This window comes from Lepisma saccharinum, chromosome 25 (genome assembly GCF_977018435.1).
Source record: "Lepisma saccharinum chromosome 25, izLepSacc3.1, whole genome shotgun sequence".
NCBI classification, from domain to species: domain Eukaryota; kingdom Metazoa; phylum Arthropoda; class Insecta; order Zygentoma; family Lepismatidae; genus Lepisma; species Lepisma saccharinum.
The window spans coordinates 53,379,829-53,442,960 of record NC_139253.1 but is presented as its reverse complement, the minus strand read 5'-3'; the positions used below and the strand labels follow the sequence as shown (position 1 = coordinate 53,442,960).

The 63,132-nt window shown below is 37.6% G+C and overlaps 1 protein-coding gene across 1 annotated transcript; it reads left to right on the top strand.

Annotated features, from left to right (window-relative positions):
• The first annotated feature begins 3,268 nt into the window (after positions 1 to 3,268).
• Positions 3,269 to 33,128, top strand: LOC145978787 (uncharacterized). The gene is made up of 8 exons (XM_083111605.1): positions 3,269 to 3,367; positions 4,206 to 4,253; positions 15,869 to 15,916; positions 16,616 to 16,663; positions 21,314 to 21,349; positions 24,628 to 24,672; positions 30,421 to 30,465; positions 33,051 to 33,128. The coding sequence occupies exons 1-8, from the start codon at positions 3,269 to 3,271 to the stop codon at positions 33,126 to 33,128; spliced, it is 447 nt and encodes a 148-aa protein (XP_082967731.1).
• Positions 33,129 to 63,132: the final 30,004 nt, after the last annotated feature.

Genomic DNA, 63,132 nt, shown 5'->3' with positions numbered 1-63,132 from the left:
ATTTAAGTGTTTTCAAGAACATTGTAAAGCAAGACAAAGTTTTAAAACAACACTGCACTGATTATTCAATAGACCATATTTCAGTATGTATAATTTGAAGATACAGGAGGACATATCTTTAAAGATGATCATAAAATTTACATGGGAACAACAAATTGAATCAGTAGGAGAAGTAATAATGTGCATGTGTTACCACAATAGGAGATCTTGAAATGCTACATATATAAATCATTCGTAAAATATAACATTGAGTGAATATAATGTTCTTGAATATACTGGAGGTGATATGATCAGCACCATGCTCTGACTACCTTTACTCTACAGCATCAGGTATCATTGATTAGAGAAGGGGTCTTCAACCCATGACCCATGGGCCAGAGGTGGCCCACAGAGCCCTTTACTGTGGCCCATGTCCGTTTGAAAAAATCAGTACTTAACATAAAAACTGGATTAAGCAAATGGTAGATGACAGCATCTTACAGTTCTCAATACCGTAGTGTAGCTTCGTAGCCGCGAGTTGATTGAAATTGTTTAAGTGGCCCATGCTGTCTGACGAGTTGAAGACCCCTGGATAAGAGGCTGGGTAAGTTTGAGAGCCACTTTGTGGAGGGACATTGCCAGGCATCAATATATATATATCAAACAAATACAACATTTCGGCCCCATTTCCAAGGTCATCTTTGGGCTTTCCAAGGAGTTTTAAAGATTAAAAAATTCACTCCACTGGTTAAAAGGTAGGAAAGGCTTAAGATTATAACAGGAAGGTTAGAGGCTAGCAGCAGACTGATTGATGCTCTGTTATATTTATTTATTTATTTATTTATTTATTTATTTATTTATTGCGTCTTGTTTATCATGGCGAAGTTAAGGCTTTGTAGCCTTTTTTACCACTTAACCATGTTTACAACAACATTTAAACCATTACATAGAAAGGTAAATTTTAAAATATAAAAAGAGAAATATAAAATTACAAAGAAAAAATTACAGAAAAAAATGATACGAAAAAAAAATACATATGGGAATAAAATCCTAACCTATACACACGAACATACAACAAAACACACACATACACACACACACACAATCAGATATTCATGACAGTAGTCAGGGATTTGAAATATTAAGGTGAATAAGGATTTTCAGTGTTGTTCTGCACTTAACTGTATGCAATTTATCACTAAAATATAATGTGCTAACTATTTGTGCCCAATAAAAAATGTTTTAATTGCGTCTTAAAGACATATACTGAAGATGAGTTTCGGATTTCGAGGGGCAGTGAGTTCCAAAGACAAGAAGTAGAAACGGTGAAAGATTTTGAATAAAAATTTGAGTTATGAAGGGGGATGAGTAGTTGAGTTCTCCCTCGCGATCTGGTGTCAAGGCTGTGTGATTCGGAAAAAATTGAGAATCTGCTCGAGAGATAAGCCGGTTCCTTTGAACTGATTGCCCTATAGAGAAGGGTGAGGTTGTGTACCTTTCGCCGATCAATTAATTTGAGCCAATTTAGCTTTGTAAAGAAAACGGATAAATGGTCCCTATATTTCAGATCGAAAATAAAGCGGACGCAGGTGTTTTGTACTCGTTGAAGACGTTGAGCGAGATCATCTGGTAATTCGGAATAGACAGAATCGCAGTAATCGAAGTGTGGAAAAACAAGTGCTTGCACCAGTTTGATTTTAATGCTAACGGGTAGAAAATGTTTAAGCCGAACAAGAGCGTGTAATGCAGCGAAGGCTCTTTTACTAGTTAAATTTACGTGATCTGACCATGAGAGATGCTGATTAAACATTACGCCCAGATTTTTGGCTGTTTTACTTAATTTAATAGCTTTCCCTAAGACCATTATGGGCGGGAGGGAAGAAATTTCAAATGCTGAAAGCATTTTTTGTGAACCTATAATAATAGTTTGGGTTTTAGAAGGATTAATTAGTAGCCCATGATTAGCTGACCAAGTACTGATTTTGTTCAGATCATAATTTATATCGCGAATTGAATTTTCAATATTCTTTGGAGGAAATGACAAATACAGCTGAACATCATCTGCATAGATGTGATATTTGCAGTGTTCGAGTGCGTCAGGAATATGGTTAATGTACAGAGAGAAGAGGAGTGGACCGAGGACGGTTCCCTGGGGGACACTGGCGCTGATTGATCGCCACGACGATTTCTCACCAGAGTTGAAGACACATTGTTGGCGTTCATTAATATACGAACGGAACCAAGCTACGGTTGGGTCAGAGAAGTTGTACAGGAAGGATAGCTTGGATAGCAGGATGTCGTGGTCAATAGTCTGAAAAGCTTTACTAAAGTCCAGAAGTACAAGAATAGTTACTTCTTTAATGTCCATGGCGTGTCTTATGTCGTCCGTCACGTTGATGAGCGCTGTGCAGGTGCTATGGTTGCGCCGGAATCCCGATTGGAGGGGATTCATTAGATTGTTTCGTGATAAGAAATTACGCGTTTGGTTACTGACAACGTGTTCGAGAGCTTTGGACAGAGCCGGAAGAATACTTATCGGCCGGTGGTCGCCGAGGCTGAGAACTTTGTTTGTTTTCGGCAGAGGGCGAACCTTAGCCAGTTTCCAAATCGACGGGAATATGCCGAAGGACAGGGAGAAATTAAAAATGCCTGTTATAGGAACGAGAACGTACGGGAGAATTTTTTTAATCATTAGAACAGAGATTTCGTCTATTCCCACAGCAGTGGATTTTATTTTATTGAGAGCTGACTGAACGTGTTCTGGCCGAATGGGCGAGAAGAAAAATTTTGGTGCGGTTCTGTGAACGGTGGTCGAAATCGTTCGTATTGTTTCTTCCCTTACATTATTGTACGGTGAATAAATAACCGGATTAATTCCATGAAAAAGCAAAGTAAAGTGACAGAGTGATGAAACTTACGGGATATGTAGGCCAGGCTGGGGTACGCCACATGTCTGTGAGACGAGTTCCAGACAACATTGTTAGGTGGCAGCACTGGCAGGGAAGGGAGGTTGTGTATGTGCAATTTGCTTCCAAGGCGAGTCAAGCCATTCAGTGAGGTGAGTCATCATGTTCACGGTGTCAGGTCCCACAAAGGAGGTTCAGCGATTCGTGATGCAGTTTTTGACGGTAGAGGACAACACAATAGGGACATTTACGAGCGTATGACTGCTGTGTATGGTGGTGAGTGCATGTCCCGAACACAAGTGTATGAGTGGATGGGTCTGTTTCGAGCAGGACACATAATAGTGTCTGATGCGGTGCGTAGTGGGCAGCCTAAATGTGCCATTATGGATGAGTCTGTTTCTGCTGTTGATGACCTCATACGGGAGTGTCAGAGGATTAGTCTGAACCAGATTGCTCTGTACTCTGACATCTTGCGAAATGAGGTGAGACCTGCAAGCGGTGTGGCTTCTTGTCACGACGTGTCATCCTACTGCAAGACAATGCACGTCCCCACGTTGCTGGTCACACCATGGACATGATCGGACAAATGGGTTGGGAATGCTTAGATCATCCCCCATACATCCCTGAACTATCTCCATGTGACTTTCATGTGTTTAGCCCACTACGTGGAATCCCCTTAGCCTCGGATGCACAACTGCAGGAGGCGGTTTTCCATTGATGCTCACAGCAGCCACAGGACTTCTGGGACAGAGGCATCAAAAATCTGGTGAAGCGGTGGGGACTATGCCTACCAGTATTAAAAGGTAAATCCGTACAACATTCATTCCAGTTATTTATTGACTGTACCAAATAAAAGGCCATGGATAAGAATTTGAAATGACATCTTACACACCTGAAGTCAACAAATAAAAATTTAGTTAATGCGAGGGCCAGTCAGCAGTGGTGTGCGCAAGGGTAGGGGGAGGTTGATGGGGGTCATATTACCCTCCCTTTGGCCCAGCATTCCTAAAGAAACATCAAAGGCAAGAAAAGATGGCAAAATGAGGGCTGACTACTAAAAAAGATGTATACGTAACCCCCTCTCTGTCAAGTTAAATTCACTTGGCTCAAATATTCTGTCAATATTGGAATACTTGCTGAAAGTCATCCTTTGACATGGTTTTCAGAACTGCCTCAGAATTACTCGGTGCACTTTGCACTAGTGTTAGGACCACTTGAACAGTAGATGAGTGCTTATCAGGCAATAATAACATGTTTTAATTGATGAAAAAAATACATGGATCCAAGGAAAATGTTTATGTTGTGTTTTCTTTTTTTCAGCAAACTGATTCCCTGGAAAGTCCTGAACAATACAAATGTCCAAGTCAAGTGAGTTAAGAATTCTTTATTTTTAGTTGTGGAAGATTGTTGCATGCCCTTAAAGTCTACATTTGATTTAATTGAAGTGTATAAGAAGCACCACATTAATATCTTGGATCTAGAGGGTGCAGATGGGGTGAAGTATAGGGTGATTCAAAAATAATATACATATTTTAAAGAGGTATATTTTAGAAACCGTAAATAGTAAATGTGTGAAACTTTGTACATAGATTCACAAACACTACAAGTTTTATCTACAGATGTTCAATCTGCCCTCCACCAGCGGCACGAACAATATCACAGCGGTAATCAAATTCGTCCCAAGCATGTTGTTCGTGACTGAAGCAACCGCAGCACTGATTCGATTTTTCAGCTCGTCCAAGGCATTTGGTAGTGGTGGTACATAAATGGTGTCCTTAATGTACCCCCAGAGGAAGAAGTCAAATGGAGACAAGTCTGGTGACCTTGGAGGCCAGCTGAAAAGTGCCAAGTACGGACTGGACCGTACACAGATGAACGGGATATTGCACAAAAGACATTGATTTTTGGTGAATTTCTTTCATGTTCAATGTATGCATGTGGATTTTGTAGGCCCCAAATTCTTACATTTTGTTTATTAACCTTGCCACTAAGGTGGAAAGTAGCCTTGTCACTAAACACAAGTCTTCCCGTGAAACTGTTATCCTCTTCAACAGCTTCCAGTATCTTGCCAGCAAATTCCACTCTTTTTCCCTTGTCCTCATGCTTCAGCGCCTGTAAAAACTGTAAATTGTATGGCTTCATCACCAAACGATGCCGCAAAACTCTCCACACAGTTGTCTGAGGCAGTTGCAGCTCCTGACTTGCACGATGTGTTGATTTGGAAGGGCTACGTTGAAAAGATGCTTGGATTCTTGCGACATTTTGTTCCAACACACGCGGCCTCCCAGTGCTCTTTCCTTTACATATGCAGCCAGTGTTTATGAACTATCTATACCACCTGCAAATGTTCCACTCACTTGGAAGATTCACTTGCTAACGCAAGCGGAAACGTCTTTGCACTGTAATCGCAGAGTTACACTTACCGAACTCGACAACACAGAATGCCTTTTGCTGCTGTGTTGGCATTTCGACTCGAATTGAAATAGCGGGATTGTGAGAGCACAAGTGCTGCACTTGCAATCTAGCGGCAATTGAACAAAACTACGCGATGTTACCTTCCGTTCAGAAGTGCTGGACTGTAATCCGATCAACGAGCTATATATATAAACACTAGAGAGGGGCTAAACTGGTTTCACACGGCCAAGCCGTGACCATTTGAAAACGCGGCAGCCACATCCTGAGTGGTCAAAACATTGAGTGTTTATGAAGGAAGTGCAAGATCCCAAAGGTGTGTTCAGCGTGTAACTGCACAACTACTAGTGATAAAACAAAATGAACGCCATATGTTTTGTAAATAATTATTGTATTACTGTTATTTATTATATTTTGAAGTATAGCAAGTAGAATTCGCACGAGAAAAGAGGGAAATTTCTGATTTGTTATAGCCATCCTTGTATCATAAGCAGTTTTGCATGTCTACCCAGCCCAAGGGCGGGGGGGGGGGTCGGCAACCCCGAGGTTCCATGTTTCAGAAGGCCCCACAGCAAATAAAAATATTTGTTTCTATATGGTTTATTACGAGTTTATGGGATACTGGTGATTCCAATTAAGCAACTAATCTGATTTTTCCTGACTTCATGGATTGTTTTGACCTTCTTTAAAATATCAAAATTACTGACACCATATTCTAATCAAAGTACTACATAAAAATCGGATCAAAACATTTCAAACAAAAATAATATGTACTATTCGTGAATTCATGGAGTTGAAATATTATTTTATATGGAACCATGTAAATTCACTTCAGCCTTAAAATTCAATGGAAAGAAAGCAAACGAGAATTATGATAGAGAATGTTGGATATAATATAAGTTGCCACTTTCATATGTAAATTATTAGTTTGATATTGAAATGAAAAGGAAGACTAATTTAGAGACTCAGCATTCTTGATTTTAATCTTCATCGTGTTCCTCTTATTGCTTCATGTAATAGTACGAAATATGTACATAATTAATTGTTTATTCATTATAATATTTTTCCTTTTGTGATAATATAGGACATCTGTACTTCAGACTAATTAACAAAAATCTGATTTTTTTTTCAGATCTCTAAAAAAAATTAATTAGAGGTCCATCATATATTGTATGCCCCAGGCCCCACACCCACCTATGGCCGGCTCTGATGTGACTATACATATGGAATACATGTAAACAATGTAATAATGTAAACTACTCGGCGTCGAAGGAAGGCTAAAAGAGCAGGTTTTTTTTGGAAGCAGAATTGAATTGTCTTTGGTTTTGACTTGTTGAATATGTGTGGGATACGAACATCTTGTTAAGTATCACATACTGAAAGCAGATGTTTGTCGCATGAATGCAACCTGTATTTACTGAACATTTTATTTTTCACAAAGAGTATATGCTCGCAAAAATTCTGACTTTGTTTCACCTCAATATTGGTTGGTCAGAGAAGGCCCTGTATATAGGTGAACAAGGAGTCGCCTAGAGCCTACTCTTACAGGGGCCTTGCAAAATCGATAATTTATAGGTACTTATTTTTGATAAATGAGTAGAATATATTTCTTTCCACCGTGACTGGAAATGAACTTCAAACAAGTACAGTCACAGATACTTCTGGATTGTAGCAATCCCATTGAAAGTATATGGGGCTGTTACAATCCAGAAGTGTCCGTGACTGTACATTCGGTTTGGTGTTTTGTGGTAGAGTATTATTATATAAAGAATGAAATAGAAAAATGTACACAATGTTATAGGGTTTTGGACCTCGCAAATCTCAGGGCCACCACGGAAGTTGGCATTGTTCAAGAAACAGATGTCGTTCAAGACAGCATTTCACATTCCTTTTCTTGCAGGTTACATACAAATTGTCAATTTTTCATCATAACCAATAACAGTTTATCATAATTATCTTATGTTTACTTTGAATTGAATTTTGAAGCTGTTGTGAAACGCTCTTTCATGTAAAATAATAATCTCACTTCGTGGTTTCATTCTATAATTAAACGAATAGTACAAATTAACAACTTGTTATTAAAATATTTTAACACGAATCTTATGTAGTTCTTTGTTTGGGATATGATTTCACTGATTTTGAATATATTTTAAGTCTGTGAAAAGAATCCGTAAAATCAAGAAAAATGAGATTAGTTTCTTAATTGGAAGCACCAGCATCCTATAAACTAATAAAATCTGGATGTAAACAATTATTTTATTTGGCGCGGGGCTCGAGTTGCCTCTCCGTAGGGCCGGCTATGATAATATACTGCAATTACATATTTATAGGAGCGTTGTGGAATAAGCACAAAGGAAGAAAGTATTTAATTCTCCAAGTTATTTTGTGCCACGAAGGGGCTATCTTTCTGTGCAAAAGAGGAAAGTTCCGTGAGGCAATATGCGTGCAAATTTTGTATTAACAGTTTATAAAGCTCTAACCTTTCGCTAGAAAAGGTAAACAACTCATCTGTACGATAGTAGAAATCTTTTATAATGTGTAAGTATTTCTTGTTAAGTTTCAAGTTAGCTGTAATGCATGGGTTACGGCTTGTTAACGTCTGCGCGACCGACAGCTGTTCAGCCTGCCTGACCACTTATGGGCTACCTGCTCCCCGCTCAAATTGTTTCAAAGATGGCTGCCTCGTTGCCTCTCTAGTGTTTATATAGCTTGTTGAATCCGATGAGTAGTTTTCAACAGCATACTGGTTTGTAATACGTACATTCTTTTTGAATAATGGTGTATATAATGATGGATACTCTACAAACACCACAATTTATATTGTATATCTATTTAATCTCGTGCATAGTGCCTCACTTAGTATTTATTGTTTACAGTACAGGTTGGTAAAAAGTCCATATACCCCTGTCATTAACATAGATTTTAGTCTCTCTCTCTCTCTCTCTCTCTGTGTCTGCCACTCTCACTCTCACGCTCACTTAGGCTATAAATTCATGCTCATAATAGCATGTGTAGACAAACTTCGGCTATGTTCACTGGAAAAATTGCTGGAACTTTATGATGCAAACAGTACTGAAATATTTGTTGGTATATGTTTCGTTCTCGTACAAAGAATTATGCCCGTGTCATTTTTACTTTTGGAAAAAATATTGAATTCCAAAAATCCTGCTTTGTATATATTGCATGAGTTATGTTCCAAGAAATATTTACAGTATCTAGAAAACTAAGTATTGTATAGTTCTGGATCAATATCACAGTCCAAAATCATGCTTAAAGGACATGTATGTTTTGTAGTTGGAAAAAGAAAAATAATTTTAAACTACAACAAAATATTTTTTTATTTAAATTAAGTTTGTGGCTTCCCAACTCACACCAAGACACACTGTGGATTCAGGGTTTAAATTGGCACCAAAATACTGGCTGTTATATATTTGACTCTCATGAAAAAGATTTAGGCACTTTACTTTCTGGGAGTGATAATTATTTATTTTGAATTGTGTTTCAAATTCCAGGCCGAAAACCACCACCATGCATTAAAAAACAGGAATTTCTTCCACTCACTTCCTATTACATCGTAATTCATGACAATCTATATTCTACTATTGTTTATTTTCATTACCATTAATCAAGAATTTGAAGTGCTTTTTAATACTCACTCTGGGTCTAGATCATACTTGAATACATGTTCAAATATTGATGTACACTTCACAACATCTTATTTGACCGCCCTGAAAGAATTCTAAGTCCCGAAATCGTAAACTTAGCAACATTGCACTTCAGCTCCAGGTGAGAGTAGCCAACTTTGAGTAGGTCCTTCCACTAGACGAAAAACGCTGCGGTGATAGGGTTTCAATTTAACACTTTCCATTAACTTAGAAACTATACACCGCTATTATAATACACAATCAAACAGAAATAATAAATTGGAAAAAGAACCTTGAAGGATATTTACGATTCTGCTTGCTCGACTTGAAATTTGGGGGGGGGGTTTGAAACACTGAACAGAGTTTTTCTCCACCTGGAGGAAATTGCCATCACGTTTGTGCAGAAAGAAGCAAATTTGTGAGGAGTTTATGCGACATTTTATTTACAATACCTTGCATAATATCGAACAGTTCTCAAAACATATATTTTACACGACTTGTCGAGAAAATGTGCTTGAAACACAGGAAGGTGGGAGTCTTCATAAACGTCAACATGTTTTTAAGGGTATTAAGTCGTGAAGTCAACGTAGAGCAGTTCGTTAGGCACTGCTATCCTTGTTTTTCATCAAGCGTGAAAGGTCGCGGGTTCAAATCCCACCCTCTCATCTTTCTTTTTTTCATTTTTTTTGTTTGCTGAACAGATACCGTTGATATTAGAATATTTAAAAAATGAATCCGATGCACACTTGAGGGACGTCCCTTCTGCGCATATTTCCCCTTAGAAGTTGGAGATTTCCAGGATTTAAGGTTAAAACCTTCTTTTTAGTTATTGTTCATATGTTGTGTTAACACACACATCATGATAAATTCACAAATCACATATATGTATTCAGGATGCAAAATGTAATGTTATTTAAGTTATGTATTGTTTGTTCTTCACTGACACCTAAAATATTGATTATTTGATTTCGATATACTAAAAAAGACGCACAGATATGTTAAGTAGTGATGTAGTGCAGTACTGTAATGAAGGAGAGCGTTTAATGAGTTCAAATTGCTAAGATTGGTAATTTTATGTCCGTTCCTAAGTAATGACTGTTGTCAATCCCCTCACCAACATCTTACCATGCGTCTAAAACTAATAGTAGATTGCTAATTAACATAAATAAATTGTTATTGCGACGAAGGCCGATGCGATAAGAAACTACTAATAAGTATTTATATAGTGAGTGACAAACAAAAAATTCAAAACCTCATAATGATCGTTAATTCCTCACTGCTTTGTATCTTAAATGTTTGTCTTCTTTGAACAGAAAGTACGAGTATCAGATATAACAAACTTTCCGCACTAACTTTGCAATATTCGATACCACCATCACAGACTTAGCTCTATGTAACTTGATTCTGCGCATTCCACGTGGCACGTGACTTCCTCCTATCATCGAAATAACTTTCTCCTACTATTTCTTTTCCTCTCGTGAAATACAGTGACCAATGTTAACTTTTTAGCACGGTGGATAAACTTTACACCCAACGAAATACTCCTGAAAATAATCCTGCCTAGGTGGAGAATCGAACTTACGACCTCCCTCGTAAGAATCAAGCACGCTACCTTTCCTCCAGGTAGGTCATGTTATGAGTAACTACCAGTTTGAAGAAACTAATTCACACATAATGTCATATCTATAATTTCCTCATGGCAATTTTCATGAGGAAACGAATTCAGATGAAATGAAAAAGGAAAAATGATGACCATGTCCATTGGCGTTTTGTCATATTTTGTAAATTGTGTAAAAATTCCGTGTTTTGAACAAGCAATCATTTAGTTACGAAGTATTTTGTTGTTTGTTTAAAGTAGGAACAGGAGAGCGAAAAGGAGTAATTTGAACCAGACCCCGTTTGACAAGAAACTTCAGATTTTTTCCAAAGACTGTATAAAAAGAGAGAGGAACGTATGAAATATAAAATGTGTGTGAAATTAAAACAATGGAAACTTTGAAAGATAATACTAATGAACTTCAAACTATGAAAAACATATTTTCGTGGTGGAAAACTCCAAGTCATTTTCGAAATATGAACTTGCTGTTTTTCTTTATTATGAAATGGAGATATGGGACAATACGATCCCTCAGCAAGAAAATTTTAAGTAAGCTACCTCCAACATTTTCAATGGTCATAATTACTAATTAGGGTCCGGAAGTTGATGAAAAATCAACTTTTTTTCTGACCCTTAAAAACAATGCTAAACCTGATATCACATCCGTTTCCCTTCAGTTAGAGCCGGAAAACACTTTCTATTTTACATTTTTTTTTTCATTTTTCGGCCTTTTTTGGCTTTTAGTTTATTTGTCAGTATTTTTAACAGTTTTTGTTGCATTTTAACTTATTTTTGAGGTTTATTTTTCTCCTCCCCTGTTGTTGCGTGCATTTTAAATGCATTTACTAGTAAAACTTACATATTTAGATTTCTTGACATGGTCCTTTTAGCAAATTCACCATCGAAAATACGGTCAATGGAAAGGCATAATATTATTCTTAACTGAAATGTTTGGCAATGGATTAAAATACTTTGTGTGAAGATCTACTTTGAGGTTCTATTTCTGGACACTATTATCGCTTTAATCTGTAGTTTTAAAGTAAAATTAGTCACAATATTAAATGCAATTACACTCTGGTATACGCAAAGCAGAACTGTATTTTCGGATGCTGGCCGACTACAATATCATAGAAGGCCCACTCTGAAAGGAGATGAATTGGTTGATTTGGTGTTTTAAGTCAACTTTATCCATAGTAAGGCTAATCGGGACTGGACCTACAGTTTAAAGTGGGATCCGAATCAAGTGCATAAAATAACGTGAACCGTGTGGTGTAGGGGGATCGTTTGCTTATGGAATGGAAGGTCATGGGTTCAAACCTACTTCTTTGCAAAATATTTTTCGGGAAGCAAACGGCTTTGGACGAGAATGCTTATCTACGTTTCTTGGACATTTCTGTTGATATTTATGCGATTTATGTCCAGCATTTCCGGATGCAGAAAGTTGACATGTAAGTTCTTAATATGTGTTAACTTTTAACAGCTGAATGAAAGGAAAAGTATTTCGTAAAATCCTGCCAATCACTGATAGATTAAAAACATTATTAGAAGCATTACTTGAGGCATGCACAGTGGCGACGATTATGGAGTGTGGAGGGGCAGATGACCCAGCACTATGCTAAACATTATCTACCAACGGAAAGAAACTGTCCTTGCCCTCCCCCTCCCCCCACCTTGCCACATCAGTTTTGAAACCCAATCGCCGCCACTGGGCATGCATCGCATAAATATTTACAGTAATATCATATAATATTATATTACGTTATTAGAACACTTCGTACTCGGTAAATAAAAAGGAAAAAATAATAAGGAAAGGGTGGGATTTGAACCTACGATGTTTCGATCTTGACGAAAACAGTAAAAAAACGAAAGTGCTGTCATTTAACCAACTACTCCAGGAGATTGCTAACAGAAATCTCAGTAAAACACGTTCATATCAGTTGAAGGAACATTGTGGCGGAGTTTCGAACCATTTTTCGCCAAAACCAAGAAAAAGACACACTTTGCAGAATCGTTTGGTGTTGTGCAAGGTGTCTTTACTAAACATTTTGCATCAAATTATCATAAATTTGTCTTCTTGCATTCAAATGTGACCGAAATTCTTTCCAGGTGGATGAGAACCTGTTCAGTGTTTCACAATGCACATACATTTTCCTATTTTCAAATTCAGAATGTAGAATCTTGAAATATTTTCAACATTCGTATTTCTACTTAACATTTTTTTGTCTACTCATATATTTTATTACTGCTTTAGGGTATCTTTAGTTTATGGAATGTGAAAGAATGAAATAAAAATCACGAGCGTTTTCATTCAGGAAAAAGAAATGTTGCAAAGTTGGCTACTCTTAGTTGGCTCTGAAGCGCTATGCTGCCAAATTTATGAATTCCGGTCTTTGAAATTTTTCAGGGCGGTCAAATAAGATGTTGCGAAGTGTACCAGATATTTGCTGCAAAATATGATAATTGAAGGGCTCGGGGGTAAAACATGGTAAGTGACATTCTGGTCATTTTGGAGTTACAATGTGCATCATGTAGTCCATTGTAAATGGAGTTGAATCATACTCGAAGTGTTTCGTTTTGTCAACAGATGACAGAGCTACACGTGTTGAAAGTTATGGTATCTACTGTAGATATCATTGTTTACATGCATCAGTGCTCATAATGGCAGTTTCGAATTAAATTTTACTCTCATACCTGGATGTGAATTGCGATGTAATAGAGAAGCACATACTTTTCTTCTACTAGATATAAATAACTGTAGTCACATAGAAATTCATTTGATTTTTAATTGGGTATGCGCATTTAAGGCTGCTTTAAGATACCATGCCTTACAAGCAATGTCAGAAATGTGTTTTACACTTAAGGAATATATAATTTGATCTGAATCATATCAATTATTTGGAACAGTTTAGTTTCTTTATAAAATATTTCTTTCATAAATCTGTAATGCGCATTTTAAAAGTTATAATATTTTTATGGTGGACCTAATAACGTACTTGTAATTTAATTAACTTTCGTATTTATATGTGTGACTTGGATGAAAGCAAATTATTTTATTTTTGATATTGCAAATATGTCTTCTCCTTGGTTCGAAATTATAATTATTTTAATCCATAAGAGCTAAATATCAGTGAAAACTATTAAAAACTTAAGCCCTGTGTACATTTGAAATCATTCTTTACAAACATGTCAAGTTAAAGAAAAATACAACAGAAAGTTACAAGGTGTGTCTTCATTGATTTGCTTTATTTTACTTTGTGTCTTGTGTCACTTTTGACTTATTTGCAAAGATGGAGATGAGTGATAATATGATGAAATTGATGAATAAGCACTCAAAAACATCCATGGCCTGGCTGGGATTCGAATCCAGGACCCCTGGCATCGTAGCATGATTTCTTAACCACTCCACCACGGGGACCGGTAATTGTTATCTTGAAGATAGAAATTTAAACTAGGGATGGCCTTTTCGAAAATATTTTTAGATTTTTCATTTTTCGGTTTTTGAAAAAAAATATTTTTTAGTTTGTTCAAAAAAAATCATCTTTCGTTTTTAAAAAAAAAATAGTTTTTCGTTTTTCAATTATTATTTTTTCGTACTTCTACTTTTCATTTTCGAAAAACTGATTTTTAGATTTTCAACTTTTCAAATAATAGAGGCCATCCCTATTTTATATATAAATTGCTTATTGAATCACAACAATCTAATATTGCCATTGTATGCAATTTGGATAGTCTAAGCACCACAGCTTTGTATCAAGAGAGGATTGTGAATCGCATTCTGCTTGACATGCTGAGGTAATAAATAGAGCCTCTGTGTCTTGAAGTAGATATGTGAACTGAAGAACCGCTCATATATAAACATATTTTTACGAATATTGATCTCCATGTAGATATAAGGAAGATATTTTTAAATACAAGCATTCAGAACTTATTTTTTAAAATACTAACGTAATAAAGCGTTGAAATCTACTTTTCTAATGGTGTTCATTTCAGTCATAGACATAGGAAAGCAAAAACTTGTTACAACAAGTAGCTCAGATTATTGTTTATTGAATAAAATTATTATAATTAAAGGCTTTCATTTTTGTGTTGCAAATTGTTATGGTTGCTATAAAAAGTCTAATGTCAAAATATTATTATTGAACTGACATCACAAGTTAGCTTGAATAAAGCAGTATCTGATCACTCATTTTGATAATATCGTTGCATGTAAAGCATGGTAACTACAAAAATTCCTTGAACAACCCTCAAACAAATCTCATGTAGCACCACCGAAGAAAATAATTTGGATGAAATATCAGGTTTGTATGATAGTAAACATACAAGTGAATCATATTTGCTGTAAATAATTTAGAAATTTATTTTAATTTTTAAATCAGATTTTTTTGAAACATCAACTTTCAATATCTCGAAACGTGCATTTTGTCACTTACCATGTTTTACACCAGAGTCCTTCAATTATGGAACTGTATATATAGAGCATTAAGTTTTAATAATGGACTACGGGTTTTTACAGATATGCATGGAATATTACATGCTAACATGAGACTAAAGTTAATTGACTTTTTGAGTACAATAAAAACCAATTTTTTACATTTTCCAACATTATACATTCAATCTTCATGTTCCCAATGTAGTAAACTGTTATGAAATTTTCCCTGCATTTTAAGCTTTTTAACTTGGTCCCCTTAAAAATGCAGATCTGAAGTTCTACTGTATTATTATTTGGAAAATCATGCTAGAAATAAATTCAAAGTGTGCTAAAGAAAGTTCCAAAGTTTTCCTCCCGTCATATGTAATTTTTTAAAAAAATGTGAACACTAGGTATTAGTGACAACTGAGTTGTCATACAACCCATATTATCACATATAAACTGCAATATTCAATAACTATACATTCGTTTCTCAGAAAATGGCTGGCAGTTATTATGTGAGAGACTATATTTTAAATTGCAATAAGCAGAGTCAAATTCATGTGTAAATTTTAGGGTTGAGTTGATACCACTTTGAATTGAAACTGATGCCAATACTGTAACCTATTCTCACAGTGTACCAGTGTATTGCTCCACAATATTCAAGAATTACAGGTGAATATTGAAATAGCTGTTATTGAATCACAGAATCTATCCTTCCACACACTACTGATGTAAATAAATGAAAACTTCGAATTTTACATAATTTGAGGGATAATTGCACTATGCAAAAGTGTCATTTGGTATTTTTGTGGACCTCATATTGGTGATTATCCTTCCCGATATCAATACATTGGCTTCCTTATCAACTCAGCCCCAGTAAATTTACCACATTACACTAACATTTTTCAATTTCTTTCAGGAAATCAAAACCACAGTTACGAGAAGAATAAAACTCCATTCTCCTAATGTAAGTATAAAATTGTCTCATTTACAGTTATTTTTTGCTGTAAAAAGGATTGCAAAAAAGGTAAAGGTAAAGTGTTCCCCTGTGCATAGCACCACGCCATGAAGGCGTATAGGGGGTGTGGGGGTAACGCCCCACACTTTCTTGATCCGGTCGTGAATGGGGGTGATGTGATCAGCATCACGCCCCTGACCGCCTTTACCCCCCAGGGTTTCCCCCAGGTACCCATGTTATTCGATGCTGGGTAGGCGCCGGGGCCGCTTCCACCGTTAGAAAAAAGGATTGCAGTAAAAGTGAAATGTTGCAACATTCTACAAATCCTTTTTTTTCTGAATTTAACATTATGGGCAAAATAACTGAGAAAACTATGAGTGTGCACTTTCAAAATATTTTATTTTATATTATATATTTATATTGATTTGTATTTAGTTATTTATATCATTCTTCTAACTTTGAAGGTTAACTGAGTTGTTGAGGATGAATGATGATTGATGAAATAGATGAGAACAGAATGAAACATCCATCTAAGCTGTGATTCGTATCTAGAACCTTTGAGGGAGAGTTGCTGAGGAGAATACTCAATGTGCTCAGCATTGGTGTAAGGACAAATTAAACAGTAGTTAAGTGACTAACAGCCAATAATGACATGTTTTAGTTGATGCAGAAAAGACATCCATTTAAAGATTTTTTCCTTTTCTTTAGAATACTATTTTCCTGGAAAGTCCTGAAGAATACAAACATCCAAATGAAGTGAGTGAAGAATTCTTTATTTTCAGTGATGGAAAATCATTGCATATATTTAGATAAACTAAAGTTTCATTTTATTCAAATGCATAGGTGATGGCAAGTATCTTGGATCCATCGAAATGGGGGTTTGTAGATGGGAAGGAGCACACAATGTATACCATATAAGATATATAACATATTTTATGCACTAATATAACCAAAAATTAAGTGTGAAACAAAATATAACTATGTAACTAAAAAAGAAAGAAAGAATTTGTTTTTAAAGAACAGTAGTTGTGTTACACTAAAACAAATTTAAACCCATAGTTTGTATATGTTCATTCCTAGTAAAAATTAAGCACATTTTCACAATATGTAATTTCTTCTATAATTTATTATTCTTACAATTGAGATGAAAGTTGGAGATGCAGAGCTTAAAATTCATTGTTACAAAAAGTATAATGGAAGCAACAAGAATAGAAACTGATTTTTTTTTTGTTATAGTAACATTTTATCCTGTAAATCTATGTGTCATGGAAGCTTTCAGTATTATTGTTTTAGTGGAAAATTTATCACTTGAAAATGTAACAAAATTATAATGCTACATTACAGTGGGATATCCATTAATCACCACCAAAGTTGTTCACCAAACTTTCCTTCACAAATGCTAGCTTATTTATTTAATGTATGCTTTCTATTGCGTTGATTCAATGTTGTTAATTTTGCAGTATACATTTACCGTTGATTTTTTCCCCTCCTAATTCGATGCTGATTTCATATTGTAATGCCATTGGTAGAATGTTCCCTCACTCAAGAACAAAACACTACTAGTTGTCGTATGATATTAGGTGTTGGAAGTAAAAACCAGGGGCATATTCTCACGTTATCTGCTTAACTGCCAGTAAACCAACTTTTTTCATATATATATATAGAAATTGGCAGAATATTTTGAAGTTGTCAGACTTCTGTTTGTATTTTAATACATGCTTGCATGGTTTTTTTTATTTCTATTATATGTAATTAATATGTAATAAATATATGCAATAAAAAGAATAAACCAGGTCAAATTTTCAGAATATGCCACTGGCAAGAACTGTTATCTTAAAAAGAAATTATGAAAAGTGTTTCTTCCACTCTTGTGAATGTCGATGTTTTGTTAAGAAATACAGATTGCAGATGTATTTATGTATGTCTGCAACAGTACTAGACCTATACTCCAATGCATGTTGGACATAATGCCAGCGAATGCTGCTTTGTCATATCTTCACTTCTTGGAAATGAGTTGATGATGTTAACATGTTCCATACATGTTAATGCATCATGTTCCAAAGTGACGTATCTCGATGTCAAGTTGTGTGAATTTTCAACAATAATAAAATGTTTGCATAAATCCTTGTGGTGTAATCAAAATTCACATACGTCAAACTTCAATCAGCTTTTCTGAAAAGTTAGTGCAGATGGATATGCGAGAACATAGTGTTCAGGTGGTAATATGGTGAACTTATCTGTGAAAAGTGATGTGGTAATTAGGGATGTCCAGATCCTGGCAGATCCGAAATCCAGATCCGGTTGGTTCCGGATCCTAATCCACGAATCCAGAATTTTCGGATCCGGATCCGTTTAGCCATCCCACATGAGCGCTTCTTTGGAAAGTAAGAATGTGTTTATAATATATTGTTACCTGCTACTGCTAATATATATATAAATAATATAGTGTGCGATTTGTAATTAATACACTTACAAGGAAGGTTATCTAAGCATCCCCCTCCGATTTCCATGAAACTTCGCAGGTGTATAGAGTGGCCCAAAGGAAGAAATACGTGTTTTTTTTTGTTTCGGCTAAAAAACTGTTTTAGGGGGCAACCCCCCCCAACACCCAAATGTCAAGATGAGGAGAAATTGAAGTGGGGATCTGACCCCGAAACCACGTAAATATGGCATAGCAAGAAACAGGGGGCATAGGTCCTGCAAAATTTCATGGAAATCGGAGGGGGACACAGGGGTCAGATCCCCACATCAATTTCTCCTCATCTTGACATTTGAGGCGGGTTTTGCCCCCTAAAACACTTTTTTAGGCAAAGCAAGAAAACACGTATTTCTTCCTTTGGGCCCCTCTATACACCTGCCAAGTTTTATGGAAATCGGAGGGGGACACAGGGGTCAGATCCCCACATCAATTTGTCCTCTTCTTGACATTTGAGGGGGGGGTGTTGCCCCTAGAACAGTTTTTTAGCCGAAACAAAAAAAAACATATTTCTTCTGCCAAGTTTCATGGAAATTGGAGGGGGACACTTAGATAACCTCCCTTGTTAGTCTTACACTTCGTAATTATATAACACTGCATATATTATAATGTTTTATTTTAATTTTTAAAACTGTAACTGTAGAACAATTGTATAATTTTTGTATAACATTTCTATCTTGTTAAATGTGTTAAAGGTTTCATCCTGGAATGGAATGTCTCACATTTACGTGTGTTTCCATTTCCAATACATTTGAATGAATACATATTCGTTTCAATGGCATTTACAAAATCACATCTGACATTTTATGTTAAACAAGTAAGATTATTTTTGTGCACAAGTGTGTTAGCCGATGCGTAGCAAAGTATTTTAGGAACAACACTTGAAAAAAATCTTGTAGGACTAATTAATGAAAAATTTCTTTGTAATCGAAGATCATAATATTGTAACTTTTAAGGTGTGGTAATATTATAATGGGATTGAGATACGAAACTCTTGGATCCAGATCCGGAACTTTTGTATCCGGACCCAGATCTGGTATTTCAGACCCGGATCTGGATCCGGATCCGTTTGGCCATCCCTAGTGGTAATCTGTGCAGTAGTGTTGCACTAAAAAGGTACAAATTTTGACGGCTCAACATATGAAATCACGTAAAGAAAATACTTCCTGATATTAGTTGCTTTCTTCATTATAACTAACATTATATCATTTAAAGTAATGCTTGGAGCTTTCATTTTGCACTTTACATGTGTGTTATGAGACAACAGACTTTTCTTGAATTCAGATATTGAATTCTGCAGACCGAAATGTTTTTGTTTTGCTATTTGCTCATAAACACACACACACATACATGCATTTTCCACCCACATTAATAATAATAACCCATGGCACAACAGCCTGCGAGGACCAGGGCCTACCTCCCGACTGCCACACTCACTCCCACCTGGTGGAAGATCATCCAACCAGTTACAGGGTGACGTGTGGTCAGCATGAGGAACACCCAGTTGCTGTTGTAGGTTTCCATGACCAGGTTACGCTACCCATTCGTAGCTCCCCAGTTTCCTCATGATGATGAGTGGCCGCTGGTCCCATAAGTGTCTAAGTAAAGTCTCCCCTGTGCTTTGCACCACACCATGAAGGCGTATGGAGGTGTGGAGTTGAGGCCCCACACTTTCTTGATCACGGCCGAAGGTGATGATGTGATCAGAGGTGAATCTTGAATAAAATTTCAATTGTCTTCATCTTTAACTATCATTATTGGGCACAAAAATGTGTAAATTTCATTTCCCGTGCGAGGCCTGTATTTCAGAAAAATCTCAACAATCTCGCCTCTCTCTCTCTCTCTCTCTCTCTCTCTGACAAATATAGCCTAAAAATAGTTCTCCTGCTATGATTTATACTAATCACGGCGCTTTTGAAAAGTGTGCCTGAAAAGGTCCCATCCATAGAAGCTTACAGGTGGTAGAGGCTATTGTATGCGAAAATTGATTGATTGATTTGTTGTTTTAAGTCCACTTTATGCACAGAAAGGCTAATCGGGACTGGATCTGAACCACTATGTACCTCCACCAGGTATCGAACCTGCAACCCCTTCATTACAAGGCAACAACGCTACCACTGCACCATCGGGGAGGTCCTATTGTATGCTAAACGTTTAACAACATTAATATATTCTGATAACTCTAACATAATTTTAGCACTCTAGTGGTTTGGTTTCTTCCATTTTATAACAAAAGATTGCAGTATTATAAAGCCCCTATAACAAGGAACTGGATTTCTAGTAGGAATGCCCTAGTTGGCGCTGAACTAACTAGGTAGCAATCATGGCTGCCTGGCTGACTGCTTGACTGGTTTGGAGGAATAGGACATGTTCTAATTGCTACTTGCTTTCCTCGACTGGATTCTGTAGAACAGCCAATCAGAGCAAAGTTTCGCCATGTGAAGATAATCTGTGAGTGTGCAAAGGAGCGCTTTTCACTTGTGGTTTCCAAGTGTTACTCCAGCAATGTATAACATATACAGCATGAAAGGCACGTTGAGTTACACCATCTATGCTGAGTGCATGGTGTTTACATTTGAAACAACTAAAATATTCTTCCATACGTGTACAGTAAACATTGTAAAGTATGTATTTAAGCAGCGCCATTGTTTTGTACCTAATAACGTTTTATACGAAACGCTATTCCTCTCGGTTGAATAGTTATCAGCTTTTAAAAATGTGAAGTGATACGTTGTTTACATCTCACATGGCTGCCATTACAACTTCCCCTCGTATGGGAACAAAAGTCTATCGGCAAGTACGCTGATAAGTATCGTGTGGTAGCCAGTCCAGCGCCAACTAGGGCATACCTAGTGGAAATGATGCGGGCTTTAGTCATTAGTCCAAATTAAAAATTATATTAATTTATTTTGTCTGTTTGATTTTTACAGACTGATGATGATACTGATGCTGGAGATCCAAGAAATGTATGTTACACATGCTTAATTTTCTTTCAATATTTTATTCATTATAGATAATCAGAATACATATTATTGGTTTAAGAATGCATTCTTGGTTTGTTTGTAGTTAAAAGAAAATAGTGAAAGAGAAATTGAATTTTTACATTGAAAATGATCAATTGTATATTTCTGTATGTTATTTAAAATCACAGCAGTGATAGAAAATGGATAGGACCACTTCATGTGATGTACTTTAAGATTCAGTGTAAATACAGTGGAACCTCAATTTTATGTTCCCGGATTTTACATTTTTCCACATACATTCAATCTTGATGGTCCTAATGAAGCAAAATGTTATAAAAGTTCCCTCGATTTTACATTTTCCTGCATTTTAATTTTTTTCAGCTTGGTGCCATGAAAAACGTAAAATCGAGCTTCCACTGTATCATTCTTTAGGGTCATTCCATGTCAAATCGAACAATTTCAAAAAAGTTTCCAGGTCGTGGTTCTTTGATTTGGATGAAATTTGGCATGAAGGTTCAACCATGTCTGCAAGGCTTGTATTCCAAATGTTAGATTCCTCCAAGAAATAGTTCTAGAGTTATAGCCTGTGGAAGAAGGTGGTGCGCAACAGAAAATGTGACCCAAATCTGGAAAATGAGTCTCGGAGCTAACTTCATGACTCAATAACTTTGGAACAATTTATCACAGCCTAGTGATATTTACACACCAAACAAACCTCTCACCAAGGAACACGTGTTTTGCATCAAAATACCCTCAGCCTGTTTACGTTAGCAAATAAAATACCCCAAAATATGCCTTAAAAAGCCTTATGCGTCAAAAAAATGCATATTTTGTGTGCCTGCTGTTATAGTGGAACCACAAGCAAAAAAACCTGCGCAGAAGCACATCTCGCCGGCGGGTGCAGGAAAGGGCAGGGGGGGAAGGAACATTCAGCCGGCTCACGCCAGCGTTGCCAGGCCTATTGATTTCTCGGGAGAATTCCTTAATAAACTATTGCTATGGAACCTCCAACGGCCAGCTCAAAAACACGTTTCCTGCTCATCTTTACTTGAACATGGAGGGGAGATGTGGAGTGGAACTCCACTCAGCCGTGAAAAGTGTTGTTTGAACTGTGAAATTATGTCAAACGCTACTCAATTGTGCTAGGAAATTATTTTATTACTTTTACTACATTACTATTTTTAGATGGCTGTATTTTATCCCACCCTAAACTCTATTTCTATTTTAGTTATTTTACGTCGCTTTTGTGCCTCTACGGGCAAGTACGACAATATGGATGAATGAAAAACTGATGAAATGGATGAAATGACACAGACACAGTGAAAAACGACCTTGCCTTACTAGGTAGAAACACTTACTTCGTAGCGTGGGCAAATTATGTTATACATGTATGTGTTTGTGGGTGTGTGTGTGTGTGTTTCTACCAGATGGGGAGGATGGGTGGCACCCTAGCATAAGCGTTGCTATCTTGAATTATTGAGGAAGACATGCTGTCTAATTCACCAAATATATTTCACATAAGTAATGCATTTTTTCATTATGGTGCAGGATGCGTGCCCACCCCTATCGATAGCTGTACACCGAACACCAGCAGAAAGCAAATTGATTTGTTATTGTTAGCATTCGACTTGAAAGATTGTGGAAAATCGCCGACAACGAAAGGCGGCACGTTAGCTTCATCTGTGAACACAACTTTCTACCATTTCCTGTCATAAAAATTCCTCGCGATAATAGAGGCATTGCAAACCCCTTGTGTCGGTGCTGAGAAAGGGCAAATTTGAGGGTGTTTTCCACGCACCCTCTAACCGGAAAATGCGGAAGAGATGAAAGATATTGGTCGGTTCCCTCGGGCGGTTTACTTTCTTTTGTTTGAAACATGTCCACTCTTGAAATGGAGATCTTCGGTATATTTTCGCCAAACACAGGGTGCTGGGTTTAGCACCATTGTTACAAAAGTATCTGTGACGTTTACACCGTAAACAATGCGTGCCACTCCCCTTGCCCCCCCCCCCCCAGTGCGCACAACTATGCCGCCCCTCCACCCAAGAACGTCGTTCATCCGCTACTATTAGATCATCTAATTTTGTAGTAGAACTTCTGGTTTCCAAGGAACAATCTCCCGAATTTTTCAAATCTGACCTGGCAACACTGCCCCGAACACCGATAATGGCAGGGAAGTTGCGCGAACGCTTTGGACGGAAGGTTTTTTTCCTTGTGGTCGAGCTATACAACTCTAATCCAACCAGGAAGGTGGCATTAATTTTTCTAGTAACCCTGTTGTGAGCTCAGTATGCACACATTATGTCGTCTCCATATATATCACCCAATCCATATTATATGTGGTTGAATATGCAAGAAAGTGAAAAATCACCGGAAAATGGTGGATTTTGGAAATTTTGTAGCACATAAGGGACAAGAAATATCCAATTCAAGTTGCATACAGTACATAACTAGACCTTCCTCTAATGTGTGCCAAAATTTCAACTTGTTATTGCAAGGCACTAGTGCACAGTAAAGGTAGACCCTTAAATGCCCAGCACGTTTTCAATGAGAAGTTTAAAATTGCGTAAGGTTTTAAATGAAGATTTATATCTCCATAACTACGAATGCTGGAGTTACAAATTATAGCTTGTTTCTTTCGGTACAGTCTCAGCTACAGGCCTATTGTTGAAAAATCCAATTTGCACTAACCAAATAGAAGAAGAAGAAGAAATTTAATAATCTTATTTATTCATTACAAAATTTCAATTTCGTCGGGCCCCCACGTAGGCAATGCCAGGACGTGAGGGTTCAAAACAGTTCCTTCGTATTGCTTGATATGTATTTCATTCTCGTAGCAAGAATTGTGCACTTACTTATGATACTTTCGTAGAAAAATGTTTTCGAATATAAAAGCCGTGCTTTTTAACGGGAAATTCAAAATTCCAAAATTTGTTATCTCGGAAACTATGAATCCTAGAGTTAAAACTTAAATTTTTATTTATCAAGTAGACGAAAGTTAAATAAAACTATATTTTTAAGAAATTTAAATTTCATCAGGCCCCCACGAGGCAACGCCGGAAAGTGATGGTTTAAAACGGAACCTGCATATTGCCGGATGTGTGTTTCATTCTCGTGGCAAGAATTGCGGACTTGCTTCTGATACTTTTGGAGAAAAAATATAATCAAAAAACATGACCCGGAGGCTCTGGTCGATCTGACGTGGAATGACCCTTTACTGTGTTGTAATAATGAAAAATTAAGCATACTTTTTGTGTTCACTGTTTACTCTTTATTTGCAGGTTCCCTATCCTTCCATATATGACTATTTATTCACTGCCGAAAAGGTATGTTGTAAACATTTTATTTTCTCCTATTTCATTAATATTAAAGTAAAGAATGATTGTTTCCAGTTAGAATATAGTAATAGGCAAGAAAAAGTGCTTACTTATGAACAACTCTTAGACCCTTTTCACAATGAGTCATTAAGTGTCACCCTTTGGTAAAGCCACTGTTAGATACACAAATGGCAGGCATCACATGAGACCACTCTGTGGCAACTAATCTGTATGAAAAGACTCTTATACGTTGTCCATACAGATGATTCAGTTATAGGCAGTAAGTTGCTGGCATGCATGGCATGCTGACCATGGGGTTAATAGAAGAAACCCAGTCTTATCTCTTCACTAAACTGAATAATGTAAGATATACATGTATAAAAATGAAAATTATGTACTTGCTTTCCAAAATATTGTGCAGCATTATTCCATGACCTCAGTTGACTACTTCAATTCATCCCACTTGGGGAGCCTCCTCTATGGCACAGTGGTAGCGTCGTCACCTTGTAATCAAATACCCGATACCCGGTGGAGGCTTTAAACTGTAGGTTCAGTCCCAATTAGCCTTACTGTACATAAAGTGGACTCAATCAATCATCCTGCTTGGTTGTAGTAGTAATGTATGCATGTATGCAACATATTTCTTATAGACTGTACCCCATGGACATAGTCTTACATCGCCTTGTAATGGCTCATATGGCTCACATGCTCACATTTGCATCTTTGTGCAGCCATCAGACATGCCATGCAGTAGCTATTTTTGTGAAGGGATCATAGCCATTTTATTTAGCATTTAGCATTTAAGCCATTTTATTGGGTTTAAACCAATTATTTTCTTGTAGAAATGTGACATTCTTACATCAATGATTAGAAACGTTCCTTTACTTAGCATTTAACTGTGAGAAAATGTCATAGCCTAATCCACAAACAAAACCTTGGATCATTGCATATGCTTGTACGTGGGTGAATCAAAAATTAAGTTACACCCGAGCCGTGTTCCTTTACTAAAAGAGATAAAATAATCACGCTTGGTGGCAACACTGTCTGAAATGTTTTCTTCACACACCAGAAGCAGCCGTGCTTCAGCTGGTTTAGTATGCGAGTAGTCACAGTGTGAGTATGGCACGTAGTATTGAGGTTGCGTCCAACATTGAGGTGCACTCCATCTTCCGATTGTTGTGGGCACGAAGGCCTAATCTGAGTGAAATCCATTGCCAAATTGTCGAGGTGTATGGTGAGAATGCGATGTCATGCCCCATGATTGCAAAATGGTGCCAGATGTTTGAAGAGGGAAGATCGAACATGAATGACGAACCACATGTTCGGCGGCCTACAACTGTGAACACTATCAACAACGCGGAGCATGTGAATGCAATCATCCTTGCCAACTGCCACGTGAAAATTAAGAGAGATTGCAAGTGAACTGAACATATCCTACGATAGTGTGTCTATGCTGATTCATGACCACTTGGGTGTATCGAAAACTGTGCTCTCGCTGGGTGCCATGATTGTTACCCGATGAGCACAAAAGTCAACTCAATTGATATTTGATGGAATTTTTACACACATAAAATCGAAAAACTGGTCACAGAATTCGAAAAGTCCTTGGAATACCTTGGTGATTATGCAGAAAAGAAGTTAAATGTTAATGCATTTTTGTCCAATAATTATTTTCTTTCTAATGTGTTTTGTTTGTTTTTTTAGGGGGGGGGGGGTTGTAACTTACTTTTTGATTTGCCCTAGTATCAGTAGGCAAATGGCAATTGAAACATGATAGGATAAATGATTAAAAGAATGGGTAAGAAAATGGAAGAGGGTATCTGTAGCCCTTACAAAATTTTGCCTGACAAAAACCATTGAAAAACAGTCATATACGGGTTCCATGGTTTGAAGCTATATCCTCCAAAAATATGAGTTGATTACCCATACCACTCACCTTGATTTTTGTTATTTAGCTTTGGTTTTTTGCCACTTTTGCCTAATTGCGATGATGACGATGAGTGATGATATGATGAAATTGATGAAGGTACACTCACAAAGAACACCCATGCCCTCGCCAGTAATCAAACCTGGAACCCCTGGTATCATAGCATACTGTGCTAACCACTGTGCCACTTATTCAGTAAAAAAAGAAGAAAGAACACAGAGATGACAAAATTACAAGGCAGTTGAAAATTTTGAAATATGCAAGTTTAAAAATTATGAGAGAAGAATGGAGTGTTTTTCAAGTGATAGAATTTTGTGGCCCTTAATGACTCCTGCCTAAGTTATCAATCGCCAGTTTCTAAATGTACAAGGTCAGTGAAAAGTCCAAATACCCCTGCAATCATCATGAATTGTAGTGTTCCACATTAAAAGTAGAAAATAGTACCAATAGTAATGCCAAGAAGCAGGGGTGTCCACAGGGGGGATTCATGACGTGCTTACATCATGGGAATTTTGGGGGGGAAACAAAATTTTATAGTTTATCTACCATATCTTCACACAAAATAGGGGGATCATTTTGTTTGATTGACTTATTTATTTTAGTTATGGTTATTAGATGTTTAGCATTTTCTTCATGATTTAACAACATCCACAAGAACACTATTTCCTGTAGCAAACACGAAAGTGAGCCGTGCCCTTTCCTTTTTTAGTCTCTTAATTTCAACTTCAATGAAAGGTTTCGAATGTCATGCCTTTCGATTGTTGGCATCTCAGCCAGTGGTAAACAATGTCTGGGGTTTTCTTTGTGGTAGTTACGAGTCGGCTCGGAACATCAGACATGCAGACTTCAGTTTTAGGGCTGGATGATTTCATACACGATTTGTTTCTTGTAAGTGTTCCTGTGCTATGACTGACTGTAAAATAGTGTCAGTTTTCCTTGCATAAAGCATAGGTGCCGACTTTGAGGGGGGGCAAGGCACACTCTGCCCCCCCCAATTCACCAAGAGGGACAGATATTATGTATATTTACATATATAAAATATTGCTTATACCAACCTTACCCCCAAAAAATGTATTTCAAGTTGCCGCCTCTGGTGTAAAGTTTACGGATTTCAAAAATTTAATTTAAAAAAAATCAAATTATCGACATTCAAACAAAAATCAATTACTGTGTTTTTATCCAAACTATATTTGTGTGTGTGGCAGGGTGGGGTGTGATGAACAATTCTTTTGGGGGGATTTTGATGAATGATGCATCCACTGCCTTGGGGGTGGGGGGGCACTCCTGCCAAGAAGAATGCCAGTTGCTTTTTCGCATTGTCCCAAGATGCTTATTTCACCATCATTGTGTGATTTAAAATTTTCCAACCATGTGCATTGGTTGAGTATTGGGAGTACTATACATCAATTTTGCCATGGCCAGCAGAGAGTCCATTTCTGATAATGTCAAACAAGTCTTTATAGGGAATCCTAAGGATAATGTCTGTAAGAGGCAGTATATTTCAAACGTATCACAAGAAATGAAAAAAATATGCGATCAAACTGGCAATAGTCTGTGTAAAGACTATGGAGGAGCAAATGTGAATGTTTAGGATCCATAGATAGCAAAATATATTATTTACTCCATTTTAATGGCATATGGACTTTTTGCCTATGCTGTACAATATTACATGCGCATTGCCGAGAACAGTTTCTCATTGATGTACACTGTACAGCCATGGACACTTCTAGGTTGTAATAGTCCATTGAATGTCAGTGTGGTAGTTACACCCCAGAAGTGTCCATAACTGTACATTAGTTATACAGTACAAGCCATAAAAAGATGATCATCATTTTGAAATATTTTTTCACTACTTACAGTTACAGTACAGCTCACACATGGTTACTAGTCTTTGGTGGTATTGGTAAGACGTATGGGAGTTTAGTTTTTGTACCTCACTATATATAAAAATGTTATTTTTTTTTTTAGATGTGCATATCAAATTACATAGATATGGATGAGGTGAGATTTGCCTAAGGAAAATCAGTTTTACAAGTGTCCTGAGTTAGCTAATATGTACATTAACAAGGAAATCAGATGCAGTAAATATGTCAAATTAGAGATTATAATACTGCGAGAGGTATTGTGTTTGATCATTTCAAAACTGTGGGATTGTACATTTTTTGCACAAATGCAAAATTTGATATCAAAATGTACAGTGGTCCTGTTTCTGTTAAGTATTATGTGAAATACTGCAGAAGGTGCCTAGCAGAGTTCAGGTAAAATGTCAGGAATGATAATTTGTAGGTGATTGAGTTTACATGATGGTGACTATACTGAGTAGTAGTTATGATATGTAAGGATTCTGACCATAATAAATTTGTGACAAATATGTTTGTCCCTTTTTTGTAACAGCGTAACAGAAATTGCTTTCTGAATACCTTTGCACAAAAGGCTGATCGGGCTATATCCGACTGATTTGGCCATGCTGCTGCCATCTGTGTAGTTGCACCAGAACCTTGAAATCAGCCTTGAAACCAGTGTTGTGTCTGAGCTTGCAGTTGCCGGAGAGTCGTGTTCATGCTAGTGACATGCTGCTGAAAATTAACCGTTATTGGGAAGGGTACATCATGGCTCTTTTCCACGCACATTTTTCGTACAACCAAATAGTGAAACAGTGTCGGAAAAATAGTTTAACCATCAGAGTGACCACAGCGTAAAATATCGTGGCCAGGCAAACACAAATAGCGCTAATGCAGAAATATTCGCCAACAAAAGGGGCCCGTTCGAGATTGCCAGTGAAAGTGTCACCTGAGGTGCTTCGTGGAATTCGGCGAATTGCAGTCCAGGAGAATCCACCACCCCAACGTGACATGGCCCAGAGGTTCAATGTGGTGCAGTCCACTGTCAGCGATGTCATTTGTCACCGTCTTGGCTGCGGTGCATACATAAAGGACGGGCTCACAACCTCCTCCCGTGTCATATTACAGAATGCAAGACCAACTGCCGCAAACTGTACAAAAGACACTTGGCAGGGTCAAAATGGAAGACAGTTGTCACATTCGATGAGGCCTACATTTATCTCGCGCATAATGGTAACAATAGGGCAATTACATACCCTGACACCTCTGGAAAGGAATGTACCGAGTTTTACTGCCAGTGCCGAGAAAGTTCCCTGCAGGGAATCATGATTGTTACCGGATACGGTTACGAGGTTAAGTTGGAGATACGTAAGGTGGAGAAAAAACATAAAGGTAAATGCTACCTACTTCCAGGAATCCATTATGGCCCCAATCTATCGGACAGACATCCCTCGTTTGTACGGAGCCAACAAAAACCAGGTGCAGATCCACATGGACAAAGCATCTAGCCACACCACTAGATCATCCCTCCGGTTTTATCAGGACATGGAGCAGGAAACAGGAATCCGTGTTATTCCCTTTCATGACATTCATATCAAAAGCCCTGATGCCACTCCAATGGATTTCTGTGCATTTGCACTGTTAAAACGATGTCTACAACATCACCAGCACCATGCCCTCACTGGCCTATGGAAAGACTGTAGGGAGGATTGGGATAAAATTCCTATGCATGTGCTCCAATGTAGTTTGTTGCCATGGAAATTGCGATGTCGGGCGATAGTCCTTAATGCTGGTGGTCCCACAGAACACAACCAGTGGTGGCAGCACGGCTTTTCGTAGGGTAAGTACACTTTACATATCAGTCAGATATAACCTGATCAACCTTTGTATTTATCAATAATAATTCATTCATTATTAAAATGTTGAATGTGTTGATGTAAAATGTTCTTTCGTCTACTCTTTGATAAGTGTTACTACAATTCATTTCAGGAAAAGAAGAGGAGGAACAGGAAAAGAAAGTTGAACCCTCTTGAAGTAAGTTGTTAAAAATTATAATCCACCCAGAACCTTTGCACTGTTTCCAAACATACTATGATATCATCTCATACCTTTAAACATATGTTCGGGGTAGCATGAATTAATTACCCATCCCACTACCAACTAACTAAAAGGAGGCCACTCTTGTGAAAGATAATTCCATGCCTCATTATAGCTACCCAGAAATGTGCTTTCTCTGTTCAATTATGACATGCGTTTAGGTGCCTACTTAGACATGCTATCTCTCTCTCTCTTTCTCTCTCTCATATATTTTTGGTCCCAAAGGGAGATACTTTGTACATAATAGCCCCGTCTAGTTGGCTGCACTTTTTGACTCGATTTGACTCTCTTTGCACTGAAGCATCTAGTTGGTTGCATGGTGCAACACCAAGTCGTCTAGTTCATTGATTTTGAATGAAGTAGTGTATTTGGTGTCTGTACCATCTGCACTACCTTTCGGACTGGTGTATGTTTGGTGTATAATCACAAGGTGCGTGCTAACTAATCAAATGACCATTTAAAGCAGCAGACAGGCATTTGTCGAATCTTCTGAACTTGAACACTGCTTTTCGTCTAGTTGGTTGAACGTCATTTCCTTGCACCACTCTGACACTGGATACACCTGCACTGCACCGAGTGTCACAAAGTGCAGCCAACTAGACGGGGCTAATAATACTCCAATACATAAAAAGAGGACACTGAAACCCCTCCCCCTACTGGAAAGTTTTCAAATATAATGCATACAAGTGCAATTTGGGTCAAACCAGGACTTTTAGTACTATTTTTCGCATTGAGAATTATGCATTAATTTTTTTCAGACAAGAAAAATGACCATATTTAATTTAAAATGCACTTTTTCACTATTTTGGGACCCATTTTTTAGCTGTTGCCTTCTAACTTCATTGAAAGTTTATAAGGTTTACGAAGTAAGGTAGAGGACATCCCGCACCATGGCTGTGTGGTCTAACACATCATGCTTGCGGCTCTGGCTACGGGATGCATGCAGGGTCAAGTCTCCTGGGGGAAAGTATAACTACTTTTCTGCTGAGATTTTGGCCTGTGTATGGGACACCCATCACCATGATGAAATTGGGGAGCTATGAATGAGTAACGTAACCCTGTCACGGAAACCTACAATAAGGACTGGGGGTTTATCGTGCTGACCACACGTCACCCTGTAATGCATGGAGGGGAGGGGGTATATAGTGGAGCAGGCATCCCCTTGGTCCGAGCTGAATGGATGGAGGGTAAGATGCATGAAGGCTTCTGGCCGAAAGTTCTTTTCACACTATAGATGGTGTGTGCGCATTGTTCTCTTCGCTGCTGAGTTTTACTACTTGTGTCGAATTACATTACATTTTTACTTTTGCTCGAGAATTGCATTGAACAATTTACATGCATGTTGTAGAAATTGTTCAAGGATTCTGCTTTGGATTTTATTACACTGTTGTATTGTTTCAAAACATTGTTATAGAAAAACATTCATAACATGAGAAAATGTACATAGAATGTAACATATTATCCATGTTATAGATTTCAGGGTTGCCCCCACACCCCCTGTACGCCTTCATGGCATGGTGCTAAGCACAGTGGAGCACTTTACCTTTTTTTATATCACAATAAGAAACTTGGAAATATATTTTCTGTGATTTTTTAAAACAGCAAAAAAGTCCAGTCTTTGTGAAAAACACAATATTTTCAAGCCAGTCCACTAAGTGTTAAAACTGGAATAGGCAGGTCTAGGGAATTCACTGGGAATTTCAAGGGAAAGTTGTCTACCGCAAGGTTGTTTTGATTCACTACACTACACTACACCGAATTTGATGGGACCGAAGACACTTCGGTTGAATGAAAATTCGGTTAAACCAGAATAAAGGTTTTTTGATATATGTACAGTATGTACATTTTATTACGTACAGTATTTTGATATACAGTACATATGTATTTCAGCATGTAGGCATAAACATCAAGTTTACAATAATACGTAGTCATTTAACTCAAGAACATGAATTACAGTAACATTAAGGCTCTGGTACAAAAAGCCGTACGACTAAAACAATAAAGTTTAATTCAGCTTGTGAACAAAATTCGATATTGGCTGGTGTCTCTTGTCCTTGAGCATACAGCACAGTACGCGAGCTAAAAATAGATGGGGATGGCGGGGGGTGAGTACAGCCAACACATCCTAACAATGAACTTACTCTTTGATAACTAACTGTTAGACGAAAACAAAGACAAAAGTGCTTCGACGACTTTTTTTAGCGATTCAGTTAACCCAGAAATTCAGTTAATTTGGATTCGGTTCAACGGGACTGTAGTGTATGTGAAACAAAATTTAAGGACAAGGAAGAAATGCATTAATATTTTAATTTAAATAAAACAAATAAACTTAATCATGGAATTGAATTGCCAGAGAGAGTGAATGAGAGAATGCTTTTTTTTACATTTTTTTTTATTCTGGAACCTTTTTACTGATATGTTCTGTCTCTCTCTATGGTGATTAGATAAAGAATATTACAATTCAGAAAGTGTGTTTGGAAGTCCACACTCACTAATGTGATGTAATTTTATTTACTTTACAGATAATTACAAGGAATAAAATTAGGGAGAAGTTAAAATCCGATGTTGATAACTTAATGAAGAGAAGATCCAAATCATAGAGATAATAGAGGTAATTCTATGGATTTTATTTAATTATTATATGTTCATGTTCTTTATATAATTTTTAATATGTTATATAAAGTAAAGTGCTCCTTTGTGCTTTGCACCATGCTATGAAGGTGTATTGGGAGTGTGGAGTTAGGGCCCCACACTTTCTTGATCACGGTCGAAACACCATGCACCTGGCCACCTTTACATCCTAGAGTTACCTCCAGGTACCCACTTTATACAACGCTGGGTGTGTGCCGGAGCCGCTTGAACAGGTGAAAAAATTCCTGGTTCTCCCCCGCCGGGGATCAAACCCAGGTCTCTCGCATGGTAGTCAGATGCCCTAACAACTGAGCTGCCTGACGTGTGTTTAATATGTTACATTCATTTGTTAAATTCTTAATATGTAAATAGCTGAAGTCAAGTTTAGGTATGTACATCTTCAGGAGATAAGGCAAGATGATGTGACATAAGGAAGAGTAACTAAATTAAGCACATGCCTAAACTTGACTTCATCTACTTAGTGAATTACCTTTTAATGTGTCTTGATAGAGCTAATAACTTTTTGTTTTTTTATCTATAAATTAAAGAGCACTCTGTATGCTCTTTGTAAAATTTCTTCTACGTATGAATGCCTCATGATGATTATTAATAGAGCCCTGATCTTTAGGTGCTGCACCTACAAGAAAATAATGTTGGGCGTTTCCATATATGGAGTCTTGCATCTTACATATCGCCATATAGACCCATTCCATGGTAGATTATTCTACGAAAAGGGAAATTCTTCCTGAAGAAGAATTATCTTGCTACCACACACTGTTCTTCTGTGGATCAGGTTTTGGCACCATATAATGGAAGAAAGTAGTTTTCTGCGTGCTCGATCTTTCAGTAAATGAAGCTGTAAATATGGTGTCCATTTCCTGGCAACATTTTTCTTTTCTTTTGTAACAGAATAAACATGGCCACTCTACTGGCAGTGTGCACCAAGGAAGAACAGAGATCACTGATCCGTTTCTCTGGTCGGAAGGTGTGTTAGGGGCTGAAACTCATCAGAGGCTTTCAGTACAATACGGGGACAATGTTCTACCGTGTAGAAGTGCGTATGAGTGGATTGAGATGTTTAAAAATGACCGGACAAGCGGGATGCAAGAAGCCGGAGCAGGACGCACATCAACCTCCAACACTGCCGGGAAGATTCAACAAGCTCGAGAGATGATTCTGACGAACAGACGGGTCACATGGTGGCAGTCAGAGGTGGCATGCTCTCTGCAAATTTGTTATCAGTGGTGTGCCGGAGGGGTGGGGGTTATAACCCCTCCCCCTTTGGCCCAGCATCCCTTAACAAAAAGAACGTCAAAGGCAGGATAAGGTGGCAAAATAAGGACCGACTACTAAAGAAAAGTATCCATAACCCCCTCCCCTTTCAAAAATTCTGAGCATGTCATTGTTAGTCATGGTTCTGTGTGCGAAATCATCCACGACAAGATTCAGATCACTGAACTCTGTTCTACCTTTGTGCAATCTGCCAACAGACAGAGCGGCCATGTAACCACAAGAGTACCACCTTTCAGCACACGAGCAGTGCTAGCAGCATGGCCAACCTAAAAAAAAGTTATGGTGAAAAGTGTGGATAATTTGTGACTCTCCCTGGTATTTTCACGTTTGGCGATGTGGCTTACGGAGTTTTGATTCCTCTTTCTACGTAGTGGAAATCCACTGCAGTTGGCAACACTACAGTTTATACGCAAGGCAAGTATATCGCACAGTGGGAGGGGCATGCATTTGAATGAAAGAACACATCGAGACTTGCAAGGCAGCCCAGGAGTGTGGGTATCTGACGGGTTTAGAATGCCCAACAGGAGCCATGTGGGGAGGTGGTAAGGCAATGTGCTGAAGGGAGTTTGTTTGTGGGTTGCATGACATTTTAGGAGAGATCTCTTGCAAACAGGTCTGTCCCAGGTCTAGTGCAGGCCTCTGCATGCAATTGTATGCTGCTTTTATTTCATTATTGTGCATTAAATGAAGACTTAATGAGTTTTGTAGCCAGATGTTCACAAGCCATTGCTTTCATTAGTAACGTAGTCTCTCCGTATTGCAGTACAATCTCACTTTCAGTCAGAAAAAAGAGTGTTTCAATTATGAATCTGTACCACATAGTTGCATAAAATAAAGGATAGAAATAACATTTTTGAGAGCTCCTAACATTGAAATGAGTTCTCAGTGAGCAAAAAGTTATCAAGAAAAGTTGTCTGGCATTGTATAGTGTCAGACGCACAGAACTTTAGACACAATACCTGACCCCCTGAACAACTAAACTACTATTAAATCACAGAAACTCTGCTTTCATTTTGGATATGGCAAACTGTTACACATGTACAAGGCAGTTGAAAAATTTATTCACAACAGATAACTAATTTCAGTTTGTGGGATTGAATTTCAGGTGTGGAGAATCTTCAAGAGAATCTTCAATTCAGCATGGTTTTGCATTAACAGGACAGTTGCTACTATCAACACTCTAGTCAAAGGAGTCCTTGAGTTTCTTCCTATAATCCATATCTGACACCTTGATTGCACCCTTGAAACATTTTTTTACCTTCACAGACAAAAGTTCAAGAGTGACACTGAATTGAAGTAGAGATTGGCATATTTTTAACATTTGTGCCTTTTTTACCTGATTTTGAGTACATATCAAAATTCAGATTATATTTGTTCCATTCATATATGAAACATTATTTGCTTGTATTCATGGAAATAAGTAAATATAAAACAGCCATGTGTATACAATATTTTGAAATAATAAAATATTAATAGCTCTTTTACCATTTTACTACAGTATGGTAATTAAACTGTTGTAACATGGACATTATAGTTTTTTTTACTGTTTTATGTGAGAATTATTATTTCTGTAAACTTAATTTCCCATATGAAGGTAACCAAAGAATTAAAACACTGCTTTTATAATATGGAGTGGTGTTTATAATTAAGATGGTTTTGAAGAAAAAAGGACATTACACAGGCATGTCATCTTGTGGGACAAAACAATTTGATTGCATTTTATTTTAAGTTTATTTGTTTCCATGAAAAGTGAAGTGCAATATAAACCCTAAGTTTTTTGAGCAAAAAAAAAAAAGGCCCACTTAGACATTGACACTGGAAAGGAAATGTGTTGTGTATTTATGTTATGTTTTCTTACCATTGTGTTTGATATTTCTTGTATCTTATTGTATTGCAATCTACATTACTTGGTTCTACTTAAGTACCTGCACTTGTAATATAACTTACATGATACCAATTACCATTTGTGTGTTCATATTTCTTTCTGTGATTGTATAAAATATTTGTGTTGGTATTTCACCAAAAAAGAAAAAATGCAGGTTTACCAAGAAATACATTATTACATAAAATATATTTAATTACTTTGCATTTGACAATATAATATGAGGCACCCAGAATAAAAACCCTCCAAGTCCATAGCAGTCCTAATTTTCAGGAAATGTAAAAACACTGTACCTGATAAACAAAGCAGTGTAGGTGATTTTTTAATTCTTGATTTTCCATTTTCCACTCTACCAAAGTAACAAATCGAAAATTCTTGACCTTTCTCTTGATCTTTTCCCTGCTTAGGTATAATTGCAAATTAAGAAAAATAAATATTTTTATTCAATGAAAAACCCCTACCACAAGTCTGGTTAAGATGAAAACTGAAGCTGTATTTTAACAAGACATTTATACTTGCTTTAATTAATAATGCATGTAAAAAGTAATTCTTAAGATTTCATCCTAGATGGAGAATGCCCATATTACGTTATTTAATATTTTTACAAAACTTCACGCATACAAGAATTAAATTCTTAAGCAACAAAGTGAAAAAATCTTAACCACAACTTAATACAATTTTAGATTTCCAAATATTCAATTTTATCAAATTCCAGTACAGGTATAAAACAATCAAAACTCACTATACTATTAAAAAAAAAAAAAACAACAATTATTGACTTTCTTGATCTACCTGTCGATTTCTAGACTTTTTCTTGACTTTCATGACTGGTAGACAGCCTGATTTATGAAAGTAATTATTTTTGCAGTATTTCACAAATCTGTTCATGGATTCTGATACCAAAAAGAGGATTAGGCAATTTTGTCTCCAAATATAACTGTCTACAATATGAATATTTGCAATGTGTTTCTGTTGTATTAAAATAAGAAAGGGCAAAAAAACTTAACTTGTCTACATGTTTATAAACCTCCACATTGAAACACAATGAAATAACTTCAAGGGGGGAATGTCATCCAATAACATACACTGATAGGACAAAATAGATGTGGAGATTCTGGAAATAGTAAAATATCATAGATATGGTGGGGGAAAATAATTCAATTTTTCCAATTTCCTTCACACTACTTCATTCTTTTTTTTTTTTAAAAAAAAAAAGTGGATTTGGAGGGTTTTGATTCTAGGCACCTCATACATTACTGTCATTTGTCTTACAGTAAAAAATCACTTTTTTACTCTGCGATAGTTTTATATTAATGTAAAATGCATGGCTCATGTTTAACCCTTTACAAAGTTTTGTAAATCTAGATGTTAGTAGTGTGTGTGCTTTAATTTATTGATTAAGTGTGCAATTTAAGATATGCCAAAGTTCTGTAAATATGTTCCTGAGATAAATATTTTCCTCATGTAATTTTATTTTTGTCAGTATTATGACATTTTAGGTTATAAGTTACCTTCATGTATGCATGTGTGTTTGACATATTTCAGTAAAAGAAATGTACAAGTGTAAGGAATTTTTTTTTAAAAAAATGCCCTCATACCAAGGCATTAGGCAATAGGTAAAATTTAGAGTAAAAACCCAGATGTCACATAGTGCTATGATATGCTTGTATATTCATGTACAATGGAGTCATAGTGGGGATAAGGATAATGCTCAAAACTACTTAAGCTTTTTATTCATGTAGTAAGTATAGATCTTGTGCATGTTAACAAAAGCACTTAAATTTTAACATGGAACCAACGTACATCTCTCATCTTACTAAATCAATTGTCAACTTAAATAAAATATATATATAGGTAATACATGTTCTGCAGTAAATGTACTTATATGTGCTCTACTTTAGAGTTTAATTTCACAAAATGTTTCCAAGAAGCATGTTCAATGATGCTTTAGGGTAGTGGGCGTGTATGTTAGCTCTAAGCCAATTCTGATACAGGTATCAGAAAGTATTGGTTCTTATGCGTTCATTTACTGGCAGGCACTTTTCCAGAGTCCAAATATCCTGAAAATTATGAATAGTGCATAGTTGACAATTTACATTCATTTTGATCATTATTTTGTGAAAAAATGTTCTTTTATTGTGATTGCATTATTTTTTATTTAAACTTGTGCATATTTTGAAGTAAAACTTGGGTAGAGTAATATGGTTCAATTGGAATACTTATATATTCACATCCATAAATATTTTGGAAAAATGAAATTGTTTTTATGTTCATGTGTTAGCATATCAGTGGGATTTGTCAAGAGTATTGGCATTAGGATTAGTTAAAAATGGTATCAGCCCAGTCCGAGTACAATATATTTCTTGTTGTTCTAAATTTAATTTTCATCATGCACAAAAAAAAAGTCTCATAAATCTAAGAGTATGGTTGCAAATATTTCTGTTTGTAATGGTGTTTAAGTTTAATAAAGTATATTTGTGTATTTTGATTCTATTTACATCTGTCATTGAACTATTCTGTTGCTCATGAACCCTCTTCCAGGCAGTGTTTCTTACAAATATACCCCAGATAGAATGCATTTACTTGAGGCTTGAGTATCCAGTGAGCTTTGCACCTGCATGCTACACTCATAGCTGGGTCATTCCATGTCAAATCATTCGGACCATGTCACCCACCATCTCCAATTTTGATGAAATTTACTCATAGAACTTTTGATACTGATTCCAAAAATGACATATTTTTTTTTCTAGATTGGTCAATGGGTTCAAAAGTTACGCACTTTTTAAAATCTCTGTATACGTCACATGTAGCTGGCTCACTTTGAATGACACACATTAGGTTATAAATTATTGTATCTTCCCACAGGTTTGCATAGAATCTTCAATTCGGGGGAAATTTAAGGGGGGGGGGCAATGCATGTATTTCTAAAAAAATACCTAAAACTATACATAAAAATACATGATTATTGATACACTCATCTGAAAACTTATTTAAATGAAAGCTTCCTCTATTCTGAACAAAACAAAACAAACTTGAAGGTTCTATGGCAAACCTGAGGGAAAATACGATAATTTATAGCCGCATATAGTGTATACGGAGATTTTAAAAAGTGCAATCTAAAAGAAAATGTCATTTTTGGAATCAGCATCAAAAGTTCTATGAGTATACCAAATTTCATCGAAATCTGAGATGGTGGGTGACATTTTTCCAAAATTCTGGTTGATTTAACAGTAAGCAATAGAGGAGCTGCTTGTGTTGAGAGGTAAAAAAAAAATACTGTGGAGATAGGCAGTTTCATATCATGGAATCAGCTCCTCTTTCTTCTGCCATAAATACAACAGCACACTGTACTGTTACTCATGACTCAGATGACCAGACGTTTTGCACCTGCATGAACGTGACTGAGAGAGCATCTTGTCTCACACACTCTCTCCCTTCTTACAATGTTACAGTCCTACTGCTTACTCTGCAGTCCACACATGCATACGAGGGCACTCTTCTACAAATATGGCAGCTTGCCCTCATCAAATATAAATCTTATTGGATATCATATGCCAGAATGAATCCTGTGTATGTGTTAATATTGCATTCAGATTGTATCAGTGGCATAACTTTTATTTAAAATAATAAAGAGCTCATATCTCCTTATTTCAAGTGATACATTTCACAAAACACATTTGCATGAATCTGATACAATTCAAGATGTAGTTCAGTGTATTGATTTCTTAAATCCACTGGGTCTCATGATGCAAACAAGAAGTTTGTAAACCTTACCACTTCCAATAAGAAATGTGCTCTTTAGGATTTTATGTAATTAGTAACTACAATATATTTTCCAGCACAAGGCTGGATAAAAGTATACATCAGTGGCGTACTGAAAATCTAACTAGGTTTACCACAATAATGGTTATTTATTGTACATATTTATTATGTATTAATTAGATATAATTCAAATAAAACACCAATGCAGGCATGCAAGTAACAAGTAAAACAAAAACAGGTCCGACAACTTCAAATTTTCCTTTAATTTTTACATACATACGAGGGGGTATCCAAAAGTTTTAATTATAATAAAGAAGTTATAGAGATATTTACATGAAACTTTTTGTGCATAATCAGTGTCATTGCCATGCATACTTGTGCAAATATCAAATCTTTGTCTAACGTAGTTTTCGTTTCACAGGCTGTAGAAAACATCAACCTGCATGATGAACAAAATTGAAGCCCGAAGTGTCATAAAGTTCCTCCATTTGAAGGGCAACAACGCACGCCAAATCCACGACGAAATGAAAGCTGTGTATGGGGATGAAATCCCATCATATGACACGGTTGTGAAGTGGAAGAGGAACTTTCAAAGTGGTCACATGTCCCTGACAGACGAGCCACGAGCGGGTAGACCCTCAATCAAGGATGATCTTGCCATGGTGAAGAAAGTAGAGGCCGTTATCCTCAATGACAGAAGATCGACCATGGAAAGAGTGATGGCAGAGACTGGACTAAGTTACGGAAGTGCATGGAGGATTATTCATGAGGAACTGCACATGAATAAGGTGTCTGCACGCTGGGTACCTCGCTTGTTGACACCTCTTCAAAAGCAAACTCGCCACGACTTTTCCCAGCAGAATTTGACTCTGTTGGAGCGGAATGAAGATGATTTTTTTGCTCGTCTCGTCACTATGGACGAGTGCTGGGTATACCTATATGATCCGGAGACCAAAGAAATTAGCAAGGAGTGGAAACATCCATCTTTCCTCCCTCCCAAGATGGCGAAGGTCCAGAAATCTGCCGGGAAGGTGATGCTGTCCGATTTTTGGGATAGCCGCGGGGTAATCTTAACCGATTACCTTCCGAAGGGCGAGACCCTCAACAGCGATTACTACTGCAACCTTCTGGAGAAACTGCATGATGCATTGAAACAAAAACGTCGTGGCATGATCAGCAAAGGTGTCCGTCTCCTGGCCGACAATGCACCCGTCCATACGGCCCAAGCAACCGTTGTTGCCGCCCACCGGTTAGGCTATGAACTTTTGCAGCATCCACCTTATTCGCCTGATCTTGCACCAAGCGACTTCTTCCTCTTTCCCCAGATGAAGAAACCACTTCGTGGTCGGCGATTTGACGACAGAGAGGATGTCATTTTCGAAGTGGAACAGTGGTTTTCGAGCAAAGCGGAGGACTTCTACAAAGAGGGCTTGAAACAGGTGAAGAAACGCTGGCAAAAATGTGTGACTTTGCAGGGAGACTACGTGGAGAAGAACTAACTTTGACCACTGCAAGTGACTATTGTATGCTTTTTATTTCACGGTGATAATTAAAACTTTTGGATACCCCCTCGTATGTATGAAAAAAGTAGGTTTACTGCAAGTGAAAAGGTAATATGGGAGAATATGCCACTGGTTTACATATATCACATGGTATACGAAATGGTGCATACACAATATTTTCTTTTTCCAAACTTCTTTATTGTTGTTGCATAGTACTGAAAAAAAATAATATGTATTTCATGCTTCGTGTAGTAAACCTTATACGTCAAAGGTGCAAGAATTTGTCCAGTACACACAATTGTTTTCATTCTACACATTTTAAAGATACATGGACAGTTCTGACAAAAGGGGCAGATAATATCAAAAACAAAGGGCATAGGAAACACTCACCAGACGAAAAAGAATTGATTGATATTTTGTGGCCATGTCATCCGAGATTGAACTTCAGTGTAGCACAAACAGTGGCTGAATCAATTTCAGACATCAAGCAAATTGAACCACTAACAGAAATGAGCTGGCAAAAGAGACAAAACAGTACAAGAGTGTAAATTTCAACAGAAATCCTTGGCAATAACAAACGCAATAGTGTAATTGTGGTGAATGACTTTGCATCATTATTATTATTTTTTTAATATTTAAATAGGATTTCAAAATATTACATTTGTGAAAATATTCGAACATGGGCTCGTGTAGCTCACTACACTGTTGGAAGTATGAATGGGTGGACATTCCATACATGTGTGTGCACTGTGCGAATTAAACTTGTTGCTTTGGGGGGGCACTCCTAGGCGGAATCAGCTCCTCTTTCTTCTGCCATAAATACAACAGCACACTGTACTGTTACTCGTGAATCAGATGACCAGAAGTTTTGCACCTGCATGAATGTGACTGAGAGAGTATCTTGTCTTGCACACACTCTCCCTTCTTACAATGTTACAGTTCTACTGCTTACTCTGCAGCACACATGTGTACGAGGGCACTCTTCTACAAATATGGCAGTTTGTATTTGTGGTTGAAAGAAATAACCATGTACCTGAAGAAACGCAGGAGGGAGGGGTATCATGCAGGGGTATCATGCAGGGTGGAGAAACAAAAAATGAACAAAAGCATATTTTTGCCCCAGAACTTCTCTCAATTCCTGGTTTATGACAACTTTCTCTGAACTTTTAGTCTCTACGTACACAGAAATGTCGAAAGGAGGCTAATCTTTTTGGTTACAATGTGTAGGGTGACGGAGAAATGAAATTTTATGACGTCAGCAGGAAATCCTACTTTTTGCACATTTTCACGGCAGTTTGCAACGCTGCGAGCATCAAATTGCACGGCACGATGCATACTGGGTATCTAAACACTGACTTCTCTGGTGAGCAATCCAGGCGGCGCTGCCATGCTGTGTAACTGGATCAAACCGGTCAGCGCTGGTCTGTTTGTTGCATTGCTGGCTCGTTGGTTGTGTCGTATGTGAGTGACGTTGTTTTAGCTGCTGTGAGTACTATTATTAATTTAATTTAAAAGTTATTATTCCTTTATCTTTTGAAATGAGTTTCACCTTGCAAGAACGTGTCTTTATCCGCAAATGCTTCTTGAGAACAAACAGTCATGAACAGGTGCAGGAACAGTTTTCATTGAGGTATCCTGGCAAGAATGTACCTGTACCACATAGGAAAACAATTTTGCAGCTTAAAAACAAATTTGATGAATCTTGTTGCGTGTGTGACAAGGCACCAAGTGGAAGACTTGGTGCCTTTGTAGCTGATTTTTTTGGAAGATTTGGAACTGATTTGTAGGGGTGTGCATAATCCCAAAAAGTCGGGACCGGGATTGGGAAAGAAATTTCCTGTCCCAATCCAGACTTTGGGAAATGACTTCCGGACTTTTTTGGAATCCCGAGCAGTCAGGAAATACTGAATGGTCATTTTAAAAAGTCGCTAATTCTTGATGTTTTCTGTATTGTAAATGTCTGGAACTTATCGGAAATTGTTAGTTTTTGTACGAGAAATGCAAAAACAATCGCTTAAGCTGAAAATTACCTGTAGAATTCGAGATTTCCAGAGCTTCGTCCCGAAAATTTCCAGACTATCTCGGTAAATTTTGAATTTTTCCCATCCCGAATGTCGGGATTAATTCCTGTCCCGATCCCGTCCCGACTCAAAAAATTCTGTCCTGCACACCCCTAGTGATTTGGAACATTGGTATGCTCATTCACCTAAGAAATCACTCCAGCGTTTATCAAAAGAATCGCATATCCCCAAATCTACCATACATAAAGCACTGCATAAGTTAAAGTTTTGTGCTTACAGTGTTCATGTTGTACATGAACTTAAATTTTCGGATATGGACAAAATAATACGATTTGCTAGATGGTTTCTTCAAACATTTAGGTCTCAAAGGGAACTTGACAAAGCTTATTCTTCCGATGAAATAGTTTCACCTATCGAGTTATGTTAACAGTCAGAACTGTAGGATATGGGCTACCGAAAACCCTTATGTATTACATGAGGAGCCACTTCATTCCATAAAAATAGGTGTCTCATGTGCGATATCCTGACTGCTCATTGTTGGGCAATTTTTCTTCAAGGAGACTGTGAATAGTGCTGTGTATATGAACATTGTGCAGGAATTTGTGTCAATGTTAGAGGAGGATGAGAGAGACGCATGGTTTCAACAAGAGGGGCCTCAAGTAATTTATCACGTGAAACAATGCCTTTCTTGAGAGAATTTGTTCGTGACAAATTGATTGGAAAGGGCTTGTGGCCCCCTCGTTCCTCCGACATCTCCCCACTAGATTACTTCTTGTGGGGTTATTTAAAAGACGTTGTTTATCATTATAATCCACGAACATTAGAACATCTACAGGCAAACATTGTGCATGCCATTAACAACATCAGCCAACAAGTCGTGAAAAAAGTCTTCCACAACTTACGGCATCATCTGCAATGTGCCTTGGAACAGAGGGGTGGAAATTTTCAGCATTTGCTTTAGACGAGTGTGTTCTGACCAGTGTTGCTACCCATGTAACTAGTTTCATGCTTGTTACAAATTTTCAAAATAAATATGTATTCGTCAATGTCAGTACTTTTTCTTCCCATGTTGTGTAGATACCCAGTATGCATCGTGCCGTGCAATTTGATGCTCGCAGCGTTGCAAACTGCCGTGAAAATGTGCAAAAAGTAGGATTTCTTGCTGACGTCATAAACTTTCATTTCTCTGTCACGCTACACATTGCAACCAAAAGAAATTAGCCTCCTTCGACATTTCTGTGTACGTAGAGACTAAAAGTTCAGAGAAAGTTGTCGTAAAGCAGGAATTGAGAGAAGTTTTGGGGCAAAAATATGCTTTTTTTTTCTCCATCCTGCACGATACCCCTCCCCCTCCTGCATTTCTTCAGGTACATGGTGTATTTCTTTCAACTGCAAAAACATGCCAAAGGACCATGCTCTCTTGTGTTAAAGTCGTATTCATCTCTGACATTTCGTTACCAACTTACAGCTATTCAAAGTTCAAGGGACAGGACTTTGTAGACACTCTGTACTAAAATCTCATATCTTGCCCTTCAGCCATAGAAACTTGTATTATTATTATTCCTATTATATTACTACTATTTCTACTGCTACTTCTTCTACTTCACAAATCATAACATTCACATTGAATTTAAAATACTTTGGCGCTGTATAGAAGTTCAGACTTCAGTCTGCTATATACAAGGTGTACAACTTTGCTTCCGCCGTTTTCCGACAGGTGGCAACAACAGGAAGTAGCGGTCGAAAGAAGCAGATCGCAGACGTCACGCAGTTAGCTTGGACCTCTGTCAAGATAACCCCATTCAAACATTAGTCGAGTGGTGTGTGCATCGTGAAGTTGTTTGCGATTGAAAATGTCAGTGTACGAGCCAAATTCTCGCCAGTTGCGGGAGGTTCTACTTTTTTGTTTCAATATGAAGAAAACTGCGGCTGAGGCTCATCGAATGCTCTCCACTACGTATGGTGAGGACGCTATAAGTGAGAGAACCTGTCGTGAGTGGTTTCAACGCTTCAAGAACGGTGACTTTAACGTCGAAGACCGGCATAGTGGTGGAAGACAAAGTTTTCGAAGATGCAGAATTGGAGTGAAACCAAGTGAAACAATCACAGGTGCTCGTTATCGAACGCAATTAATGCAGTTGAGCTGAGCATTGAAGGACAAATGGCCCCAATACAGCGAGAGGCACGACAAAGTGATTTTGCAGCAAGACAACGCACGACCCCACGTTGCCAAAGTGGTGAAAACATACTTGGAAACATTAAGATGGGACGTCCTACCCCACCCACCTTATTCTCCAGACATCGCTCCCTCTGATTTTCACCTGTTTAGATCAATGGCTCATGAACTGGCTGACCAACACTTCCGATCTTATGAAGAAGTCAAAAAGTGGATCGATTCGTGGATCGCCTCCAAAGTAGGGATGGCCAGATCCGGATCTGGTTGGTTCCGGATCCTAAAATTTTTCGGATCCGGATCCGGATCCAAAACTTTCGGATCCGGGTCCAGTACTTTTGGATCCGGATCCATTTTGCCATACCACATGCGCTTCTTTGGAAAGTAAGAATGTGCTTATAACATAGGCCTATTGTTACCTGCTAATATATATATATATATATATATAGTGTGTGTGCGCGCGTGCGCGATTTGTAATTAATTAATACACTTACAAGGGAGGTCTTAAGTCTCCCCCTCCAATTTCCATGAAACTTGGCAGGTGTATAGAGACCCCAACCCTCAAATGTCAAGATGAGGAGAAATTGAAGGGGGGATCTGACCCCGAAACTACGTAAATATGGCATAGGAAGAAACAGGGGGCATAGGGCCTCTCTATACACCTGCCAAGTTTCATGAAAATCGGATGAGGACACAGGGGTCAGATTCTTAGTTCAATTTGTCCTCATCTTGACATTTGAGGGGATTTAGCCCCCTAAAACAGTTTTTAGCTGAAACAAAAAAACATGTAATTCTTCCTTTGGGCCCCTCTATACACTGCCACGTTTCATGGAAATCGGAGGGGAACACAGGGGTCAGATCCCCACTTCAATTTGTCCTCATCTTGACATTTGAGAGGAGGTTGTCCCCCTAGAACAAATTTTTTGCCGAAACAAAAAACACGTATTTCTTCATTTGGGCCCCACTATACATCTGCCAAGTTTCATGGAAATCGGAGGGGGACACATAAGTCAAATGCACACTTAAATTTGTCCTCATATTGACATTTGGGGGGGGGGGGGGTTGCCCCCTAAAACAGTTTTTTTTTAGCTGAAAAAATAAAACACGCATTTCTTCCATTGGGCCCCACTATACACCTGCCAAGTTTTATGGAAATCGGAGGGACACAGGGGCCAGATCCTCACTTCAATTTGTCCTCATCTTGACATTTGAGGGGGTTTTGGCCCATAAAACCGTTTTTTAGCTGAAACAAAAAAAAACACTATTTCTTCTTTTGGGCCCGTTTATACACACACCTGCCAAGCATCATGGAAATCAGAGGGGGAAACAGGGGTCAGATCCTCACTTCAATTTGTCCTCATCTTGACATTTGAGGGGATTTTGCCCCCTAAAACCGTATTTTAGCTGAAACAAAAAAAAAACACGTAATTCTTCCTTTGGGCCCCACTATACTGCCAAATTTCATGGAAATCGGAGGGGGACACTTAGATAACCTCCCTTGTTAGTCTTACACTTTGTAATTATTTAACACTGCATATATTATAATGTTTTATTTTAGTTTGTAAAACTGTAACTGTAGAACAATTGTATAATTTTTGTATAACATTTCTATCTTGTTATACCGTGCGTCCATTTCGATCTGCAGCTGAGAGATCGGGAGAACCGTGGCGGGCGGCGCTGACGGAGAAGCCGACATTTGCAGCCTGTAATGCCCGCTTATTTTTATAGACATATGCAGACATTTATATAAATATTGCAAAACGATCACTAACCTGTGTTATAACACGCAAAAGTTCTTCTGTAATTCATCCAAGTTCTGCTCTTATATACACAAAAAAATACGCTTTAGAAACGATGTTAAGAGCCACAGATAAAAAAGCATTTTAATCATGGTTTTGATCAGTAACGTCCTGCTTAAGTTTATATCCTTGAAAGAGTTTTGTGGCGATGGGAATCGTTTGGAGGTTTCGAATGTGCAAGACTGTATCATGATTACCCTGCAGACGAAACCGATAAAAGTGAATGGTTTTCGTGAGCTTCCTCGCAATCCGAAATATCCGAGCTCGAGTTTTTTGTTCCTTTGCGACTAGATGAAGACAGAGTTGTAAATATAGTGGCGAGCAATGTAAACCAAGAGCGTGTTAATTTCGTACTGTGCGCAAGTGTGTTATTCTTGGTTACTTGCAGTTACTTGTTTGTGTTATTGTAGTGTGTATGTGTGACGTGTCAGTGAGACGATTGGAATGCCAGCCGCAAGATTCACGTTAGAACAAAGATTTTTTATGTATGACACGTACCTACGTGAAAACAAACTCATGTAGAGACGTGTGTAGGTAATTTGTACAGAAATTCCCATGCGTTTCAACTCCACACAGAGATACGGTTAGATATCTTGTCCTTAAATTACGAGAAACTGTATCGTTAAATTTTAAAACACCTAAGCAAAAACGACGGATTCTAACCGAAGCAAAACTCGATGATATTGGTGCAGCGTTAGAACGTTCTCCAAAAAAACCTCTACGCCGTGTTTCACAAGAGGTGGGCGTGTCAAAATCATCGGCACCTACAGTCACTAAGCTACTAAAATTAAAACCATACTCTTATAACACAGGTTAGTGCTCGTTTTGCAATATTTATATAAATGTCTGCATATGTCCATAAAAATAAGCGGGCATTTCAGGCCGCAAATGTCGGCATCTCCGTCAGTGCCGCCCGCCACGCTTCTCCCGATCTCTCGGCTGCAGATCGAAATGGACACACGGTATATGTTAAAGGTTTCATCCTGGAATGGAATGTCTCACATTTATGTGTGTTTTCATTTCCAATACATTCGAATGAATACATATTCGTTTCAAAGGCATTTACACCTCTTACATTTGTGCACGAGTGTGTTAGCCGATGCGTAGCAAAGTATTTTAGGAACAACACTTGAAAAAATTCTTCTAGGACTAACGAAAAATTTCTTTGTAATCGAAGATCATAATACCTTTTAAGGTGTGGTAATATTATAATGGGATTGAGATATGAAACTCTCGGATCTGGATCCAGATCCGAAACTTTCAGACCCGGATCCGGATCCAGAACGGAAACTTTCAGACCCGGATCCGGATCCAGAATTTTCAGATCCGGATCCAGATCCGTATCTTTTGGATCCGGATCCAGATCCATATCTTTTGGATCTGGATCCAGATCCGTAACTTTTGGATCCGGATCCGGATTTTTCGGATCCGGATCCGTTTGGCCATCCCTACTCCAAAGATGAACAATTTTTTAGACGCGGCATTCGTACGCTGCCCGAAAGATGGGAGAAAGTAGTGGCCAGCGATGGACTATACTTTGAATAATGCCTGGGTAAGCAATGTTTTCATTACAGCGTCATATTTTTGGGGAAAAACGGCGGAAGCAAAGTTGTACACCTTGTAGATAGAAACTGGATTCGCCTTACTTCCTTTCCATAAACATCTATCACTTTGTTGATGAACAGTTCTTTGTCTTTTTGTACTTTTTCACAAACCACATATACCAGAGACCATTTATTCTGTCCTTCACGATACCTCTGATCAATGTTTTTACATGCCGAAGGATAAAAAAAAGTAATAATTGAAAATTACGGGATCTGAATTATTAAGGTCAGATCCCACCTTTCCATAATCCCGAACAGCCAAGAAATTCTAAAGATCTTATTTAAAAGAGGTTAAGGGCATGAGGGAAGAATTTCCACATGGGCATCCTCTCTGCAGCTTACATAGACCAATTTGTGCCATAAGTATAAATTTTGCACGAGATATTGCTATATTTGCTTCGTTGCCCCCTTTAACCTCCCAAGCTACATTTTTTATAGCACCTTGGCTGACGTGAAGAGGACGTAATATTGTTATTCGGGAATCATTTATTTTTGATTTTATACAACCATCGGTGGATTATTGAGATGGGTGATGTCGCTGGATTTAGACGGTGAAAAACTAAGAATAATTTGCCATCACTTTAAAGCTGACGGGATAAATAGCGCTCCCCATTCATTTGACACCTAAAATTACCCTGGGAGGCACTTTATACATTGTCGTAAATCTAGTTCCTTGAAAGTTTTTACTCCATTTACGGTGAAATTTAGCTCGTTTATGCACATCAGGTTTGGCAGTAATTGACAGGTGAAAAAGTCGAAACTTCCATTTCATTAGCGATAAGTTGAAAGTTGATTCCCCATAAGGAATACATGGGTTTCCCAAAATTCTTATTCATCATATTTCTCAAACATCGTATCTAACTTAATAATCAACTTTAAAAAAACACTCTCACTTGCAACATGTGTAGAAATTCATACTCTCTTCAACACTGTCGTATTTCTTCAGTAGTATTGCCCATTCGGACGATATTGAAATAAATGCACAACTAGTGCGAAATTGTCACTCTTCCTCTTAAATCTTGATATTTTCTGCACTATAAGTGTCTGAAATTCTTTGAAATTAACAGTTTATATTCCATAAGTGCAAAAAAAAAAAAATACTTTGGGGAAATAGTGTGTATGCAATTCAAGATTTTCACCGCATCGGGAAATTTCGAAAATTTCCCAATCTGGTAAGCAAATGGAGAAGCTTTTCAGTCCTGAACGTCAGGATTATTAATATTTCCTTCCCAATCCCATCCTGCACAACCCTAGTTACAGCAGTCATCATGATTCTAATGTGTCTTGTGTAAAACTTCTTTCATTATTTTGTTGAACATGTCAGTTAATTGCTGTAACTGACAGCGTAAATAGTATAGAACAATATTCTTTGTAATAAAATATCGCTACAATTTCATCACTCGAATTACATGGACTTTTTCCAGATATCTCGGGGAGATGGGCAAGTGCCCAACTCCCTTGCTGGTGCCGTTTGCCCACTCAGTAGCATATTTGTGATTTCATTTTGGGACGTAGGTTTTCTGGGTATACAAATTTGTATACATGCTACCAGTCAGTAAACTAAACTATTGCTTTGCGGTTCTAAGTACCTTAGAACATTGGTTCTAACCTAGGTTATTAAATCTTACTTCATACATTTATGACATAATTTAGAAACAGTGTATACAGGGTGAACATAAACTATAGGGACAAACTTCAGGAGGTGATTCCTGACAGGAAAACGAATAAAAAAGTTCATATCAACATATGTCCGGAAACGCATATTTGCCAAGGTAGATGGCACTGAACAACGACCATCCTCTCATAACACTGACAGTGTGCTTTTTTGTGTTGTAAATTGTGTGATTGGAGCTACGTCGAAGCACCATGGTCCGTTATTCATACCAGGAACAAGCCGAGATGGTTCTCGTATACGGTCAAGTAGATGGAAACGATCGAGAGGCCGCACGGATTTATCGAGACACGTACCCGGGCAGACAGCATTTCCGGACATATGTTCATATGAACTTTTTTGTTCCTTTACCTGTCAGGAATCACCTCCTGAAGTTTGTCCCTATAGTTTCTGTTCACCCTGTATACATTATAAGAAAACCCAAACTCTTACACAAAAAGAGCTATCGACTGGTAACATCGAATACTTATCCAAATTTCCACTGCCAGGTTCAAAAATAATGTCAATGTAACCACCTACAAGTTTCTTGTGAACGCTTGAATACATATTCGGTGAGGTTGGTCAGTTGCAGAATGGCCTTTCTTTAATCCACAAGGCTGCATACTTTTCGGCATGGAAATTTTTGATGACTGGACAATTAATGGAAACAAATTATTTTTCAGTTGGGTTTGTTACATTGTTAAGAAAAGGTATATCATATACTTTCGATTCTATTTTCTTTGAGGGGGATAAAAACATCCCTGGCAGGGATAAAAATAATTTACTTTTACCGGGGACAAAATGTTTTGTAGGGGAAATCCCCAGCATCCCCCGTTAATTCGCACACTGTGTCTGTGTATGTGTGTATGTACATAATGACTTTCCTTCATCGTAGTGTATCTCCAAGTACAATTTTACATAATACACCCTACATTCACGAGTAATGTAAAATTGGTAAATTTCTCATGTGTATGAGGTGCCAAAAATTTTGCTTTCATGCTCAGATAAGCCTGGACCTACATTTCAACCTCTTGTCGATGACTTTGACCACAGTAGCCCCAGAAAAACTATTGCCTTCGGGATGCTTGGAATTACATCTGCCCAGTACCATGTTGTGGCATTTAGTATTTCACTTCTTGAAAACCAGAGTTACTTCAGTTCTGTTTCATTTGTCCATTTATATGTATGTGTATGAAGGCATGACATACTTGAATATCAATGCAATACAAGTATTGTAAGTTTGTCAAAAGTAGGTCTTAATTTATTTTTTAGGATTTTAAAGAGGGAGCTTTTCAAATAAATGGAACATGCATTCGTAACATTTAATTGGTTAAAGATACATTGAAAAATTGTCACAACTGTATTTCTCATGAAATTCTAGCATGATTTGATATATCACATCACCCCCATCCCATTTAAAATTTTAGACTTTAATTCAATGTGGCGGACCTCAGTTTGTCACACACAACTATGGTTCCCTTTGGGGCTAACTCTAGATCCACAACCAAATTCAAATATAATTCCCGGCTTTAAAGACGAACTTTCCAAAAATTCGAGGGTACAAGTAGATCTTTTCTCTATTTCAATATTATGTATTACTGCACCTCACAACCCACACGCATTCACACACAAATTAACTAACTAACTCTCTAGCCTTATTAAACCCGAAAGTTCATGGCTGCAGCAACACAGGCCTTCCATCTTTCCCTATCTTGAGCAAGATCTATATACTCTTTTCCATCCCTACCGATTTCCCTTAGGTCCATCTCAACGTTGTCCCTCCATCTTCGTCTTGGCCTTCCTACAGGTCTCTTACCATCAGGTTTCCCAACAAGAATCCTGTAAACTCCTCTTTCCTCTCCCATTCGTGCCACATGGCCTGCCCACCTAAGTCTTCTTGATTTAATTATTCTAATAATATCTGGACATGAATACAAATTATGTAGTTCTAAATTATGTAACCTTCTCCACTCACCTGTCTCCTCATCCCTTTTAGGTCCAAATATTTTCCTAAGGATCTTATTTTAAAATACTCTCAATTTATGTTCCTCTTTCAATGTAAGGGACCAAGTTTCACATCCATATAATACTACAGGCAAAATTACTGTTTTGTATATTTTAACTTTTAGTTTCTTAGATATTAAATGATAAGACAAAAAGTTTATGAAGAGAGAAGTAACATGCATTTCCTGAATTAAGCCTACTTTTTATTTACTCTTTAATATCATTTTCATTTGTTAATATTACTCCTAAGTATTTGAATTTGGAAACTGGTTCAAACGAGTTGTTATCAATAATTAGATTTTGATTATTACCTAACACTTGGTTTCGGCCTGTAAGCATATATATATATATATATATATATATATATATATATATATATATATATATATATATATATATATATATATATATATTTAGTTTTCTCTTTGTTAACTTCCAAACCTATCTCTTTAGCAGTTTTGAAAAATATTTTAGCATTATTCTTAATTGTATTTATATCATCAACTAATAAGTCTACATCATCTGCATATGCTAACAACTGAGTCACACCATTTAATTTTAGTCCTTCTTTAGTTTCTTTTACCTTCCTAACAGCATATTCTAAGGCAAAATTGAAGAGCAATGGAGATAATGCATCTCCTTGTTTTAACCCATCATGAATTGTAAATTTGTCAGACATATTAATACCCACACGAATTTTACTTTCTGTTTCACTGGTGCATATTTTTATCATACTAACAAGCTTCTTAGGTATTCCAAACTCTACTAATATATTATATAATTTATCTCTTTTGACCGAATCATATGCTTTTTTGAAATCAATGAATAGCTGATGGACATTTTGATTATATTCCCACTTTCTTTCAAGTGTCTGTCTGATGTGAAAAATTTGATCTGTAGTTGATCTGTTACGTTTAAATCCACATTGATAATCACCTATAATTTCATTAGCATATGGTGTTAGTCTTGTTAAAAAAATGTGAGACAATATTTTGTATGTTGTTGAGAGTAGAGAAATTCCACGGTAATTATTGCAGTTCATTTTATCACCTTTTTTAAACACAGGAACAATTATGGATTCTTTCCACTGTTGTGGGATTTCTTCTTTATTCCATATTAAACAAATTAATTTATGAATTTGACATATTAATGAATTTCCACCATATTTAATTAACTCAGCTGGTATTAAATCAATGCCAGGTGCTTTGTTATTCTTTAGCCTTTTAATAGCATCTTTAACTTCAGTCAAGTTAGGTTCTGGAACTAAAGGTTCTGCTGTGTGGACTTCATTTGCTTCTGATTTATCTCCTACATGGACATTTAAAAGGTCATTAAAGTAGTTCTTCCATCTATTTAGAATATCGCTTGGGTCGGCTAGAAAATCACTGTCTTTATCTTTTATCAAGTTTACTTTAGGTTGCCACCCCTTTCTAAACTCATTTACACCTTTATATAAATCTCTGATATTTCTATTTATGCTGTTTGTTTCAATTTCGTTAATTTTGCTTTTCAAGTAATCTCTTTTTTTACTTCTAAACGTGCGGTTAACTTCTCGCTTTATTCTATTATAATTGTTTAGATTTGTATCATCACAGTTATTTAACCACCTAAGTCTAGCCTGATTTCTTATTTCTATTAGATTATGACATTCATTATCAAACCATGGCTTACTTTTTCTCGGTTTATGGTATCCTATACTTTCTTTAGCTGCTGATTCTATTGCATTACGTATGTGCTCCCAATTCTTATTTACGTCTGTTTCATTTATATTTTCATCATCATTTAAATCCTCAAAAATATCAAATCTATTTGACAGTTTAATTTGGCAATCTTTCTTAATTCTTTCATCAGTAAACTTTCCTGTATCAAATTTTAGAACTTTTAGATTTTGTTGCTTATGATTTATCACTGAGAGTCTTTCTCTTAATTTAGCAATTACTAAATAATGGTCACTGGCACAGTCAGCACCTCTATGTGTATGACCGTCAATTATACTAGTATGCCTTCTCTTATCAACAGGGACGGCGACAGGGGTGGGCAAGCGCCCACCCAAAAATTTCTGTGCCCACCGAATCAAATTCAATAAGTACATATACTTGGGGATATAGGAATGATTCAATAAATAAGTGTATTCTGGTGTCCATAATATGTACATTTTACTTGTGAATATTATCCATGCTAGAAATGTTCACATATTATCATCCCATATAAAGCCAATTTTCTCATTAGAAAGTGAAAGTAATTACTAGAGCTATTGAAACAAAAACTGTAATCAAATTAATACTTCCATGATTAAAAGCAGCTAGTAGGCTTAGGAGGCCAAAAATTATGCAGGGTATGATCAAGATTAGATCAGAATTTAGGGTAAACTTGAAGACTGCAGATCCGGGCCTTCACTGGGAAAGACTGCTTTGAAAAGTACCACATAATGCAAAAATTAGGTACTTCGGATGTGGTAAAAAATATAATAACAAACCACACCATGTAACTTGGCAAGAAGTTATAACTGAAACTGGGTAGAGGGGATTGGAGTGAGGTCTTGGTGCTGTAAGCTTCGGGTCTCCACATACGTATATAAATTCCAGCCTGGGTATGGTTAAAATAATCTTCAAATAAACAAATAAAAACACCATCTTAGTGTTACTTCTCCAGCAACACAATAAATTATTTCGACTCTTTAATTATAAATATGGAGAAACTAGTACTCACTTTTATCCACGAAGCTGTTTTTTCTTCTTTTTTGATTAATTTCAGTGGCCACTGCCACCATCCTCGTTGGAACTTGCTGCGCTGTTGCTTGGCGTGCGTCTTTTGTTCGTAGTTCTCTGGCTGCCGCTAGGTGCGCCGTGCGTCTTGGTGCGTCGTCTGCTATTTCCAGGCGATAACTGCTGCAGTAGTGGAATCCAAGTGTGGTGCGCTTGCCCGCTATCGATGTTTAGTTCGTGCGGGAAGTGCATTATGGCGTGCGTTTCCTTGATTTTGGTGTCTATGAGCGTGTGGGCAGTGTGTTTGACTCGAACCTTTTGAATTTTATGGCTATTGTATTTGATATGTCTAGCAAGACCAGTAGTGGGTTGGGCTTTTTTCGCATCTGCTAGGTGCTGTTGGATTCTTTCATTGACAGATCTGATGGACCTGCCGATGTAATGAGCCTTGCATTCACACTCTGCATCATATACACCTGGGTTGTCAAGGGGAGAGAGGAAGTACCGTTTGTGCTTGTTCAATTTATCAGTTATTTTGGAGTTGGGTTTGTGCGCTACTTTGATGCCAAATGGGAGAAGGGCTTTGGCTATGCGGTTGGAAGTGGTGGGATGGTAGGGGAAGGCAAACCATTTATATTGGTCGCTGGGGGTTGGTTGTGGCTGGGCTGTTTGTGGATGGGTTGATTGTGGTAGGTTAGGGTGTCTGACCTGTATTTCCGCCTTACTGCACCAAGTGGAAAGTTGTGATTCAGTGTAGCCATGTTTCAGGGCTATTTCTGTGATGGTGGCTATCTCCTCTCGTAGATCCTCTTCTTTGCCACAGTAGGAGAAGGCTCTTCGATAAAAGTTTAGCCACACATTGGCTTTTTGCTTAGGGGGATGGCTGGAGAGAGCATGTATGTACTGGTTGCCTGCATCCGTTTTTCTGTAGACGGTGGTTGTGAATTTGTTAAGTGCACGGCTGATGGTGATGTCCAGGAACTTGATTTTACCAAGTTTTTCATGCTCTACGGTGAAGTTGAGCCTGGGGTGGATGCTATTTAGCTTGTTCACTAGGAGGTTGAGTTCTTCTGCCTTTTTGTATACAACTATTGTGTCGTCCGCGTACCTTCCATATTGGATGTGTTGTAGTTCTGGAGTGTGGAGTATCTCTTTTTCAGCCAGGTGCATGACGATGTTGGCTAAGGGAGCTGATAGCGGGTTGCCCATCGCAAGGCCCTCGGATTGGTTGTAGAATTTATCTTCAAACTGAAAGTAATTGTTTTTTAGACAAACTTCCAATAGCCTGGTTATCTCTTGTACCTCTAGGGCCGGGATTCTGTTAGTTGTCAGCCATCTTTCAACTGAAAGCAGTGCTAGGTCTATGGGGATTGAACTGTACATATCTACTATATCAATGCTGGCTAATTTTGCACTGTCAGCTTGCACTATTGAAGTTACCAGATTTTTAGCATCGGTACTGTTGCGGAACACGTATGTTAGTTTGTGGTTGAATTGAGATATTTTGTTTTTTAGCCAGTTTGTTAGGTGGACTGTGGGGTAATTGAAGCCAGCTATTATAAGTCGCATGGGGATTCCAGGTTTATGAGTTTTAGGAATGCCATAGGCAATGGCAGGTGAAGGGTGGGGGTTGTAGGAATTTGTGGTCTTGTTCACTAAGTATGTTCACTTGTAATACAAACATCGAGATTTCCAGATAAATGGAAATTATCCCAAATTTGTCCCATACCAAAAACATCAGATAAATCTCAAATTTCAAACTACAGACCAATTGCGATACTCTCTGCGCCAGCTAAACTATTAGAACAGATTCTTTATAAACATTTTTTTGCTCACGTAAAACCAATTCTCTCCTCGCACCAGCACGGATTCATACCAAAGAGATCTGTCGTGACGAACCTCGTAGAAATTTCAAACTTCATTTCCACCGAACTTGACAACAGAGGTCAGGTAGACGTTATATACACAGATTTCTGCAAAGCGTTTGACACTGTAAACCATGATATTCTCTTGAAAAAATTAGCATTTTGTAACTTCTCCTCTTCCCTCGTAGATTTAATGTGCTCGTATCTCAAAAACAGAAAACAATACGTAAATTATCAAGGTTGCTGCTCCGATGAATTTGTAGCTGGCTCAGGCGTACCTCAAGGTTCTAATCTTGGTCCCTTGTTGTATTTAATATTAATTAATGACCTACCAAAACAGCTTAGAAATTCCGAGAAACTCTTATTCGCTGACGATTTAAAATTCTATAGGAGCATTCACAATGAAGAAGATTCCATTAAATTACAAGAGGATATCGAAAATCTCAACGCATGGTGTAAAGCAAATAAAGTTAATCTTAACCATAAGAAATGCAGGGCCGTAACATTTACAGGCCATGTGACACGAATGGCAGAGGAAAGAATAGTTTACAGGATTCTTGTTGGGAAACCTGATGGTAAGAGACCAGTAGGAAGGCCAAGACGAAGATGGAGGGATAACGTTGAGATGGACCTAATAGAAATCTGTAAGGTTAGGAAAGATTGGATTGATCTTGCCCCGGATAGAAACAGATCGAAGGCTCGTGTTTCTGCAGCCATAAACCTTCTGGTTTAAGTATGCTAGAGAGTATAGTATAGTTTTGATTAGCTCTGCATTGAAATTCCAGAAGTGTCCTTTTTTATTTCATTACAATTTTTATATACCTGTCATCTTCAATTATCAATATGGCATACGAAATATCAAATTTATATTCGTTCTACTAATAAGAACAAATAACAATAATCACTACAATACCGAAGTGAATAAATTTTAATAAACCAGTTATGTATGTAAAAAGCTACAGAATTATTCAATTGCTAATGAGTGGGTTATCATATTTAGAAATCCTCTTTCGATACACAAATTTTGCCACCCGAATCAGCCGAAAATGTCGACAGAATCTGTAGATGTAGCTGAAGTAAAGAAAAAAAGTTGTCACGAAGTATCCAGATGATGATTTTGTTAGTTTGTTTTTAAGCCCACTCTTATGCTCAGATGGGCTAATCGGAACTAAGTCTACAGTTTAACGTGTAGTCCGAACCAGTGTGCATTGTGCTTCCACCAGGAGAGGCGGGAGTCTAACACATGACCATTGGGGGAAAGAACTCTCACCAAACGTGTCATTTTATCACAACAGAGGATGCGTCCATTTTAAGAGTGTGATTGCCTGAGACAAATTGAGACTTTCGGAAAACAATCATTGTTCACGGAATTAGCTGCCTTGATCCACCAATGAAACGCTGTGCAATTGAAACTACCACCTCAACTTTCTAAGAGGTACGAGCTAATGAAACTCCATTTTTGGAAGAGTAAGTCGTGGTTGATTAGATTAAAGTAACGAAGGGGCGAAAACAAATACATTCTGACACTCAAAATACAACCCCCTCATAAATTATTACTTTGACAGTGGTTCCAGACTCCAGAGACTAGTTGCCCTGAAAGAATAAAGTTTTCAGGGTATGCTGCACAGGTTGACATTCTAGTGTATTTGAAATGGTCAAGCCATACAACCCAAGTCATCTATATAAAATACATGAATTATTACTCTTACGGTGATGAACTTCGATGAATCCCTTGTGTCCTAAATCATTTTGTTGCCTCAAAAAATATGTTCATGTAACCATACGTGTGTTGCTTCTCCCGCATTAGTAACATGACAGTTCAGAAAACGAATAGCAACTTAGCTATTAATCTCTTCAATTCTGAACAGATTTTTCAATCTTACTTGTTTATTACTTATGAGTGATATTTTGTCAAAATAGTATTTTATTAGCCTAGGAATACTTCATGGACAATGAACAAAGAATTTGTTTTCCGTGTGTGTTTTAAATCATTCCTAATAAGATGTTCATTTTAATCCAAACATTCAGTGGCGGCGGTTAGGAGGAGCGGGAAGTGGAGGATGCAGTTCCCCAGCCACATTTTGCCCCCGCACTATGGCCTCTTTATGCTACCAAGAAAACGTTATATTGTCCTTGCCCCTTAAATGTTGGCACCCAATCGCCGCTACTACAAATGTCAGTTGTACAAACCTTGTAAGCTAAGAAAAGTGACCCCAAGGACTAAGAAAAGTCTTTCAGTTAAAAACTCATACGATGAAAATACTATGCTCAGGAACATGCATTTAAATTACGAGAAACTTCACGATTGTCTACCATCGCACTTTCTATCATTGTCGGTCCGGCTCCCGTGGAGGAGTGGTTAGCACATCGCGCTACGATGCCAGGGGTCCTGGGTTCAAATCCCAACCTGGGCATGGATGTTTGTGAGTGAGTGTCCATTCATCAATTTCAGCATGTCATCACTCATCCCCATCTTTGCAAATTAGCCAAAAGTGGCACAAAAAGCGAAGTAAAATAAAGCAAATCAATCAACCAGTCAAATCAATCTATCACTGTCGCCGAATACATAAAATCAAGTATGTCTTGTATTTGCAACACAAGCTTAAACCTAATTCACATTTATTTCACTGTATTAACATGCATGAAATAATGTGGTTAGAATGTATGGCTGCACAGGCTAAACACTTCCTTGAAATAATTGTGTCCATCAGAGACAAAGCGAAAGGAAATGGAACAAGATGGGAGGATATATTAGAAAATAATAAAGAGGAAACCCGGATAAGGAAAGGGAAAAGAAGTAAGAGGAGAATTGAGAGTGTAAGAGAGAGGGGATACATACGACTTACATACACGTATAAACTATAAATGGTCTTACATTTATACTGCCCACCCTAATCTATCAATATGGCGCTTCTGCCCACCCAGTCGAAAATTTCTGGTGCCGTCCCTGCTTATCAATGAGAATATGATCTATCTGATTATGAGTTTTACCATCTGGAGAAGACCAGGTATATTTATGGATATCTTTATGTTTAAAAGTGGTACTTTTCACAATTAAATTCTTTGAGGTTGCAAAAGTATCAATCTTATACCATTATCATTACTTAATTCATGAAGACTTTCTTTACCAATCGTGGGTTTAAATGTCTCTTCTTTGCCAATCTGTGCATTACAGTCACCTAACATGCACAAATATATTAACAATATAAAGTGTCTGTGTGATTCCAGTGTACCAAAAATTCTAATTCAATTCAATTAAACGATATATATATTTAAATTATTTAAATTAAGGTGCCAATTCACATACCCAAATTTGAAATACATCCACAAACACAAGTCACAAATGTTACGGGATATACAAATCTACAAAAAATTGTTAATTGTATAAAAATTTCAAACTCAAATTTTCATAATCAGCTTCAAGATATCTTCCATCTATTTGAATGAATTTGAATTGTTGTTGTTGTCCACTTTATGAACAGGAAGGCTAATCGGGATTGAACCTACAGTTTAAAGTTGGATCCAAAACACTGTGCCATGTGCCTCCATCAGGTAGACATTACCACTGTGCCATCAGGGAGGCCCTCTCTTCCGTCTACTATAGTCTGTTCTGCAAAGGATACTAACAAAGTAAATGGATTGAGAGAATTCTGTTTTATTTTCCACTTTGCTTTCTTTTCCTTCCTCGATAAAAGTAAAAGTAAACTGTGAAATCTTGCCTCAGGACATTTATAAATATGTATAAATTGAATAGGATTTGAATTAATAAAAGTTGCAATTTTTCACATCTACAGAGAATAATTCACGTAAAATATCCGGAAGTAATAATTCACATAGAATTTCTGGAATTCAAGGCATTCCCGACCAGTAGCCACCATTTTCTATCATGACCAGTTTAACTGAACATAACTCCTTTATATTTTATGAGGGGGGTGTTAAGGTACTTTTGACTCACTCTGTACATCATCATCTACTATATACAGGGCCGCCATTAGGGGTGTGCGATGTGTGCCTCCGCACAGGGCCTCGCACTTTCAAATCAGTTATTTGTTAATTTTTTGTGCAAACGCGATTGCACTCAAATAGAAGGAAGAAAAACATAATCGTTGTGAAAAGAAAAAATTGTGTCATAACAAAGTTGTATTTTTGGTAACGGACAACTCTGTCCTTTCTTGTCAAGTCACCAGTGAAAATTTGCCGACAAGAAACAGCGACCCATTTGTGACTCCAACTTACCTGGAATCCTGTCTAATGTTTGACCGAGGACAGGCATCATAAATGGTTATTTGTCTGGAAACTGAGGGGATAACAAATTTGAGGGTGTGCCGCTGCACCAAAAGACGAAAACAAGAGTCGGCATCAAATCCTTGAAGATCCGCTGGGCTCTTGACTACAACCCCTCATGTTTACAACCGCAGCAACTGTCTACCGAGTGTCTGATACCCCATTAGTGCAAAGCACGTAACGATCTTGTTTTCGAGAATAATGAGTAGGGGTGCGGATTTGTAGTCAGGAAAACCCTCTGAATCAAGTAGGCAAATAGGCATTTGGATAAAAAATGCATTTTTCTGTTTTTTGGCCTGATCGTGGCGACGATGATGAATTGTGGTTAGATGAAATTAGGAGAAAGTTGTTTTATATTAAAGAAATAAATTTAAGGATACCTATTATTGTGAAGTGGGCTCCCGCGAAGTCTACTGGTTAGCGCTCTAGTCTGGTGCAAGTGGTCCTGCCCGGGTTCGATTTCCAGTATGAACTCTCAAAATGTCGGTATTAACCCAGCATCAAGAGGACAATTAAGGAGCTACTTGAAAAGAAGCAGTACCGGGCTCCAGTCTCAAAAGCCAGAAAATAGTGGCGATGGATTTCGATGCACTCACCACGGGTCACACAAAGAAAAGTTGATTGGCAGGCTGTGCCCCTAAGATGGCCCTTGTGCCAAGAGTTGTTTGTAGCAGCATTACTGTGAAGAATTTCAAAATTATAGATAAGTTCAGTTCTTTTGCTTCACTCCTATCATCCTATTTTTTAATTCCTACTATTCAAATAAGTGGCCGCGGTGGCTCAGTCGGTAATGCATCTGACTGCCATGCTCAAGGTCCCGGGTTTGATACCCAGCTGGTTCAAATCCGGGAACTTTTCTAACGTTGGAAGCGGCCCCGGCACCCATCCAGTGTCGAAAGACATGGGTACCTGGGGGAAACCCTGGGGGGTAAAGGGCGGTCAGGGGCGAGATGCTGATCACATCACCCCCACCCATGACCGGATCAAGAAAGTGTGGGTCGTTACCCACACACCCCCTATACACCTTCATGGCGTGGGCTTGGATATTCCTTTGTGAGTATCCCTTCTTCAATTTTATATAAACATCATTCATGCTCATCGTTACGATTTAACTAGAGGTAGAAAAGTGACGTAAAATAAGAAAAGAAGACATAAATAATTTTGAGAACAGTCCCATTGCTGGCACAATCAATTTTGCCTGTCAGTGCTGATATTCCAAGCACTTCAGATTGTAAATAGCTCTTGTATAGCACTCTCATAAAAAGGTGAATGGCAAATTTTGAATTTGCCACTTCAAATTTGTCTTCTCAATAATTTTTTGCAACTTTTCGTTAGAAGGAAACATGGAAAACAATATCAGTTCTTTAATATTGCGTTTTACTGTACTTGGCAACAGTATTTATGTCTAAAACTTAGATATGAAATGAG

What these genes read in the sequence shown, in the direction of transcription:
- LOC145978787 (XM_083111605.1), top strand. Translation starts at nt 3,269, where the DNA reads ATGGATGAGTCTGTTTCTGCTGTTGATGACCTCATACGGGAGTGTCAG. An exon ending in AATACAAATGTCCAAGTCAA is followed by an intron (nt 4,254 to 15,868) that starts GTGAGTTAAGAA and finishes AATTTCTTTCAG; the next exon opens with GAAATCAAAACCACAGTTAC. An exon ending in TAAAACTCCATTCTCCTAAT is followed by an intron (nt 15,917 to 16,615) that starts GTAAGTATAAAA and finishes CCTTTTCTTTAG; the next exon opens with AATACTATTTTCCTGGAAAG.